This window comes from Corvus hawaiiensis, chromosome 11 (assembly GCF_020740725.1).
Source record: "Corvus hawaiiensis isolate bCorHaw1 chromosome 11, bCorHaw1.pri.cur, whole genome shotgun sequence".
NCBI classification, from domain to species: domain Eukaryota; kingdom Metazoa; phylum Chordata; class Aves; order Passeriformes; family Corvidae; genus Corvus; species Corvus hawaiiensis.
In genome coordinates this window covers 18,751,587-18,809,323 of record NC_063223.1, presented here as the reverse complement: position 1 = coordinate 18,809,323, position 57,737 = coordinate 18,751,587, and the positions used below count along the sequence as shown (strand labels likewise).

The 57,737-nt window shown below is 40.3% G+C and overlaps 1 protein-coding gene and 1 long non-coding RNA gene across 3 annotated transcripts; both read left to right on the top strand.

Annotated features, from left to right (window-relative positions):
• Window positions 1-13,885: 13,885 nt before the first annotated feature.
• On the top strand, window positions 13,886-16,972 carry LOC125331828. Its single transcript, XR_007206227.1, has 3 exons — window positions 13,886-14,063; window positions 16,059-16,231; window positions 16,916-16,972. It is a non-coding gene; the product is annotated as an uncharacterized LOC125331828 (long non-coding RNA).
• A 12,207-nt stretch (window positions 16,973-29,179) lies between these two features.
• RFT1 (RFT1 homolog) lies at window positions 29,180-52,985 on the top strand. Of its 2 annotated transcripts, XM_048315734.1 has the most exons (18): window positions 29,180-30,197; window positions 30,333-30,503; window positions 31,587-31,745; window positions 34,789-34,892; window positions 38,402-38,531; window positions 39,583-39,667; window positions 40,344-40,429; window positions 40,977-41,093; window positions 42,645-42,834; window positions 43,417-43,518; window positions 44,265-44,399; window positions 45,323-45,401; window positions 45,659-45,709; window positions 46,350-46,480; window positions 47,329-47,473; window positions 47,801-47,906; window positions 48,904-49,153; window positions 50,022-52,985. In XM_048315734.1, exons 6-18 carry the CDS (start codon window positions 39,584-39,586, stop codon window positions 50,184-50,186), a joined length of 1,641 nt encoding a protein of 546 aa, XP_048171691.1. In that variant the 5' UTR covers window positions 29,180-30,197; window positions 30,333-30,503; window positions 31,587-31,745; window positions 34,789-34,892; window positions 38,402-38,531; window position 39,583; the 3' UTR covers window positions 50,187-52,985. The 2 variants fall into 2 exon arrangements, with proteins under 2 accessions (XP_048171691.1, XP_048171692.1); XM_048315735.1 differs by lacking the exons at window positions 29,180-30,197; window positions 30,333-30,503; window positions 31,587-31,745; ... (1 more) ...; window positions 38,402-38,531; window positions 39,583-39,667 and adding an exon at window positions 40,185-40,267.
• Window positions 52,986-57,737: the final 4,752 nt, after the last annotated feature.

Below are 57,737 nucleotides of genomic sequence, written 5' to 3'. Positions count from 1 at the left end.
TGAGATAAAGTGCCATTGTCACTAACCACATTCAACAACACTATTAGCTGGAGACATGGAGGTAAAAGCAAAACCAAGGGGAAGCACTATGTCTTTTGGCCCTCAGACCACACAATTAGTGAAATGGTTAGTTTGGGCATTTTAAAGCTAGGAATTAAGAAATTATTGGAGTGTTGGTAACTTTTCATAATACCAAATTCACAGGGGTGATTTGTTGGTGAGTAAAGTGGAGTCTGTCATTTTCAGAGGTCTAGTGAGAGTGTGGGGATGAGCTGGTGCTTTTTATCCCAATTTCTGCTGAGAATATTAACTTTCACAAAATCAGACGTGATGTAGCAAGTTCTGTAGTTTCTAATCAGGTGAGGCTGTGGACTTGGGCAGCAAAGGTTGTGAGATTTATTATAAAATGAGATATATTTTGTGCTGTGCTTATACTTATCCCCTTAAATTAGATTTCTACAAATTGCAAATGATGTGCAGCCAAGATAAAAAAATCTCAGTTAGAAAGGGGTTTTACCTGTTAGAAACAGTAAAAACCCTCTTACTTTCCCTCTTTTGCATGACCTAGGACATCATACCTCCAGAATCCATTCCAGTTCCCAGTCTTCTCTATAAACTGAAAGGAAAGACTTATCCTCTCTGTTACAACAGAAGAGATGTTGAGCGAGACAGCATTTAATGTCCATCATTTTGAAAAATATTATTATCTAGTTTATGCCTTTCATGTAATAATACCAGTTTTTGCTGAGAAGAGTAATTTCATGAGCCAGTGGTTTGGTTGGCAGACCTGTCCTGACAGTTCACTTGCTTGCCCTCCCCACAGTTCAGCAGCCATTCCTGTGTCGGTGTTTGTGTAGTGCTGATCTACCCCAGATTGTTGAAACCACCACAAAAACTGTGTGCGTTTCTTTGAAAAAAAACAACCCAAACAAAACCAAAAAGCAAAACAAACACTTGGTCTTTTTACTGATCTGCTTTACAGCACAGCTGGAGTTGTTCTGGTGTTAGTTCATTGCCACACGTGGACACAACAGATGACCCAGTTCAAACTGACTTTGCTGCTAATGTGTCATGAAACTTTACAGAACATTCATGGTATTGTTTCAGTTTCCATTTTTCTCAGAAGACTCTCACTGTATTTTCATTCAGTCACCAGAAAACTATCTCCAGAGCTGCTGGAGAATCAAATTGTTGCTCCTTCATTATTGGATAAATATTTAAGGGAATTAAGTCACCCATCAGAGTGGATTCTGAGAAAAGTTCAGCTGCTTGTAATGAAATACCATTTCATTTCTTGTGTCACTGGGTATGTTGTAGCTGTATTATACTGTCAGGCAGGGACAGTTTCTCTGGTGGAAGGCGGTTCATTATGACAGAGTGAGAGCTAATTGACAGAGGCCAGATTAACCCCTGTTCTGGAGGTCCCTTTCTTAGGCCACTTCAGAAATATTAATGAAGGCTTAACTCCTTATTCTCTGCAGACTTATCTTTCCAAGATCCTTCTATAGGAAATGAAGTTGTTTTGGGATTTCAGATTAACTCAATTCTTGTATGCCACAGTTTATTTCACCATGGTATTTTTCATACACAGATATTTTCTACTGGCTGTGCCTCCCTGCTGGCCTGACAATGCAGATCCATAAAATACGAGTTATTAGCAAAGGTTCCAGTTTGAACCATGGATTGAGTTGTACTTCTCCAAAGGTGTGAACTAGGAGTACCTGGGCTGAAGCTGTTACAGTGTTGAGCCAGACACTCTGAGTGCAGAACTCAGGCTGCAGGTACTGCTTAATATCATACTTTGGTTTCCTGTTGAGCTGGAATGATGAATACTCATATCGCTGTGATCCTATTGTTATCAAGCATTTGTGTAGGCAGTCTTTGATGAAAAGCTGATAGGGAGGTAGGAATAGCAAATAGCTCTAAATGCACAAGCAAAAATACCTTTTGTTTTCAGAGTATCTAAAAACCATGTCTTGTCTTCTTTGTGACTGAATTTTCTATTTCAAGAGTGCTGTGAAGAGGCTTAATGTCTTTCTGCAAGATCTCTGTTATACAGTCATACAGTTGTTCTCTTCCTGTCTTTTCCCTTAGCATTAGAGAACAGCCTCTTGCTGTTTGTGGAGGCACTAATCAGTGGGTTATATTAGCACAGCATTTCTTTATATATAGTGGGAACATCTCATGATGTGTGTTCTGTTTCACCACAGAGAGCATCACAGAGCGAATATCTGCTTAAAATGCAATTAAAGACTACAAAGCCTGAAAGACCAACTGCCTGGGGAAACAAAGTTTACTTTGAAAAGAAGCAAAGAGAATATTGTGAGTGGTGTGTTCAAAGTGCTTCTTTGAAAAAAAGGCGACAAACTTCAGTACAGTTGAACACCTGCCTAGCAGAAGAACAGTTCTCAAACATTTGGAGCTTTTTCAGCCATGTTGGGGTATTGTCTTAGGTCTCCAGTACTTCAGGAGAGTTTAGCTTCTGATTTAAGCATATGCAAATTGATACTGATACTTTAAAAACCATGGCCTACCTTTTTAAAGGATCACTATGGACCAGAATTAACCACCCTTCATTTTGGGCTGTGTTTACATTTCCAATGGAATAAGCTTTACCGTTCTCATGCATTCTCCTTCCCTTTCCTGCCCTGAAGCAAACTGCTTGCTTGTACTTTATGGTCTGACACCCTTGTCCTTTCCATAGTTTTTTTTTTTTTTCCCCTGAACAGACTTTATGTACTTAATGATGGTAATAAGCAATAATGTAGCAAAAATACATGGCTTGTGACTCTCTGAGACTATCCGCTGTTTTTCCTGAAGGTTACGGGAATGGAAAATCCAATTCTGTTTTCTGGATTCTGCCCTGTGTTATTGCTGACAATGCCTTGATTATAACACGATAGGAAGCATGAACTTATTAGAAACCAAATACTCTCTCCTCAGCTCTGAACATTTTTTTGGTCATGTTATAGGTGTGTTTAATATGAGAGATAGCTGAGAAAATGATTGCAACTTCATTTCCTGACTAAATTCTACTTCAGTGATCTCTGCACAGACACAGAATAAAGTTTATGGAACTCTTTTCTGCCTCTTCGCAGTCTGTTTTTTTCCAGCAGACATTTTTTTAGTGCCTTTTAACTTCCTTCATAAATTGCCTTTCTGTTCAATTCATTTCCTCAGTTAGGATAGCCGTGTATTTTGTGTTATTGTATTTTCTTTGTAGAGTCATACACCTTTTTTTGCTATTTTTATTTGTTTAGAGAAGCACACAATAAAGAAAGATGAAAATACTAAAAATAAAAGAATTCTAGACAGATTTTTCCTTTGGTTTAACTGCATTAACTTGTATCTATTTGTCCCATATATTTGATGGCTTGATGTGCAATTTCCATTTAATTTCAGCTGCCAACACCTTCAACTAATTTTTCAAGGTTTGAAGAAATAGAATAGCAAAGAAAGAAGAAAATAAAAAGTTATAATCATGGATGAATAAAAGGATGTGTGATTGGAAGGTCATTAATTTATTTGAAACAGGAATCATCTCTAGGTACATTTAAATTGCTCCTCATTACTTATTTCTATTGCTTCATTACTTGTTTGCTTCATTAATTTTTTCTATTACTTTAGAAAGCATCTTGAATTAGTTATGAAACCTGTTCTTTAAGAAAAGTCTTTGTGCTTAGCTTTCAGCTCTCTGTAAGTATTTCTAGGAACTATGCTAATGCTTAGGCTGAATTAAATGCCTTAGAACCTCCCTTCCCTTAGTGCAGCTAAGGCTCTGTGACACTGAACAGTCCCTGGTGCTGTGGTGCATGGCAAGGCTGTGTTTAAATGCAGAATAACTATGGAGAAAACAACAAGCCTTTGGAGCAGAGCTGAGAGCACAGATTAATGAGCTGGCAGGTTTGGCAGGGCCGAGCTGTGCCAGCAGCCCTTCCCCTCCCCTGCACGGTGACGTTTCCATCCGCTCCGCTTTATTGGCACGCGCAGAACACCTAAACATGGCCCATCACACCCCTCCTGCTAGCCCAGGATTGTTTCTACCACAAATTACAGGGTCAGCACTGACCAAGAAGGGCAGGGCTTGGTCTCTTGTACCTTTTTATGGCATGGTAAATAGCTATGCAATCATCCTGCAGTAACAGTGCAAGAATACAAATTACAGGCCAACCCAGGCTGCTGGTGTCTCGAGGCAATGGGCTGTTTGTGTCAGCTTCACTCTCTGCTTGTCATTTCACAAAAGGCAGATGGACATAAAGGGAATGTCCAAACGCTGAAGAGGTCCTGTGTAGGTGTAAGGTGCATTTAGTAGGTACTGGTGAATTACTGGTGAAATAAACTGCCTGAGAAGAAACCATTGGTAATGCGTTGTTGTTCGGTGGTTCAAAGATTGTAGAAAGCTCCTTCTCAAATTTCAGCTGTAGATGAGTATGAGGAAGTAGGCAGTAATTAATGGAAGTGAAATTGAGTCAGAGGAGTCATCCATGTCCAGAAAATGCCAGAAAATCTGTGTCTCTGCTTTCTGATCCAGTGCAGAGGCCAGAGCATCACTTAAGTTAGGGTCTGTTAGTAGTTACTCCAGAGATGGGAGGGAGAAGATCACAGATCCATGGGGAAAAGTGTTGAGGTCTGTTTGGTAATGGTAAGACATAAAAAAAAAGTCTGGCTCAACTAGACACAATACCAACCTTAAAGGCTTTCTCAGGTGCTATTAGTTGTCATGATCTTTCAATATATGGTGTTAGGAAAAAAGTACATCTCTAGATAATCATTAACAGCACATGTTGTGTAGGAAGGACAAATTTCACTCTCTTGCCCTAAGGCTACCTGGAATGAGGAGATGTTTTTCTCTGTCACCGAAGGGGAAAAGGGAAGGCCTGACTTTAATTCAAGGCCTTGTGAAAATCAGTGTGTGTAAAGGTGAAGTAAAGCAACCAGCAACCAGTTTGCTCCACCTGTGAATGGTGGAAGGTTCCAACCCGAGGTACTGGCAGGACTGACACTCATTTCGAAGTCTGAAGCATCACAACCCAAAGAATTGCTTGAAAAGATGAAGTGTTGGTTTGGAACAACAGAAAAGTATTTCAAATGACTCTGCTTTGAATCTCCTGGTGAGTTCCATCTCCTGTCATAAGACTACAAGCTGTTACAAAATGTACTATTTATTTTTAGGATTACCACAGCGCAAAAGTTTAAAGCATTAAAACTTTCTTACATGGGCTTACGTTCTGTGGAGAAAAACAAAATCTCTCCTCCAGTTGGTGAGTAAGACTTGGATTTCAAGAACAGATGAGCAAATAGCAATATTTGGAAAGTGGGCATTGAGTGTGGGGTTACTTCTAGTTTTATTTAGCTATGTATTAGAGAGGCACATCATCTTTTCAGTTGCCTGTTTTAATCTTCCTGTACTGTAATGGATTTGAGCACACAAAACAATGGTGTTTCACCCATTTCTCATGTAAACCTTGGAAGTCAGAAAGCACAACTCTTATGCTGTGAAGTATCAGTGTGTGAAACATTATCCAAAACAATTGCAATTAGAAGTTACTAACTCAACCCTATATTTAAAATCTCTGAGAATTGGAGAGGGACAAAAAATGATAATGCAAACACAGTTGATAAAAAGCCATTTATTGCTAGCATTTTGTAAAAATACTTAAATCCTTCATCTATTTTTTCTCTTCTCAAAGGTATAAAAATAGATCTATTAACTTATAAGCTGTGCATACAGGAATGATTTAGATCAGAATCTTTCCTGAAGCTTTTGTGGTCTTTTATCTCTGTCTCCTTCTGGCAGGGGGGGGTGGGGATTGTGTGGAGAAAGCTGTTAGTGTTGTTTAGAAGCACATTTAATTCTGCTCTATGCCATTCTTTCTTGCTTGTTTATGTATCAACTTTTTAAAAACCTAATTTTAATGATGCTTTTTGTATGGAGCCAGCATCAGCCTGGGGAGACTTAAGTGGATCTGCAACCTGCTTTGAGCTTCCAGCTTGGTTACAGTCACACCTAATTCTGACATGGATTCTGCTGCAGTATTCTGTGAGTGTTACAGTTTTTGGAAATTACACAAATATATTAATTCATAATTCTGATGGCTCCAACAGTAAATATTTCATCTGGTTGATTGTGGGAGGGGGATAGGGAACCAAAATTCCCTACAGAAATGTAGCCAAGTAGAGAGAAGGTTGAGAGATGCAATGATTTGTAGTCTTACTAGAGTAAAGTTGTATGAGGCTATGTGGTCTTTAATGCTATGAGGTGTAGTGGCTTGACTGTGACATCATTATGTTTTAGGTGTATTGTCAGTAGTTCTTAGTCTCTTCTGGTTAGACTTCAGAATACTGGAACATTTTAGCAAGATTTCACTAATTGCTACCGTAGAAAATAATCTATTTTAGCCCCTAGCTAAGTTATTTCTGAGAACAATCATCCTTCCTTAAAACACCGGTTTTACATGTTGGTACTATTCTCAGATAATGGTTTTCGTAGAAATCCTTGTGGGGCCATACAAATGCTAGTTGAAACTCTCAGTAACTTCTCTATTTATTCATAACTAAAGATTTGTGGCAAGACCAGGGTTTTTTTAGGAGCAAGTGTGCATCTTTCCTTAAAATTAGGTATTTGGCTGCTGTGTGAGCATTGAGCTGGCCCAGCGTGATTTGGGTGAGGTGCGGCCACTGCACACATCCTGTGCTTGATTACTTCTTTCCAGCTTCTTTGGATGTTTATAGCTATTTAATATTTTAATATAGCTGTGTTTCTGTTGCCTGTCTCTGCCTTTATAATAGCATGTGTGTACATATGACTTTTCAGGACTGGAAAGTGATCTACTCTGACCTTAACTGCACCATAGAGAGGTGAAAATCTGAAGGAAACAGCTGATCTCACGAAGTGTCTGGTCTTCTTCTAGTACAGTTACGATCTTCCATCAGTTATTTCATTTGTTCACTTCCAACTTTGCCTTCTTGAGGGAGGCTGTCTTGTGATATGCTGAGATTCTGAAAAGTGTGGCAAAGAAAGCAAAAGACTTCTGTCTCAAAAATATTTTGATTCCAATGATTAAAAAATGTGTTTGTGTAGAGCTTACTGTGGTAAGAGCCTACAAGTGCTTCACATAAATAACTGTAAAGGAAGAAACTCAATGACTTGTTGGTGTCATTGCCTTCCATTTATCACCATATGCTAAATCACTACTATATGGCAGCTTCAGAGGCTTGAATGGTATTGATGATATGGGATAAGGGAAGAATGCCTTATTGGGCAGGGCTGTGAGCTTTTTATGAGGGACTGTAAGGCTAGAAGATACTGCCAGCTGAAAACTGAGAAGGTTCCAGTAAGTGCAGTCAAGAGCTGTGCTGAGGAACTTATTGAAACATGGCAGTGTTTATCAAGACATCTTGAACAGCTACTAAAATGGACCATTATCTTCTTGCTTCCTTTGTGTCTTCTGATTAAATTATAGCAGATGCAGTGTAATGCAGAGAGCCATCATGTGCTGCAGAGTGCTGGGGACTTTTAGGCAGTGACATTTAACAGCATTAATGAGCTGCCCTTAAAGAAATTTGCTTGATTTTTTTATTTGATTGTAGCTCAGAACCCTTTAGTGAGACAAGAACCAGTTCATTAGTGCTGAACTGCACTTTGGTGTGTACAGAGTAATGCTCCATAATGACTTCTTACCTTGATGTCCACAAATAGAGATGTCACAGTCACAGTATGGGGAAATCTCTACAGAAAGCTTATTGATGCTGTCTGAGTCCTGAAGTTGGTGCATTTTCCAATGCTGCAGGTATGTGTCAATGGTGCTGTGCTGTACCAGGGCTGCTCTGTGCATCTCTGAACCGTGGAGCAGCAGGAACCAGAATGCTTTGTCAGTGTCTGAGGAGGAGAATTTACAGTGGTGAGGTAAATGAAATTAGGAAGCTGTGTTTTCTCCTGTGTCTCTGGGATGTTCAGGTGTGCTGTTTTTCTCAATCTAAGTATTTCTTGCACTTTTTTGAAAGACCAATTTTAAATTTATTTTTAATGACTAGATTCTGCTGATAGTGAGTTTCTACTGTTTCTGTAGGATTTTTTTTTTTTAGCCAAAATATCAGTAAAATGTATCTCTACAAAGAAATGCACAAAACAGTTGAGATGATGAAGGAAACTGGTACTGTTCTTTTAATTGTGGCCACTGATCTCTGCAGTTTCAGTTCTAGCAGGAGATCCACATGTGAGACAATGTCTGCATTCCAGAGACGGTTTCTGTACGCTGACAAACTTGGGAAGTTTGGGTCCAAATGACTAAATAAGCTCAAATAAGCACTTAGATGAGTGATTGCAGTCAGAACCATGACAGTTACCAAATTAGTCCTGTTTCCTTTGAAAAAAGAGGAAGAAAAAAGATCTGATGTTACATCACATGACTGATGTTCTCAAGCCCCACAAATGGAATATGACTGTAAATGCAAATTCAGACTTTGTCAATGAGCTCAATCCCCAGGGAGAAACAGGAAGAAACAGGAAGGCTTTGTGGATCATTTATGCTTCATCCATCACTGGTGCCATTGCTGTCTCTTCTTATTTGTTTCATAAAGAAATCTGCTCAAGAGAGTAAGCTGGAAAAGGAATTTGAGGCCATGATTGGCACCATGGGGAGAAGTCTTTACAAAAGGAAGTCCACTTGTCCCTCTCTCCCTCTTCGAGTCCTTACTTCAAAACCAACAAGCTTTGTGCTACTTTTATACTACAAAATATGTAACGTAGCCTGTGCTGAGCTTGCCATGACACACAGGATGACTGCATTGCTATTCTTGCAACAGCTACGCTTCAAGAAGCTTCAGAGAGAGATGTTTTCTTATCTATCAAAAAATCCAGCAATTTAAAATAGCTATCAAAAGTCTTAATCCTTCCATGAAGCAGTTAGGCAAGAACTGTGGTCTCCATTAAGAAAAAAGAAAAGAAGGCAGTTTGCCCAAAAGTAATGGAGCAACAGTTTCAATATTAGAATACAACCACCAAGAGTGTTTTCTTTCTAGGCCACATACAGGTTTGGGTTTTTTGTTTTGCTTCAGCATCTTTTCATGTCAGTAAAATGTAAAGCAATACCAGCTTTACTTGGCATACTTGCATTTTTTATGTCAGATCTTTTTGCCTTCTTATCTTGAAGGCTACAGGATTGTTTCCAAACAGGCTGATGCTTCTAAGGGTCAGGCGCCTTGTAAAGAACAAACAAGGGACTAAATTTTGCTTTTGCTTATGCTGGGTTCATGCCAGAATAACTCAAGTGATGTTACTAGAGTTACTTACCCTTGTGCAAATCCAGAGTAAGAGAACAAACTGAGCTCTCCCTTGTCTTGCTCTGAGGAGGAAAAAAAGACAAGAAGTGTATTTCTGTGAGGTATTTCTTTTGTTAATTTAGGCAACAGTGAGCCTGCTCTTACTTGCTGGCTTTGCTCTATCTTTAGCTGTAGTTGTCCTTCTGAATTTGTGTTGGAGTGCCTTGTGAATATCAAGACCTCAGCATTTAAGGAAAGACTCTGTAAAAGGGGGTTGACATGGCTGAGATTCTTCAACATTGTGGGAAAACACCCTTAATGAACAAAATGTATAAATCCACTCAATCACATTACCTGTGGCAGTCACCTGCTCACTGTTTGCTCACAGCCATTTCTTTGACAGTCTGATCCTGAGCAGAGGAGGCTTTTTCTCAGCAAGTGTATCTTCATTCTGAAACTTGGTCTAGGAATTTAAGCAGCAATTTAAATCATGGTACAAGTACTTCCAGCTTGTGACTGGTTTGTAGGCCAACATTCCCTATTTTATGACCCCTGGAAGCAGGATCCCAGTTGACTGCCTGCTACAATTGCTATGGCACAACGCGCCACCGTGGCCTCTGCACTCACCCCATTTCTGCAAGAGAACCTGGGTGGGAACAAACCAAATTAAATTGTAGAGTCATGGAGCAAAAGAACTCCTTACTGTGGGAAAGGTGCTTTAGTCATGGAAATCCTTCCTTATCCTGCAGTTTCCAGCCATTTTCGAGTGCACTGAGAAGGGGACTAGAATAGGAATAGTTAGCTTGGTAGGGAGGGCAAGTCCAACCTCCTAGCTGAAGTAGGGCCAGCCTCAAGTATCTAGGATGTGGGGAAAAATCCATTTCCCATTCCTGAGTTTGTGTGGGAAGCATACATAAACTTGGATGTTTTGTTAGAATGATGACATCAGCTTTATCCTGTTTTCCTCCTGCTGCATTTCATCTCGTGTTTAAAATTTGTTATTTTTCTTGACAAAGAACATCAAAGGAGATTTTTAATTACAACTGTCCAGATGACATCATTTTCATTTCAGCAGTAAGAGGAACTGTTAGTGAGAGGGACTGTTGGACTGGACTTCTATGTACTTTTTTATTTACAATGTTCTCAAACTGCACTTAAGGAGGTATCAACTTTAATTATTACGTAAATAATAAAAGAAGCAGCACCAAAAAAAAGCTCACATATAATTATGTAAATAGCAGAAGTTGTAGAAAACTTTGAAAATGACACTGTGATGTCCTGTACACTTTAACAACACCTCCTGGCATTTTTCCAGTTCCAAGCTGACTATGAAATTCAGTCAACATGGTTTAGAAAATACATACTGCATATTCAATACCCATACGGAATCCAAGCTGACAATGTACATTTGCATAGGTCAATAACTCTTAAAAATAATTTTGGTACAGTGGTTCTGGAATTAATAACTTTCTAATAATTGTACCACTGCCTGTGCAACTGGAAAAATTGACTGTTATGTTTAGACTCAGTGGAATATGTCTAAGAAGGAGAGCTACAGAAACAAAATCTGTCATTGCAAGGTTTTAGTTGGATCATGAACAGATTTAGAAGTCCAGGCCTGTTTAATGTCAGAGTTACCCTAGGACAGAAACCCTCCAGCCCTCCCAAAGACATCAAACAGCATCAGTAAGAATAAGCAACCCAATAAATGTTGCTGAAAGTGCTGCATGGTCTTGGAAGAGTCACTAAAGTTTTCATGTGACAGTTCTCCTTGCAGTAATGAACTTGTCTATTACCACAGGCTGAGCTTGTTTATTTATTAAAACTGGATGTGAAAGTACATGCAAAGAGACCTCACCATCACACAAAGTTCCTTAACTCCATCCATACCCAACCTGAATAATCAAAGCAGTCATTAACCTTGCTGGCCCTTCTTCCCTAGAATGATTTCTATCTAAAGCTGAAACACATCAGTAGGCAGCAGTATCAGGGCAGGAGCAAGTTTGTGGGTGTTGAAAACAGATGCAGCCTGCAAAAATATTTTAATAATATGTTTTCAATTTTGCATGGGAGCTGGCTATGGATTTGGGCTGTATCTTGGGAGCGAGGAGGAGAGCCTCAGGCTCCCACCCACACTTGTTTATCACAAAGCCCTTTGACATTTTCCCCAGGGGAGGAAAAAAAAGAATATTTTCTGTGGGGCAGAGGCAGAAGTGTAAGCAGCATCTCAAAGCAGTGATGCAGGTGAGGGGCCTTGCAAAGCCTCAAAGAGAAGTTTTTTTTGCCGGATCTCCAGTGTGGCTGGATCTGTACTGATCATCAACAGTAATGAAGGACAGAAAGGGAAGAATGTTTTCAGAATCTCCAAGAACTCCTTCACACAGTAAATATAAGATTTCAGTGCATTTTCATGGATACCAAAACAACTCTAAAAGGAGCTGAGGAAGGCAGGCAAGGTGCTGAAGGGATTTTTTCATAGGTCAAACCCAGGTGGCAGCAGCATCTTGGGGCCAGGCAAGCAGAGATGTGGTTTTGTGTATTATTTCCTTACTTTAACAGATTGTATTGGTTTCTGGATATGTAACAGGGTTTTTAATCCTAGTGACACTGCCAAGGGTATCTAAACACCAAGGATTTTGTTTGGAGTAGATTCCAATCCATAGGTCTTGCCATCTCTTTGGCAAGAATTTTTTTGATGCTCTAATTTAATGGGTTTTATGGGATGCCATCAAATAAGGGATGTCAAAAAACCTTTAAAAATACATAGTGCTGAGGCTATTTCATAACACTCAAGAGATTTTTCTACCTTGGCCTGAATTAGAAGGTATCAATTTCAGTTATATCTCAAAACTGTCATATGTGTATCTCCTGCCTTGGATTTGTTGCTTGATGGTTTTTTATTTAAAAATCTAAACAGAAAGAAAGGCTTGTTTTCTCCCAAGAGTTGTCTTGGAAAAATTAATAACAAATGTGCTTTTAGCTGGAAGCAGAAGCTTAATGGGGCAGGGTGAGTAACTCTAGAACAGTGTGATATAATCAGCTGTGCTGATTTAGATTTCCTCTGTGTGGATCAGATGCAGCCCACTGCTATCCAGTCCAGTGGCCTGTGCACAGGCTGCCAATCAAGACTGAAAAGAATGATGATGATATTTTTAAATCACCATTGTATTTTTTGGAAAGAGATTATAGTTTTTTTCCTAAGAAGGATTAAGGTTAATCCCAGGCTTGATGGGTGTGTGTATGACACCAGGAAAACACTTTAATAGAGTGCTCTACAAAGGGTACCATTTTCTGGTACCTTGCCATTTGTGAAAAACTTCGGAGTAATGGAGCCTTCTGGATGCCTGGAGCTCATTTTTTGTATTCTGTGCTTTGATTATGAACTAAGCTCTCAGGTACCATATTGATAGTCCAAGCTGACAAGGCAAATCAGCCAACAGTGTTAGGGGCTTTTTACAACACCAGAGCTTCTGCTTAGGATTGATATTCTATACTTGGGATAAAAGAAGTCACACTCTTAACTGACTTAGAGCTGTACAGTCAATTCCATGCCCCTCAAGTGTTTGCAGTGGTTGGAACTAACATGTCAGAATATCAGTTGAAGGTAATAGAAGTTTTGGATTAAAAAGGAGCTTTATGGATCACAAGATTGGGTTGAAAGATTAAAGATGTTTAAAGGCTTCTGTCTCAGATCCCTAAATTCATGGCAAATATAACTGGAAATGTCTTCAAGACTTAATGAATTATAAATAAGAAACTTGGCTCATTTGTTCAAAGTAAGTACTCCTGGGTGCTGTACTCAAGCTAATGCTACAAAATGGATGTTACAAGTGTGCAGTAAAACTATGAATATCATTTATAAGCCACTGCTGGGGGAAAAGGTGTAGCCAAAGAAAGATGGGAAGGCTAAAATTTTATAATAGTGTGAGTTGAAAAGTTGGGAAACGGAACAAGTTAACAAAAATAAATAGCTGCTCTAGTGTGGAGCTTGGTTCTCAGAGCTGCAACTAGCGCTGTTCTGGGAGCTCAGAGACTGGCAGGGAATCAAATATTTCTTCCTTCTGCAGCCCCAGTAGTCCTAACATTGCTCTTTGGGGAAGAAGTGCCTTTTCACTTTGAACATATGGCATTATCTTGAGCTAACTGACTACTTGATGAATATTTCAAAAAAGGACAAGTCTCATATCGAAGAAGGCCAAGAATGCAACTTCATTTCCTCTTCCAACATTTAATCTAAAAAAATTATTGGCTTTTTTTTGGTACAGATTTAATTTGGAGCACATTTGTATGACATATGTAACATCATTAAATAGTTACCTGGTGCTTATCGAAGCAGCTGGAACAAAATACAGCAAACCAGCAGCTCAGTGTACACGTGGGTCAGGTACTGACTGGTATGAATTTGTATCCAGGGCTGCTTGGTTTCAGTTTTGTAAGGGTAGCATCTGTTAAGAGAAGCAGCATAGCAGCTTTAAAGTGGAGGCCTAGATTTTAAGAATATTCCTATCACTGTTGTCTATACTGTATAATATAAGCATTTGAAACCTTAAAATACAGCTGTGTGTATTTTAAATACTCTTTCAAATCAGCAGATTTTCCTGAGTCACACATCCCATTCCCAAGGAGCAGGGAGCAGTCTCTGAGTGCAAACCATGGCTGCTTTCTCATCTGTTAAGTGGTAACCCCCGAGTTCTGGTGGAGTGATCTTTGTGCTGTTGTGGGGATGCCTTGAAAATGTCACTTGCTGAAAAAACAGCAGCACCCTAAGTGGCTTGGCATTTGCATACTACAAATGACATGTGGTAAGTAGGTGGATTTGAGAGTTCAGCACTCAATGTAGAAAGTTCTGTGTAAACAGTAAGTAGTCAGCATGCTCTGTGGACTGAAGAAAGAGACAATAGGACAGCTCTGCAGGTAAGAATTCTGCCCCTAAATACCATTTTCAGGTCAGTTACTGATCTGTTTATTTCACAAAGTGCTCAGCTGTGCATATCATGTCAACTTTAAATAGCTTGGGGCTGATTTTACTTGAAAATGAGGAATAACTTTATTGATGTTTCTGGTCCTGTCATTTGGGAAGTTGATTTTTTTTTTCTTCATTTATGGTGGTTAAATGCAATTTAAGAACAACAGATTGCAAAGATTACGACACCAAGACTAAAATTAGGTTATTGTGGACCTGCTGCTCATTACCCAAGTGCTCAAGTTGGACTAAGCACTCAGAGAGAAGAGCTCTGGCAGATGGACTTGTTTAACACTGGGTAACTGAGTTCTGCTCCTCACCGTGTATTGACCAACCCATTTCAGCATTAGGTGGAAACAAACCCATTTCTGTTTGTGTACCGGGCTTTGCACAGCAGATGTGGGTCTGGGTTTGCTGCTTTCAGTGTAACCTCTGGCAAAGGGCTTGTGTGAATGACTTGGGACAGTTCTTCTTTCAATCACTTTAGGAAAATCCATGTAAGAAAGGTGATGTAGGGAACAAACTTGCTGGACTCCTCCTGTCACAGAGGATCTACTGATTTTTCCACTTAATTTTGATAGTAAGTGGCCCTGCATCCAAGATTTCTGTAAAATTAATTGTATTTACTTGGTATATTTAATTTTATTTAAAATTACATGAAGAAAATAAAAACTATTCTTTCTTTTTGCAGTACATCTTTTTAGGACCAGCCATTTTCACATTTCTTTCCAGAGTGTTCTGAGCGCTTTGTTTTATTTTTAATGTAATAATAAGTCAAAGTAAGGCTTAGGGAATCACAGGTCCAGATATCTGAAATACAATCATCCATCAAAAACCCTCAGTGGGACAATTACAGCCCCCACATCCTCCCACAGCAAACCATGACTGTAGGAGAAAAATTTTTGAGGGCTGCAGCTGAGATTAGACAATGTGAAGTACTCTTGCTTCAGCCTTCACGAAATCACCTGCTCTGAGTCTTAGTGATGAGATTATTGGAATGTGGTTTTTACATTAGTACCAGCTTTATGTGTTCTGCAATTTATTTCAGCATCTGTCTCGATGTCTGTTTAAATGAGATGAGATCTGTCTGTTAGGTAGTTTTCATGTTCTTTTCATGTTCCTTCCTTGCAGAGCAAGCACAGCTTTAAATACCCTTTCAATATAAAGTACAGTGCATATCCATTACCTTCTCTTCACCCTTGAGTGCCCTCAGCATTGTTTTTCTACCCAACTTGTCTTTTCATTCTTTCCCAGTATCCTTGCTTCCTGAAAGCCAAGAAAACCCCCACTGTCATCATTCTTTCCCAATGGTTTTCAGTGTTCCTCCTTCTTCTGTTTCAACAACTCACCCTAGAATCTGATTTTCAGGAGATACACATCTGATTGTCACTTAGATGCACGTAAAGGCTTACTTTGGCTTATCATTATATTAAAAATAAAGCAAAGCACTCGTAAAACTGTGGTAAATGAGGTCTAAGATGTTACTTTGGTTTAAACAAAGAGTATTGTGATCTGCTAATGCTCTGCACAGACTGTAGAGCCCTGAGGTGCCGGAAAAGATCCTCAGCAAGGAGTGTTCAGGTCCAGGATCTTGGTGTGCCATACACAAAGCAGTCAGACCAGTGATGCTTCTGTGAGTGTCCCTTACAGGAAATGGCTCATGGAGAGCCTGAGCTCTGAGTCAGTTTTTGTTGTTAGTTTAGAAATTCATTTGCAAAGGTTAGTAGAAGAAGGTAACAGTTATTGGTTGGGGACAATAATATTACTAATAGTTCAGGATCCAGCAGGCACTTCAGTGAGAAAATGCTTGTGTTTATTCCTTTGTGTCTTCAAGTTCATCTGGTGAAATCACATGGAAAACCATATGGCAGCATCCACGCTTGGACAGGCATTTGACTTGACTAAAGTAATTTCTCAGCAAGCTTGTCCTTGTTGACTGCAGGATTTTGGGGATTATAACAGGAATGTGGACAAGGCTGTCATGTCCTTCAGGATTTTTAGTGTGATGTAAGTATGAGCACAGGTGGGCAATGAGACATTCTGGGCTTCACTTCTCACCAGATGTCAGTCATTTCCCTCCCACGATCAGAAATAAAGATCAGTGATGGAGCACCCTCCCCTGTGGCCCATTTCTCAAATGCAGGCACAGCTACATCTGAGAATGGGGCTCTTTTTCTCTGTGTAAGGGATGCTTTGGCACTTCCTCCTAGGCCCAAGGTAAAGTGTCTAATCCTTGCCTGCTGACATGGGTTTCTCCTCAAAACTGCCCTGCTGCATTTCTGATGTGGACAGGACTTTACTTGTTGCTGCTATTGTTTTGGGGAAACTAAGGGATAGAGAACAACGTGTTGTCCTCTTGTGAAAGTGGATACCTGAATGAACAGAGAAGTCCCTGCAGAGGGTAGTGATATGAAGCAAACAATGCTAAATAATATTGTCTTTATTTTTTTGTTTGTTTTTGTTTTGTTTTTTAGGGAGAGTATGGATGCTGGTTTAGCTCATTTATTTTTTGCTATAAAGAACTGTTTGTAAGAGAATCACTCATATCCTTTGTGTTTTGAGCCCAAGTTTTCATTTATAAATCATGATTGTACAAAATAACAGAGAGAATAATTTAACCTGTGCAGCACAGATAATTTCCATGTTGTGCTATAAAAAATGAAATGATTTCCTGGTTTGCTTGTGACTCAGGTGCAAAGTCTCCAGACTGACTTTTGAGCATGCTCCAATTTGGCTGCAAGAAGATGGTTTTTTATTTTTTAATCTATCATTCTCTAACTTTCATAAAGGTATGTTGTAACGTGGTTTTGGGAATTAAGAACAAAGATATTCTCCCCTGAAAAGCTCATTCTTCAGCCTTGGTATTTCCCAATACTGCTTAGCTCTTGTCTGGCAAAGTTCAGCGGGTGGAGGAAGGGAACAGGTCTTATTTTGAGATTTTAAGAGGAGCTGAATTTTATATTAGCTTCACAGTTTATTTGTTTTTATTCCTGTCCAATAAAAAGCTACTTTTCCATGGGAGCCTGAGGAGAGCTCACTCAAGATGAAAGGAAGTGGAATGTGTCTGAGAGAGTGGCCAAATTTTGATGGGTTTTTTTGCTGATGGTATGAGCAGTTAAATCTTTTTAAAAGGCAGTGCTGCTTTCCTCTTACTGAATCAGTTGTCCAGCTCTTTCCCATCCTTTGTGAATGTACCATACCTGATCATCTGCCAAAACTTGTTTGTTTAATTAACCTCTTGTAAGACCAAGTCAGTGATATATGAAGTTTGAACAATCATGTGCAGCTTTGGGGTTCCCCTGGTACTTTCAGGTTGATTTTGGTCACCACTTCAGCACATGGGATTAGATTCCCTTTCTGTGCTGCCTAGTGACACAGAGGGGATGCAGCAGCTTTGGATTCATGCTTCGTTACATATCCAAGCATTTAACATTTGAGGATAACTTGGTGGACCCGTGGTGGTGTTTTTCCCATTAAAATCATTGCTTGGCTCCATGTGCTTGAGGCACATTATGTCCCAAATTTGTTTTAGTGCTCTAAAATAGAAAACATGGGTTACACAGTGTTTCACATTTGTGTCAGTGATCTAAAATGTGAGACATGGAGAGGACCAGGCATTAGCTCATGGTGATGGGAGCTACAAAATTGAGAATGTTGGGCTTTTGAAGTACATTTCTAATGAATGTTAGTGTGGTGTGTGATCTGCTCACATTGGTAATATTCTCACCCATGAACACCTCTTGGCCTGTGCTGAGTCTCGGACTGCTGTAGCTGACCAGCTCTGGTGCCTGACCTCAATGGCTCACATGAGAAAGCTCCTTTCAGAGAAACCCTGGAATCTCTCGGCTCTGAATCCTTCACTGGTAACTCAGGCTGTGGCAAAGGAACACACAGAAGAATGTTAACTTAAGATCATTACTCTTCAGATTACATCAGTCTGCTTCCAGCAGATAATGCCACATTATAAATGAAGCGTGTTAGTTGCCATTCCGACCTCATGAGGTGTGAACAGAATGATTATTTTAATCTTTGTAGCAATTCAGTTTGAAACACTTCTTGAGTGGAGGCTGTGGGGAAGGAGTATGCACTTTGTGTGAAGACATAATCTGTTCAGTAATTTAATCACTTGATCAATTTTTGTGTTTAAATGCACTTATCATGCCAGTATTTAAGCACAGAAATCTTACAGCAGCAGGGGGAGATATTCATACTGGTTCATAGGTTTAAATTCTTACTTGTGCATGTTTCACATAGTTGAACTTCTTTCCATGTTTAACAGTTGTCCATTGTTACTTGACTTGAATAAGAAAGCAGAGCAGTGTAGCTGCAAAGAGATGTTTATTTTTATTTATCACTGAATGGACTGATAACCAAAATCATCCACACAGTGGTTACTTTTAGGTTATCCAAGGAGCCCTTGTGGCAGGAAGCACGGATTCCTGTATCTCCTGCAGTTGTCACTGGAATGCTGCTTCATTGTGACAAGCTGTCTTGGACAGGGAGCCACTAGAGCCCACCTAAACACCTGTGCTATTGATTATGTTTATTGATTGGAGTAGCTCAGGCAATGCCCATGATCAGCTAATTGAAGCTTCTTGGACTTATGGGCAGAACCCTCCCAGAAGGATCTGCGTTCACTTGGGTCACCTCCAGCCAATTTCAATCTGCCTGCTGCCCTTCCAGCTGAAGCTGAGGAAGACTACAGGGATGTATAACCCCTGCTTTGGCTCTCAGCTGTTACCATTTGCTGTTTCATGGGAACAGACAATCTCCATTATCAGTTAAATGATGTGACAAAAATATTCTCTGCTTCACCCTGTGGATGATCAATGTCATCCATGGCACCCTGTGGCATCAGTTAGCACAGAGCTCAGAGAAGGTGGGAAAACCAACAGACAGCTCTTTTTCTACTTCTTGCCTTTCCTTCTCATAATGGTTTTAACTTTTTTTTTTTCCCCCCTCTTGTTTTGTTTCCCAGAAATGTATTTTCTTTTGCACTTTGCAGGTATCACTTCTCGGTAAGAGTTTTTCCTGCTTCAGCTCCATTGACAGGAGAGCAAAACAACTGAATGTGTCTTTTGTTAAAACTTGAAATTGTGTTTATGGAGATGGTAAGTTCTGGTAGTTAACACACAGCATTGGGTAGGAGTTTGCCTCAGTACAGTGGCCAATTATCACTTCTTTTCAGAAGCTCACTCTGTTTTGCTTTAAATCACCACCTACCATTTCAAAAACTACTTTGTGAAATCCAGTCTACAGAACATTCTTCTCAGAAGAGAAAGAGCTAAACAGTTTCAACAGTGTTGAAAAACAGGTTTGAATTTTTAAATAGAAAATGCTACATCTGCTTTAGTTTATTTCCTTTTTCTTTTCCAGCATAATAACTAAGTTTTGCCAGAAAGCTCCTTGCTGCTTATTCTTCACATTTCTAATTCATCAGATGTTGCAGACTTAAAGGACAAGACCATTCTTTCCTTCTTTTTTGTGACCATTTGTTCCAATTTTCTTTTTCAGTCACATTTCATTTTTTTCCCCCAGAAATAACTTACCATCAGAACTCTTGCTATCAGATCTATCTGCTAACATTCAGCCTGGCTAATCTGAGAACCCTAAAGCCCACTGGATGTTCAGCAGCAGCCTTTTTTATAAAGTGATCACAGTTGCCTGTCTAATGGGAAGGTGTAAAATAAATGGGAAGGTGTGAAAAAAACCTGATCTAGTTAACTGATTTTCATCCTTTTCACTTTATATCAACCAAGATACTTTCCTGTTGGAGTACTGATTTTTAGCAATGTACATAAATTCTTTCAGACTATGCTGTCACTTCATATGCTTATAACCATCATCTACTGCCCCCAAGCCTTAATTAGTCTCTTTGCTTTCCTTCCTTTTAACATTTCAAGTATGACATGACTTACTATATTTTGCTTCATATTATTTGTGAGGAATAATTTGATATCTGCTTTATATTTTAACCATTCTCCAGCTAACTTTTCACACAAATGGGTTTTAATGGTTCCCTCTGTTTCATATTATCAGCTGTAGTTGTTAATTACTTAAATGTCTATGTAAAATCTAACCCATCACATAATTGCACTTATTATCTCTCTTTGCAGTGGATGCAGGAAGTGTATGAGGTATTCAGGTTTTCATTACTTTGCTCTTATGGTAGTAACAAATTGTCTCTATCAGAAATCATCATCCTGAAGTGGTTGCAAAAGGTAAAACCAGAATGAATTCCTGTTCGCTTAATTACATGTGCAAGAGCATTCATTCACAGTTTGAAGAGTTCATATGCAGCAAGGTCTGGAACTGTTAGTAAATTTTCAGCTTCATGGTGGATTTATTTTGGTGATTTTCATCCTCTTTGCTGAAGAGAAAGTATATTTCATTTGTGCTGGGGAGAGGGTTTGCTATCTTCAGTGCTTTAACTGTCATCAGTAAAAGTTATTTAAATTCTAGATGGCAAAGGAATCTTAATTGGACCCCATGTGGTAAGGTCAAGTTGACTGTCACAGTCAACTGTGTAACTTGAGGGAATTATTCTCTCCAATACTTCAACTTGTCTTTCATTGCAGTTGTGTGATTCCAAGTGGCAAGGATGAGCAGCCATGCAGAAAATCTTTGACAGAATTCTTAGACTGCTTCTAAAGCCTTGCATGCTGAAGATCTATAAATGTTACTAAATTAATGAATAAAGGCAATTTCATGGAGGATTAATGATAGCAAAATGACATTATCATTCTTTTATGTTTTTATGGGAGGCAGTTACACAGAGTGAAGGAGAATATGTAATGGGCAGATGTAATTGATTAAAACCTCTGTGCAGTAAGTGGGAACTCCAGTTTGAGCTACATCCCATTAAATACTGAACTCTTGATTGCTGTTCAACAAAATCAATACCGAGCAGAAGTTGGTAGTGAATCTTGTGCCTGCAGCAGTAGTGCAGTTTGACAATAAAAATCAATGCCCAGTCTCAAAACTGAGCATTTAATAGTATTCGTGGTTTATGTCTTTTATAGATCCTTAGGTCCTTAAGGCCATATGTTAATTTACTGCCTGTGTCTGGAGCTGGGGAGGTCTGTGACTTAGAGAAATAGGGCTTTTTTTGCTTGTTTTGTATCATGTATTAGTTTCTGCCACTAAAACCCATAACTGTTGCATGTGGAATTTTTGCTCAAGGCATTAACCCCTACACATCTCTAGATAAAAGACCACCAGTCAGGTAGTGAATAGGCAGGAGGAATCCTTGCACAAAACCAAGCACAATTTTCAACAGTTTATTCTTTAAAAATCAGTGTCCTGACTGTGACAATGACAAGTTCAGGATTTTTTTTAAAGTCTGTAATAGATTCTTTATTAAAATACCATTTTCATGTAACTAACTTAATGTAGCCAATTTTTACATACCTTGTAGAAATAACAGGACTGGAGGTTGGTTACAAATAGATCGTATGTTATCCTAGAGTAAACTATCCAACAGCAATATATGAAATAAGCAATAATTTAACTACTTCATAGTTTAATAATCAGGCATTTTATACTTTTCCTGGAGAGAAATTACATCTATCTTGATCCATCAGAAGATTTAAGAGCTGTGTGCCCTGAGCTTTCATTTCAGTATCAATTCTTCCCTTTCCCAGTACAACTCCATGCATATTTCCAAATGTTTTATAGAATAGAAATGAAACTCAGTTCTTAGTATTTCACAATATTTCTCAGAAGTTTTTATTATTAACAAGTTTATTTTTGTGTATGTATGCTGTATGTTTTGTCCTGTACTGTATTGTCTTTGTGAAGTATTTTGTATACAACAGAAAATAAGGCACATAAAGTGTACTTGAGCGCTTCAAGTCGGGTCTCACACCCTCCTGGGAAATTGAGCCTGGTGTCTTGACTTGCAGCCCTTTGACCAGTGAATAATATTTCTGCTTGACTAGTGAAGTATCAAACCCAAACTGAAATAACTGATAACTTAAAAATCTAGAACAAAGTTCATTTTTTCAAGTTGCATCAGAAATCTTACACTCATTTGGTAAGCTGCAGAGCATGCTCCAAAAAAAAGGGGGGAGAAGTTTCTGTGTCCATACATGGTAAAGAATTTATGAGAATTGTTTTGGAATTACTGCTGAATCACTCTTAAAATACTCCATAGAGACCTCTGAAAAATGTGCAGTGGTGTGAAGCAAATTAACTTCCTGCCACCAAAAGCATGTATTTTTAAAAGACAATTAATGCATGTGATTTTCCCACTATAAATTTTGCAGAGTGGTTGTAATTTTTCTTGTGAGATGGAAGTGTAGGGTTAGAGAATTAGTCTAGACATTTACCTATGGCTTATTTAACTGCAAAAACTGCAAAAGCAGTGTCTGGCAGTGTGCTAGCAGTGTGATTGTGTGGGTCACAGAATCACCAATGAGTCAGATTGGAAGGGATCACTGGGGGTCATCTGGCCCAGCCTCCCTGCTCAAACAGGGTCGTCCGTGGCACAGGATTGCATCTGGGCAGTTCTTCCCAGTGGGGAAGACTCCAGACCCTCTCTGGGCAGTCTGTTCCAGTGCTCTGTCACCTGCACACTGCAGTTCTTCCTGTGTTGAGGTGGAAATTCCTGGGCATCTATTCCTGCCCATTGCCTCTTGTCCCATTCATTCTTGTCCCAGAGCCTGTTCCATTCTCTGACCCGTCCCTGCAGACATTGACACACGTGGATGAGGTCCCTTCTCAATCATCTCCTCTTCAGGCTGAACAGCCCCACCTCCCTCAGCCTTTCCTCATGAGAGATGCTCCAGTCTCTTAATTATGGGATCACATCCTTGGCTGCTTTTGCTTTAATGTACTCTTAAGCAATGGCAGTAGAATTATTGCTGGTAAAAATTATACACACACCCACCCCAAAGCAAACACTGCTTATTTTGTGTACTTACAGCAGGAAAAAAAATAGTTTCCTGATGATGTGGCTTGTTTGATTGTCCCCATTTTGGAAATGGGGCTTGTTTGTGTTTTTACTAGGCTAGCTTGTTTCTCTTCATTAATCTAAGAGAGAGTAATATCTCTCTCTTAAATTTCTGTCTTGCTTGTTCACATATCAACCTAAACAGCAATGGACCAGTCTTACCTGTATCATCTGTCTCTTCAGAATTTGTCTGTGTAGTCTGTTCCAGTAAAGCCTGTGACAGAAGCCTATATTGATGTAGCTATGGCAAGTGGTACTTAATTCTCTCTTTATCTCTTAATCTAATCAAGTGGTACACAGTAATTCCCAAAGCATAACTGGATTATCAGCACAGTCAAGCCTCTATCCAGTCACAGTTTAAAATGAACCATTGTACAAGGCCACAGTAAAGGCACTTGATAGAGTAGGGACACTTAAAACACCTTATTATACGGTTTTATTAATCAGGACATCTTTGAAATCACTGATGATGTTCTGATGGCTGCAGACTGAGATTTATCATGTGCAGGTATCATCTACTTCCAGCCTCAAGCTACAGCTGTTTGCTTCCTGGAAGGAGGTTTTTCTTCCTTATAGTATTTGTAAGCAACAGCTGCTTTTCACTGAGGGATGGGTATGAGTGCTTTTTCTCCCAGTGATTTTTCGGTGTGTGGGGGTGGTTTGCTTCTATTTTGTTTGGGCTTTGTGGGTTTGGTTTCTTATATTATGTGGTCATATAGAGAAAGCCTACAAAGGCAAGGTACTGCTGAATAGTCTGTAGCCTGGACAAAACTCTGAAGTTCATAGTCTCTCATGTTCCAGCAAAGTCTTTCACTTGCCTTTTATTTATTTATTTATTTATTTGATCTCTCTCAATAGTGTTGAAGGATTCTTATTGTTGCCATTGACTGGCTTCTGTTTAGAAAATAATTATGAATTTCGTGATTTTCAGCAGCTCCACAGTAGCAGCAGTATATAATAAATGCAGTTTTTGAAGAAAACAATATTTCAGTGTTAGGGCTGCACTTTCATCTGGGCTAGGAGTGAGAGGTCATTGAAGAAGAAAATGAGTTTAACTGGTACCTACTAACATTTTCAGATTGCTGATTTGACTCCCATCTAATATGTGAAGTTCAGAGAGGAGTTACCTCAGCTTTAAGCATTTGCCCCAGAACAGACCATTTATACACTGCCCTGCAGTGCCGAACTTCAGCAGAGGTCAGTGCAGCGTCCAGGCTGGTTTAGCTGCAACAGTGCAGACACTCAGTGTGCACACAGTGCACATGTTCCTGTAGAAGAAAAATATGATCTAATAACCTTGTAATAGTCAGACTCGGTCGTTCAGTTTTACAAAAAGTATTTTACAAACATTCAAAGCTTCTGCAGGTACTGAAAAATCAGCTTAGTAACTGTATAGTAGCAAAGTTATAATACCTACTGATTCAACCCTGTTAATGAAAGCTTCCTGAAGCTTTTCCAGGAATTGCATCCAAGTACTGAGTGCCTTTAGCTCTTAAGATCTGCTCTATCCATAACACTTAGCTCTTACAGAATACTGGGTATTTTTGGCTTTGTCAGTGTGTCAAAAGTGACATTAAAACAAACTTGGAGGGCTTTTGGTGAAGATTTCAAGTAGCAGTAGCCTAACTGTGCTCTCAACAAAGTCAACATAATATGTCACTAGATGAGAATCAGTTTAATGCTTTTAAAGTTGAAGTCCATAACTGTATTAGGGTGGATGTGGTTACTTGGGTGATTGGACAGAGCTGGAGACAGTATGTGGAGCTGCAGTTTTAAATTTTTAAAGAACTTTGTATCTTTGTTAATTATATAAGTCACTGGAATGTGTTTAAGTCTATTTATCCTACAGCTTTTGGGTACTTCACCTTAATAAGCCCTACAGACATGCTAATGTTCAACTCCCATTTTAGACATGTAGTTTTAATTGTAAACTGATCTCTTTGCTAAACAGAGAGTCTTCATTAACTTGGATTCACTAATTCCAGAGCCTGGGCAAGCTACAAGTGATAATGAGATGCAGATCCTGGCTGATGAAACATTTGTGGAGGGCTTGTTTTTCCAGACATGACTGAGTTTGTACCAGCAACATCACTGGTATCAATATCTGATCAGAAGCCTACACTGAATGATTTGCTCTCACAAAGGCTAAAATAACTTCTCTATTTCATCATGAGCAGTGACAGGGGCCTTTCCTGCAGCTCTTGGGGCTGAGAAAGCCTCAGGGAAGGGTCCACCTGTTCTGACAACTGAGTGTGAAAACCAAAACCTGATGAATTCCACCTCTGAAATATGTGGTGACTCATGAAAGTGCCCTGTGCACATGGAATGGATCTGAGTGTCCTGATGACTGTCTCCTCTCCTTGGCCTGCCCAGCAGGTGCAGACAGGTTTTTTTGTGCAGAACAGCCAGCTTGCCTGGTGTGCTGTAAGGAGAAACATCTGTTCCTGAGCAGCAGAGCACACCTCAGTGTGACTTGGCTTGTGGCAGTGGCTGCTGGTGCCCCATTGCTAATGAAAGCACATCACTGTTAACAGAGATGTGAGAGAAGTGCAGGAAGGAAGAGCAGAAAACTGCTGTCTGCATGCAAAAAATGCTTTTTAATTGACTGCCATCAGTGGAGGCAGAAAGACAGGCAGATAAAAATCAGCACTTCCTGGGCCCTGTTCATTCTGTTACAGTTGTTTGTCTTCACCACACATTATTATTAAGTGCTTAATCAGTATTAAATCTAATTCTGGGATGACATCTTAGAAATTGTTTTACAGCATTAGCAGCTGGAAGAATGTCCTGCCTGTTAATTACTTACATTATCTGTCTCTCAGAATACCAGCTGGCAGTCAAAATACTCTAGAATGAAACCCAGTACCCAGACAAATGTCATATTTATGCAGGTGTAGGAGCATACTGTGTAATCCCTTAAAACCAGTGCCTTCAGAAGGTGATGTAGGAACTCATTTGGGGTACCCCCTGTGCTGATATGTCTTAGGGAAATGGGAGATACTTTTTTCTGTGCACACACACATGAGATATCTAATGCTTGCAGTTTTATAATGTGCTAGGGAAAGCGCATCTAGGAAGGAGCTAAAGAGTCACCACAAGGGTAGTTAGTCTAAGAATCAGTCAGCTGTCATTTCTGAAATGTGACCATCCTAGCTGATTTTGAGGAGAATATCAAGGTATTAGTTGTGAAATCTCTGTTGGGGTTCTGATGTGTGCAGGTTTGCTCCCCATTTGTCCAGCAGTGTATGAGCCCAGATTGTATTGCTGTGCTAAGCCACAGCACCCTCATTCCAGGTAGTGGGAGTGGGACTGAGCACCAGGACTGCTTTCATTTCTGGATAAGCTGTGAATGCTGTTTTGCTGAGAAGGCAAACAAGTGAACTAAATCCATATATTTTGTCCTTTCAGTGTCCAAGCCTTTGCAATCTCATTCCCAGGGCGCCAGGTTTTGGTCTGTTCCCCCATTGATTCACTTGACTCCTTCAGTATGAATCTTCCCATGGGAGTATTGTGAGGAGTTCTGCATGTCCTCATTCTTTGTTTGAGGGTGAAGCAGTGGTGGGGCCTGTGAGGTCTTGATCCAAAATGAGTCATTTGACCCCTCTCGTATTTTGTCTTGGAGAAGGGAAGGATTGCACAGACATCCTTTTAAGGAGCCACGTGCTCCAGCGTGATGAAAAGGAAGACAGAGGACAAGCTGTGGCTCTAAATACCTCAATGCAGTTTTGGGGTCTTTTTTAAGAGAAGGGCACTTGTTCTCAGGGTCTCTGCATTATTTCAGTCTGTAAATGCAACTTTCAGGTTCACACAGCTAAATATGGTTTTTCTTCTTCCCTCCTGCCAAGTTGTAATGCTTGAACAGTGGAAATACTGGGTTTTTCCCCGAGGCAAATACAATCTTGTGAAGGACAAAGTATTTGGGAAACACTGGGATGAAAAGGAAGTTTAGGAATTGCATGGCATAGTTTACAAATAAAAATCCCAAGATGTTTTTTAATCTTACAAAGGAATGGTCTGCTCTTTCTCTCTCCCCAGTCCCATGATCCATTTACCTTTGTACTTAATTCTGTAAATATGCACTGTATTGAATCTGTTTGTTGAGAACGCACAACTCAAGTTATCTTATTCAGCCTGCAAGTACTGGGGAAAATAAGTGATAGGATAATCCATGATCTGACTGAATAGAGGGCTGTTTGTAGCATCTGGCTGTCAGATTTCTGTTTGCTTGTCTCATGTGAGCATTCTGACAATTAATCAATATTGAAGTGCTGCTCTGGATGTGCAAAGGATTGGACAGAGGAAGTGCCAACATGACCATATGCCTTTTGGCAAAACTGCTGTTTGGCTTCTTTAAGTTTTATGAATTTTCAGGGTATAATCTTTTCTCAAAAAAGAAGAAACTAATAGTGAAGTAGTTTTTTTCAGGGCTGTGAGCAAGACCATTTTTGCAATCCTTGGCATACACATTCAGAAGAAAACAATAACAATGCATGTTCAGGCCATTCATTTTTATTTATGTTGACAATATACTCACAAATTTTCTACTGTTGGCAGTAAAATTCTGGCTAATGTGTGCTGCTTATTCACTGTGAAAGTCCTCCCATGCACTTCCACGTGAAGCACTGCAATAATAAGACTGAAAATTCCTTTTTATTCACAAACCAGCCAAAAATGGGCAGTAACACCGGAAACTGTCCCAAAATTGCCCAGCTTGTTCTGGTGCTGTCAGCATCATTGCAGCCCTGCCAGTTTTTGCATATTGCCAGTCAAATTTACTTTAGCAGTAGATGTAGAGGAAAGCTGTGTGAAACTTCCCCACCCCCCCCACCAGTGTTTCGGGGTGAGTTTAAAAGGCAGCAATTCTTGGCCCCATAGTGCCTTGGCAATCCCATCCAGTTTTCCCTCTAATGTTTTCCACATATGGTTGTGAAATCCAGCGTCTGACTTCTTTTCTAAATATAGAATCATAATTATTTTTAAAATTATCGATGCAATGAGTCTTATTTTTCAATATTTTTTTCTCCTTTTGTGATATAACGAAGCATTGAGAGTTCTTGCATTGTCCATTTCCCATAGGCACTTTTGAAGACATTTTATTCTTTTTTGTTTACGTTTTACTGTTTATTGGGAAGTATCTCCTTTCTAGTTTTGAAACAGAAAGCAGAGCAGGAAAGAGCACATTCCTTTGCCAGTGGAAGAGTGGCCAGGCATGAGCAGGCTGTGCCCCACTATCAGCACAGAGTTTTTCACACAGCTGTGCCTGGTTCTTTGGTAGCAGTGGTGGAACAAAAACCAGTGGTGGTAGTAGCAAAGCACAGGCTCAGTGGTTTCTTAGCTGCATTTTGAGAGTTTGTCTCTTACACTGCACTACCCAGCTGTAACCTCCTTGTGTGCTTCTGTGTTATTGGTGTGACCAAATGGAATTAACTTCACATGAATGGATTTGAATTTGCTCTTTGATGATGCAGGATTTTGTCTTGGAGGTGAAAAGTGGCTGAATGTAAGTCTAGATTGTGAAAAAACAAGTAAAGTGAACGAGTTTTATTTCCCCACCTCCCTGCAAATATTTGTGTTGTTTATCTAAAAAGCAGGAAAGAGCCTGTGATTTTAGTAAGATGCTTAGAATAAAATCTGGGGTTTTGAACAGCTTCCCCTGCTTTGGCAGTGCTTTCCATTGTTAAATTCACAATGACTTACTACAGAACTATTCAGAAGCAATCCTGCCAGTGCAGATTTCAGTTTTAGTGGCCCATAACACCCCAAACCACTCCACTTCTCTTGGTAAAGAAAAGAATATACAGTGTTATATCAGGGGAGAAACTGGTAAATGGCATTTGAAAGCAAACATTTTTATTCATAAAGAGAAGAAATTATACCAGTGTACAAGTAGTAGTCACAACTGATGATATCTTTAACAAGCAGACAGTTCTTCTTGGGTAGTGGGGGGGAGATTAAAAAAATGAAGTTATTTTAAAATCACCTGGATTTTTAAAGTTGGACTCAACAGGTTCCATCCTGCTAATGTAAATGTTCTTAGGAATAACTGAAAGCATGTTTGAAAAAACAATATGTAAGGAAAGAGGCAGTTTTAAATTAGACTGGCGAAACATCCAGAATGGCATGAAGAGAAGCATTGTTGAATTTCTTATGGATTACCTTAAATTTTGGGCCTATATTCTTGCAAATTATGTATTCCATACCTGAATATTGGAATTAATTATAGTCATGGCAAGAAGATCTCTGGGGTTTTGTGTTGATAATCACATGCAGCCGGTGACATAAAGATCTGGAAGACTTCCAGAATTGCAGGAACAAAATAAAGCTAATATCTTACATAATTTCCTGACTAGAACTTTCCCAGACTACCGTTACCCTGCATATAGCATTTGAAAACATTACCAACAGCATTACAGAATGAAGCCCAGTACAGTTTAGTATCTGAGAGGGGATGAAGTGATTAAAGTCTAAGGATACAATGTCAGTGGAATAGTCAGAAAGGACTTGTATTCCTAAATGTTTCTATAGAAAAGTTACAGTGTTCTCTGTGTGTCTGTGACTGAAACTATTTCAAGATTTGCCACTCTTTGCCACTAACAATTTCATGCTTTTTCTGTTGGACTCTGAGCAAGAGTGATAACATAAAATAGTGAGTTTTGCATGCAGATGGAAAGGAACTGGTTTTGTAACAGATTGAGTTTTGGGAGTAGGGTGTGGGTAGAAGAAGATATGCATTGCTGGTTTAGTCTCAGACATGTGGTCAGATCCTTTTGTTTGAACCTCCCCACATTCTTCAGGATGTGAGTGGGAGTATTCTCCCATACAGAAAAACCTTAAACGACTCCTGTGACTTCTCTTGCAGTGAACCTCTGATACTGCTGGTTTCTAAGAAAAGAATTTTAAATTTATGTTGAGGTAGGACAGGCATGGAGGTCTAAAGACACATGGTGAAGTACACAGTGCTTCTGAAATCTGCTGCTGAATAAAGGGTGGTGTGAACCACAGCCTGCAAGCTGCACAATGGTGAGTAAAAGTAATAGTGACAGATTAAGGCTCCAGATTAATAGGAGTTGTATGCTGCACCTTTAGCTTTCTAACATAACGGGTATGAAGTCAGGAAGATGAAACTTCTGCCATTTGGCATTTCTCTTCTGATAGAAGTGGTGGTCATAGATGCAACAGCAGAATGCAAGAGCCAGGATGTGATTTTCCTTACCAGGCATGGCCATTGCTCTGTGTGGACACCTGTATTTGTGAGAGGAATATCCAGCTCCTTTGACTGGCTATGAGCTGTTCTGCCCACTGCTCATTCAGAGTTTCTCCCCTCTGGTAAGGACAATAAATTTTTTCAAGAATTTTCTTCTATAGACCTGGGAAGGCCTACTTTTTTTCATTCTTTCTTTTTGTTTTAGTTTGGGTTACTTTTGCTCTCTTATGGCCTATAGAGTTGGTTGTGTTTGCTTTCATCTCTCTTCCACTTGGCAAGAAGCCAAGCCATGACTCTTGGTGTAGGGATGCAGACTTTCTGGTGAAATGGAATATCTGGTAGGATATACAGCTCTTTCCACAGCATAAATTCTTAGGAGCATGGGAAGTATAGTGAATACAGACATATGAGCACCAAGGTGCCTGTGCAGCCCTCATGCAATCCTCAGGGATTGAAACAAAGCCCATGGAATGTGTCTGGAATACCTTTCTGATCATGCTAAAGTTAGACTTCCTGTATTTAAGTGTAGACTGCCTAATAATTTATGCCCAAGTGTCTTCATAGTACTACAAGGCATCTTTTCACCAGGATTTAGTTGTGGTCAGGAATACATTAATGGATGACAACATCTTCTGTTTAATAGATGAATTTTTGCTCTCTGCAACTAAACCATGAACACACAGAAGGAGAGAAGAAGCAAAAGTGCATAGCCCAGTTGAGGAAACAGTTTGCTGCTGTTATCTTTAGGAGGTTTATGCCATTTGTGAATTTAGCCTAATATACCCATTCCTTAAAAAATGCCAAACAATCACCTCCTCAACCAAATCCTAGTAGTGAGAGTGGATATATTATTTTTTTTCCCAAGCTACACATAAACCATTGACACAACATGGTTCAATTGTAATACAGTTACAACTTGGCTGAACAAAGAGAAGTATTTTTTTCGACTTGACTGCTTAGCACACAAACTCAGAGTGATTAGCAAAGCTGAAAAAAAAATGTCTTTAAGAGAAAATAAAACAGAGCAGCTTATTTAGTAGAGAAGGGAGAGGGGCGTTTTTTTATTGCAATCTCCTTAAGGGACAAAGTTGGGGAAATCCCCTAATGTTGTTAGCATGACACAAGATCTTGTGTTTGAAGACTTGCAGAAATGGATCTCATGTGATGACTAATCTCGTTTGTCTTTTCTATTCTTCTGTCACCAGAACTGTGATGTTTGAGGACAGCTGGTGTCCTCAGAGCAAAGCCATCCTGTGTTTGTTTGTTCCATATAAGTCTAGAGACTGAGCCAGCGAGGGTGGCAGTGCAGCTAAACTTGGAGTGTGGAGCCTTGTTCCTAATGCCCTGACAACAGGACTTTCAAGGTGAGTTCTCTTATGACCTTGGGCCTCCTTGAGCTTGGGAAGAATAATTTTGTCTGAAGAGAAAGACATGCAGTGAAGTCATGTTCTTGATCCAGATGGAGGCAATGAAGCTCAGGAACCTGACTCTATGGACATCTGGGTTAGAGGCAGAGATGATTTTGGTGCTCAATATTGTTCTCCTATATTGAAAGGATGTATTTAGGTAACCTCCCACTAAAAGGTGAAATAGGAGATTTCCTTTTCCTTATTTTTAATTGAGAGAGCTCTGTGGGCACTTTTAAGCTCTGCTCCCCATATTCCTAGTGAGTTTTTTTCCTAATATTTCAGGGTTTTGTATTGAAAGTGAATTTTAACTGTTGAAGGATAATGTGGGACCTTCTGAAACTGAATAGGTAAACATATGCTGGGATTGTCTTATTTAAGACATTCCTTGTTTGCCACTAAGGAATAAAAGGAATCCAAAAAATGTATTGCACTTAGCTGTAGCTGGCCTGAATGCTAGAGGAGGTCCCATAAAGGGGCTGAAGGTATTTTATTCTATCAATTTGTCAGACTAATCACTGTCTTGTGAGAGAGGTTATTTCAGTGAAGAGTGAAAGTCAGCTCTCAAGTGAGAAGGAAATGAATGATGTGAAGAGATACCTGACTCATAATTAACTCTGTTCAACAGGTGAGCGTGCAGCGTTATATAATATGGTATAAACGTAGTTTGAAGGCAGTGTACAGTGACTCAAATTCTGCATTCTCAACCGTTATAAGGCAGTGCATGCAGTGATTCTTCTCCTCCTAGATGCTGAAATACTTTGAGTAGCAAAACCACTTTTTTTGTGTCATATCCTCCTGGTTGTTAAGTACAACTCCTGCATGTCTCCATCTCCTTCAAAAGTCTCCAGGTGGCTTAAAAAAAAAAAAAGGAATGAGAAACTGGAATATTTTGCAAGAATATCTTGCATTCAGTGCATTTTCAGAATCCAAATTCCTGTCATATGTATTTCAGAAGCTCTTGCCAGTTGAGTCCTTCCACAGTGTGTATTTTACTGTGTTCATTGAGTTATTGTCACTGTTGCTTTTAAAAGTCTTAAGGTTATTTCATGGACAAACAAATCATGCTGAGGTCGAAGCAAGTTTAATAACACTTCTTGTTGAATTCGAAAATATAAGAGGATCATTCTGCTTGAATACTTGGCAGCTGTGAAGTGTTTTAATGAACAGAGCCTTATTTCTATATGACTATTAAAGCAAATAGTGTTGGTGAATATACATGTTTGTACAGCAAGCGCCAGTCTCTTGTGCAGACTTTTTGCACCTCTCTCTCTTTCAAGTACATTTTTTCTCATGGAATGATTTTGTAGTGCAAAGATGCCAAGCACTAGTTAGTAAAGAGTTTTCAAGTGCAAGTGCTCACAGCTGCAAGATGTGTTCCTGTAAATTTTCTCTGGCTGTTCTAACCAGAAACCCCTTCTGTCTGTTCTCTAGCAATGCATTGGCACCAAACCCGCAGCAGCGAGTGTTACTGTGGGGTTCATCTTACAGAATGCATAGGAAGGAGGAAAAACGTACATTTTGCCTCAGCATCTGCTCACCACCACCTTTATAATTCAGGTTTGCAGGGCAGGATTTAGGATGTCCTACCCTCCAGAAACAATTCTGATCATAGTGATAGCTGAAGTTGTGCATAACTGACACGAGCAATAAATGAAGGCAGTGAGATTTTGCAAGGTAAAAGAAACAACCCACAGGAGAACTTCTTATCTCTGATTATTGCTGACAGGATAAATGTTCCAAAAAGATCAAGAGCTGTTCCATTGTAGTTTTCTTATTTCATATATTGATAGGCTTCTAAAGCACACAGCTATTAGAAAAATTGTCTACCAGTACTCAGAGTGAGGGGCTGATACAAAGCTTCCTAAGACAGTCAGGAGACAGGCAAGACAGACTGTTAGCCAGATCCTAGCAAAAATGGCTGGAATTTCTAGCCTTGAGGCTAGACAGGCAAGACAGAAAGGCAAGACAGAAATAATCTTCAGCTGAACATATAAAAAATATATCCAAAAAATTTCTTAGTATTTAGAACACAAAGGACAGTTAAGATGGTGTAGAATTGATTATGTACATGTTTTAGAATTCATTTTGCATGAATTCTAAGCAAGGAGCTTGCCAGTTCCTGTGACAAAATATTGTAATTTATTGCTTCCCCAGATTAAATAACCAGAAGGTGGTTTTTTTGTAGATCTTTAAAATGTCTGTTGAATGTCACAGATTTCTAAATCGAAAAGGTTAAAAAAAAGCATATTGGAAGCAGACAATATTGTGCAGAACACTTGGTTTTGCTCTTCTGATCAATACATACAATTCCTTAAAATCTGCCTAATATACTGTGAAGTATCCAGGTCAATTATTTGGCACAGTTCTAAAAACATAGCACCATCCCATCCTTGATATTTTACTATGACTTGTATGTTTGCTACATTTTTTTGCCTTTCCCTTGAGTAGAACATTGGTTTGTTACATTATTTCATATATAAGAAAGTATTAGTCCTCCATAAGTAAAATATTTCAATAAATACAAGTTGAATTTACAAGTGAAACTGATAAGGCTGAAAAAACAGTTGCTCAAATTACATATAAACAGTGCATTATAAAGGCACTGTGAAAATGTGTGAGGCAAAATGAACAAACACTACAAAGTCAAAAGCTATGCTGTAAAGCTGAGACACCGTTTTTTCAAATGCTGCATATCGCAGAAAAACCCACTTTTCTGCATTCTTCAAAAAGTCCCTTTATTCTTTTATCCCAAAGAGAGGACATAAATTAAATCCTTGCTGAACTAATAATGCAGCCCGGAAAAAAAAAAAAGCAAATTTTTGTTTAACCATTTAACATGCTCATAGAGATTAACTCAGTCCACAGGACCTGGGGAACTAATCTAAAAAGCCCTCTTGGGCACACTTTGGTTGGAGGGAAGAAAAACTGGCACAGCAGTAACTCCTTTGTGTCCTTTGCTGGTGAATGGCCTGTGACTCTCGTCTTTTTCTTCCTGCAGTTCTGCACTGAATTGGAAATGTTACATCCCCAGGCCCAGATATGTCTCTGATCCAAAAAGGGTGCTCAGAGGAGAGAGCTTAATGAGATTTAGTGCCTAGTCTGGTAAGTCTCCATGTGACTCGTTGCTTTGACCCCAACCTTCTAGTTATTGCTGTAAAGGAACAAACTTTATATGATCAGGAACAATGACACTGATATCTTCTATGCTTTCTTTCTGAAAAAGAAACAAAATTAAGACCAGACAACATAATTTGGCCTCTGCTGGCACAAGACTTCTGAGCAGAATAGGAAAAACAACCTTTTGCCATCCCAGGAACAAATTATTTTGTTCTCATTAATGAAATGGCAAAATGTGGATTTGCAGCAGAGGCAGGGCAGTTGTGTTAAGGACCATTGCTCCTTAAAATGCTGGTGGGGGGATTGGGATGAGTGAGCTCTGCAGAGCAGTACCCTACAGCTCCAGTTCTGCATACTCTGCTTTCCTGGGATCCATGTCCATGGGACAGAATGGCAATGTGGGCAGAGGGACGGGAGGAGCAGTGTGTATCCATCCTTTAATGCAGGATGCTGCCCTCAGGGCCTCCCCTCCTGCCCCGGGGCACAGAGCAGGGCTGGCTGGGCTGCTCCCTGGGCTGGGAGGATCCCGGGCTCTGTGCACTTGAAGCAGCTGGACAGGGTGACATTGAGGGGGAAGGTTGCTCAGCCAGCACCAGGGGTTTTGAGTATTTGTTTTGCTCATTTCTAAAATCAGTCCTGACTCGAAAGCTTTTTCAGCAGCTGCAGAAATCTACAGTCTTTAGCTCACAGCCCAGTCTGTCATTTTGTGTTACATCATGCACTATTCCAGGAGGCAGAGCTGCCTATGATTTCATAGCGCAGTTGGTTTTCTAGCTTGATTCCTCAAGGGACCTTTAAGGGAATGGAAACCCACAAATAAAATGAAGAAATTAAAATATATTACTAACTCTAAAATGCAGCATTTATTTGGATTAAAAAAATACAAAATTGTAATGATCCTTTATACTGGATTTGATTTTGGTTCTGCAATGATTCAATAGGTTCACTAGGTTCTTGCTTCCCAGTCTCACTTTACTTTGGGAACTATTTTGTTAGAAGAGGACTTCCTCTCTGAGGGAGGTGTTACTATAAAGGGTCTCTAATTGTTTTTAACAGGTTTTACATTTTCTGGGCTATTATTGGTCTATATAAAAGTTGTGATTTGAAGTCAAAGTCCACCTTTCATCCTGAAATACCTTACTAATGGGATCATTAATTACCCCAAGTTCCCCAAGTGGAACACAAATACCAAGCTACGGAAACACAAAAATGTTTCATTTTTTAAATTCTGAAGGAACAGTCCCACTTATTCTAAGGCTTGTATATACATTGTCTGGTCTTTTTGGACTAACTAAATTTTGGTGTAAATCAAAGGGGTTCTCTCTGACATGGAGGTTTCACATACCTCTAATAAAAACAGGGGGGTTTGTGCCTAATCATGGAGCATGTGGTCTGTGCTGGAGGAAAATCCAGCCTAGTTTAGTTCCAGATGCAGCCTAACTCTGTAAAGACCTCTATAGTAGTTACTCTTTCCTCCTTTGCTGTTAAGAAAAGTGAACTATTTTAGAGTATCCCTCCCCAAACTGTTGCCTCAAGGCAGCCAAAAGTGGAATATGTTGTGCTGAGCTGATGCAGGAATGCTCTAAGTGGGAACGAGTGCTCTAAGAGTGCTCTAAGTGGCCCTGCTGTGGGAATCAGAGAGCAATTGTTTTGACAACATGTTCTCATGAAGATTTCGTGCCACTGTGTGCCAGTTCAGTAACTTGGTCCTCCTTTAACTTACTCCTATTCTCAAATTATGTTACTAAAAGCAAGCGTTTTTTGTCAACTCAGTTGTTAGGCCTGTTCAGGCATAGTTGTGAATAAAACTAAGTTAGCTGATAGGTCAGTTTGTGTTTTGAGAAGGACTCGGGGGTGCTGGTGGAGGAGATGCTGGACATGAGCCAGCAATGTGTGCTGGCAGCCCAGAAAACCAGTTGTGTCCTGGGCTTCATCCAAAGCACTGTGGGCAGCAGGGGAGGGAGGGGATTCTGTCCCTCTGTTCTGGTGAGACCCACCTGGAACATTGCCTCCAGCTCTGGGGCCACAGCATAGGATTGGAAACAGTCCAGAAGAGGCCACCAAGATGCCAAGATGATTTGAGGGATGGAGCACCTCTGCTATAAGGAAAGGCTGAGAGAATTGGGATTGTTCAGCCTGGAAAAGAGAAGGTTTTGGGGTGACCTAACTGTGACCTTCCAGTACCTGAAGGGAACTCTTAGGAAAGATGGAGAGAGACTTAAGAGTGTGGAGTCACAGGGCAAGGGGGAATGCTTCACATAAACAGTAGGTTTAGATTAGATATTAGGAAAAAGCTCTATACTGTGAGGGTGGTGAGGCACTGGCACAGGTTGCTCAGAAAAGCTGTGGCTGCCCCATCCCAGAAATGTTGAAGGCCACATCGGATGGGGCTTGGAGCAACCTGGTCTAGTGGAAGGTGTCCCTGCCTATGGCAGGGGCTTGGAACAAGATGAGCTTTAAGGTCCCTTCCAATCTAGACAGTTCTATGAAATACTGCTCCTGCTGTGAGTTGGACTCGTGCTGCGCCACAGTTCCATCACCAGCTGGGCTGTCCCGGCTGCTGTTCCGACACAACCCGCAGCAGAGTTTGGAAGGTGCCGCTGGAGCGGGACGAGCCCCGTCCCATCCCGGCCCGTGGCGGGGCCGGTGCCGCCACCGCGCGGCCGAACCGCGTCAATGCCCAGAGGCTCTACGTGCCAAAGCTGGTTCCTATAAAGACCAGTTGGGATTTACAGTTATTCCTCTTCTTTTTCCACCCCCCTCAGGATTTGCAGATGTTTCTGTTTCGGCTTTATGAGGTGACAAGCCAAACTGTCCAACAAAACATGGCTCATTGTCACTTACTGTTGCCCATGGCAGATGCCTGAAAAGGTTAGACCATTGCCTCCTGATAGCACAGTGAATTCTCATGTTTTAGTCCTTGAAGTTACCCGCTTTTGTCATGGAAATGTTTATGTGTAGAGAGAAAATAACATGAGTTCTCCTTACTGGAGTGCTGGTAGATGCCAGAGCGTGTCCAGAGAAGGGAAATTAAGATGGTTGAAGCGTCTGGAGCATCAGTCTTACAAGGAGCAGCTGTGAAGGCAGCAATAACTGATTGGAGAAGAGAAGGCTCAAGGGAGACCTTATCACTCAATTATCTGAAAGGAGGCTGTAGCCAGGTGGGTGTTGCTCTGATCCTCCCAAGTAACAAGCAATAAGATAAGAGCAAACAGCCTGCAGTTGTGCCAGGGAGGTTTAGATTGGATATTGGGAAAAATGTCTTCAACAAAACAGCACTGGAACGGGCTGCTCAGGGAAGTGGTGGAGTCACCATCCCTGGGGGGATTTCAAAAACAAGTAGGTGGTGGTGCTTAAGGGATATGGTTCAGTGGTGGACCTGGCAGTGCTAGGTTACCAGTTGGGCTCTCTGATCTCAAGGGTCCTTTCCAACCTTAACAGTTCTATGGTGCATGCTTGATGTTCCTCAACTCTGTTTTTGTTTCCCTATGTAGCTTATCTGGTAGTTTCTGATGGGTTTTAATCCTCACCCTTACTGAGATCAGTGCAAGCCATAACATACTAGAAGTCTTTTCATTTCTGTTGTCACCCTTACTGCCACAAGAGGAAACTCCAGAGTCTGAGGTAGGACAACATTTTAGTTGCTTTTTCCATCTGATAACTGGGAAACTGCTTAAAGGAGAGGGGGAATGGCAATGCTTCCTCCCTCTAGCTACAGTATTCTTCTATAACTCAAAATCTCTCTGCAATTACCCAACACAAATTAGTTTCTTCTCTCTCTCCCCATCTCCTGTCTTTACAACGGGATAATAATCCCTTTTCGGTTTCTTTTTTTCTGATGTTTTTTTCTTTGTTGGTTAGTGGTTTTTTTAATCATAGGATATATTCCTCGGTCACATACATCTACATCTATACATCACTTCCAGATTACTTAAATAATGTTATTAGAAAAAAATGACCAAATGGGGGAAAAAAGCAGCCTGGAAAACTTTACTCTGAACATGGAAGGAATAAAGTGGTGGGTGAAATGGCTCGGAGGAGGAGGTTTCCTGCAGAAGACAATTGATGGAGAGGAGGTGGCTGCTTTGCATGAGGTTGAAGAATTTTGGTTGGTTCCCCAGATTCTCTGAAGACCCTGATTTAAACTGCTGCTGTTCGCAGTCTGTCACTAAGGAACTGTAATCAAGTAGGGCTGAGATACTTCCCTCCCCCACGCTCTTTGTAGCTGCTGCTGTTAGGAAAAAATCTTAGTTCAACTCTAGCATTGCTAAGAAAAATGCGACCTCTGAGCTGGAAGCGCCGTGCTTCTGAAGGGAACGTTCTGTAACATAGAAAGATACAATCTTTTTATATACCGCTGCTTAAACAGTGATCTGACATAGTCTGGAACTGTCCTGGCTTGCACTGAGTGCAAAGTCCTGTCTGTTTGGAAGGCTTCAATGCAGTGTATTATCAAATCCAATCTGTTGCAAATAAATTTCATCTTGGTATTTTGGTGTTGGCCTTTGGGGTGGGTTTAGTGTTTGGTGGCTTTTTAAATTTTATTTTTTTGGTGGGTTTTATGTAGTGGGTTTTTTGTGTGTGTGGTTTTTTTTTTTTGGGGGGGGGGGGGGGCGGAGGGGAGTTGGTTGCTTTTGTGGTTGTGTGGGTTTGTTTGTTTGTTTTCTCTCCACAGAATGAAGTTAAGATCCTTTCCCCTTCCTGCAGCGAGCGTGTTTTCCCTCCATTTCGGTTGTTTCTCCTTAGGTCACGGAAGGCTGGTGGGTTTGCCCTCAGTTTAGAAAGGGATTGGTGGAACTCGGCAGGTTTTTCAGCAAGCTCTGGAAAACAGCGCTTGTTACCCCATTTACCACGGCATCTCCTCCCAGCCAGGCTGCAGCTTTGGGCTGGCTTCGGAGGAACCCGCGGCTGTGGCGCTGCGCCGCAGTTCTGGAGGGCTGGAGCTCCTCGGCCGTTCGCCCTTTGTCGTGGGCGCCACCGTCCCCGCCGTGACCCCTCAGCCCTCCCCGCCGTGTCCCCTCAGAGTCCCGCCCTGCCGCCCGGTGCCCCCTCAGCGCGGGGCGGTGCCGCCGTGCCCTCTCAGTGCCTGGCCGGGCGGTGCCGCCGTGCCCCCTCAGTGACGGGCCGGGCGGTGCCAGGGTGCTCCCTCAGCGAGGGGCGGTGCCGCCGTGCCCCCTCAGTGCCGGGCGGGGCGGTGCCGCGGTGCTCCCTCAGCCCCCGGGCCGGGCGGTACCGCCCCGCTGATGAGATCCGGTGCGACGGCGGCCGCGCCACTTCCTGGCGGCGGGAGCGGGGCGATGGCGGCGCAGGACGTGCTGGGCCAGACCGCCCGGCTGGCCTCGTCCAGCGCCCTGCTGCAGGTGCGGGGCCGCCCCTCCCTCCTTCCTCCTCCTCCTCCTCCTCCAGCAGGTGCTTCCCGTGCGGCTTCTTTCACAGGTGCTGTTCCGGGTGGTCACCTTCGGGCTGAACGCCTTCACCCTCCGCTATCTCTCCCGGGAGCTCATTGGCGTGGTCAATGTCAGGTGAGGGGGAGGCAGCTCGGCGGGCACTTGTGAGGCGTCCCGGGGCTGCTGGTGCTGTGGGGCAGAGCTTGTGCTCGGTGCTGGTCTCGGCTCCGCGGTCTGTGCCGTGTCACTGGCCATGCTCTGATTAGTGCTGTGGAATCTGGTTTTGGGTGTGTCACAGTGTTTGGTCATTCCGTGCCTCCTCGGCTCTGTTTTGGCCTGAAACACCGATAGCACTGGCCTGTTTTTCGTGTTTAAACCATCAGCTTGCAGAGGGAAACCTAGATACAACGTGCTTTTCCTATAGGATATGCTCTGTGTCTGCACGGTCTGTAGTGTGTATTCTTGCCATTTGAATCGTCACGCATAATTACTTTCTCTGTGTTTTTAGGAGATGGTGATAATTTTAGCTCATATCACCATGTTTGCATACCTGTAAGATTTGTCTGCCAGGCAGTCATGTGTAAAAACTGTGATGCTATTGCATGAAGGATTTACAGTTTATAGAAAATAAATAGTTTTCTCTCTCTTTTTTTTTTTTTTTTTCCTTTTTCACGCTCTTTAGGCTGACTTTGCTGTACTCAACAGTTGTCTTCCTTGCCAGGGAGGCATTTCGCAGAGCTTGTTTGAGTGGAAGTGCAAAGAGAAACTGGACGAAAACAATTAATCTATTGTGGCTGACGTAAGATACCTTTAAAAGTTTACTTTCTTAGAATTTCTAGTTCTTGTCTGGGAGCTCGCAGAATGAGAGGAAGTGTTTATTTACTGAGGTAATTACTTCAGCATTTAGAAGCCCCAGTTGTGTTTCAGGACTGATGCAGGAAGCTGGTCAAGTCTGGTGCTTTAGCATTTATGGACTTGATTTCTTGTTGGAGCACATGAGGAAGTTGATTACCAGAGGTGTCACCTGGAGCCATTTCTTCTGTTGCTTGAGTTTCATTTAAGTTGTAGCTGTTGAAGGAAAGCACAAGTACATAGTTCTTTGTTTTTTCTTCCTCTTCCTGCTCAGTTTTGTTTTTTTATTACCTCATGTGCATTTGTGAACCTGCTTTAGATATCTTTTCTTTCCCTCTCAGACTAAGCTTTTAGTCTTGATCCCTGATGTGGATTAATGCCAAGGCAACATAAATGTTTAGGTAGAAGAGATGTGAGAAGGTGAAAAAAGAGTTGGAATTAAACAACAGCTTTTTTCAGCTGTGGTGCTGTTTATAGCAGGACAGCTTGAAGTCCACAGGATGCTGCAACAAGAGAGTGCAATCACACATTGCAGTAAAGTGGATTTTATGACTTGTTTCTCCCTTCTGGTTCCTGGTTCTCTCTTCTCTCTCCCTCTGTCAGCTCTAGCTGCTGTGCAGCCCCAATTAGGTGGGTTGGGAAGTAAATTTACCTGCCTGATATGGTGGAAAACTACCCCTGCATGATAAAATAGTATTTTGCCATTGGGGCACCTGACTTTCCCTGAAACTACCCAGCTTTTAATTGGATCTGGCCCAGGAATGGGTCTTTATGTGTGGTCACCTGCATCCAGCTATGAAGCAGAGGGATTGTCCCTGTCAGGGATAGATCTAATAATAATATTTAAAATGTATTAGTTCTGTTTTCTTATCTGAATTATAGTCATCTTTCTGCTGTATGATAGCCTTTCAAGTGAGCATTAAGTTACAGAGGTAACATTGACTGTGTGCATCTTCTTTTGTTTTAAATTTTCCTTGTAGAAAAGCATAACTTAAAATGAAGGTGAACTTCGGTGAAGCGTCTGAAATACGTCTTAGGAGCTTGATGTCAAATATTTTAGGGGTCTGATAGTGTGAAGGTCAAAGAGATCTTGCTCCAATGATGTAAAACTTGATGCACTCTTCCAGAAGCTCTGTGTTCCTGAAGCAGTGTCAGCAGAAGGGAATGTGCAGGCTGATGTGGGATCAGAATTGTTTGGTCCTAAGGCACAAAAATGCGGATATTTGACCTTATGTTAGGCTCTGGAATAAAAAATGGACAACTCAGAAAAATGTTTTCTGTGTTGTGCAAAGAGTGCCTTAAGGGTGTTCATTACAAAGGAAAATATTCATTCTTGCTATAGTAAGGACAGGAATTAATTCCTCAGGGCCTTTTTTAATGTAATCATTGTGGCCATATGTGATACTGTAATCTAATTTTCTTTGTTGTTTTTTTTTTTTTTTTTCTTTTTCTGCTGAAGTAACATTTCCATTAATTAGTTTTTATGTTAACTTTTTAGAGTTCCTCTTGGTGTCTTTTGGTCTGTTATCTTGGGCTTAGTCTGGCTACACTTGCTCGAAGTACCCAACCCTTCTGCGGTTCCTCATTATCAGGCTGGTGTAGTGGCATTTGGTGTTTCTGCCATTGTTGAACTCCTGGGAGAGCCATTCTGGGTTTTAGCACAAGCTCATTTGTTTGTGAGACTTAAGGTTAGTAAAGTCCATGGGGTGTGTGCGTGTGGGGGGAATCGTCTTTTTACTGAAAAGTACAGATTACTGACTTAGATGTTTTTATATTCAAGCATGTAAAAAACCCCTGTGTGTACTCTTTAGTACTGCATGGCCTGGTTTGTAACATAACCAGGAATTTGTACCCTTTAAAGCAAGCAAGTTGGTTTATTTAGACATTATTACCTTTGAGATCATTAAATACTGAAACATAGGTTTTAATTGGAGGGAGAGGCACACTGCTTCCACAGTTCTATATAAAATTGTGAAATGTATCTATTGAGAAGATGATAGTCTCAAGCAAAATTTTCTCCCTTATGTCTCATACAAAGGACTGGGAAAATGCAGTGGAGGAATTGTGAAATGCAAGAATAGAAAACTTACAGAGAAATTACAGTCTAAGCTGGCCAGCTCAGCAGAAAGAAACTCTGTGATAAAGTCACACTGACTTTGAAAATCTTCCATCCCTGCATAAATTCTGTGCATTAAACTTAGGTATTTTAAGCTTGTGTATGTGGTTAGGTTGCCAGAAAATAACCCTTCTCTCTTTTGTGTTTCTTAAAGGTAGTTGCTGAAAGCCTTTCAGTAGTGTCAAAATGCATTTTGACGGTTACTTTAGTAATCCTTTATCCTCAGTGGGGCCTTTACATTTTTTCCTTGGCTCAGGTAAGTTTCCTTTGTTCTCTCTCAGCTGAATTTTAATTTGCCTTTGACATTTAGCCTGCTAAAGAACTTTGGGGAGCTGAGAGAAAAAGCTCCTGGGAGGTTTAAGATTTAGAATTTGTATTTAGTATTTTCCTGATACTCATTATTGACTTGGTACTTTGACATTGAGTTAAAGGGAGGTACAAGGAGACACCTTCTGTCTGTGAAGGCACATCTTGCAAATAAGGTTATGTTATTCTAATCACACAGAACTTTATCAGCCTGTACCACCAACCTGCATTACCTTATCAGAAGGTGCTAATCAAGTGCAATGAATTCAGGTTAAAACTTTTTCTTGATGACAATGGAGGGATAAGTTTTCTTCTTCAGTTTTTGCCCTGGCTTTTGTAGATCGCTTATAACTGATGGAATTTGGAAAAGTTCTATGAATTAAGAGATGTAGGCAGTAGCTACTCTGTTAGCTTGACTTTTGATTGAGTAATTGCTTTATAATTGTACCTTTAGCTTTCTAAAAATGCTAAATAAAACATGAAAATTACCAAAGGTCTATGATAATCTACAGGGTAAAAAAAGATGCAAAGATCAACAGCATTCTGAAGAGCTGTTCAAATCCTTACCTGGTTTTAATATTTGATAGGCACAAAGACTACTTACATTTTCTTCTCACTGTATTTTCAACTAGTATATAATTTTGCATTTCTGATTTAATTTTGTTTCACTGTTTTTCTTCTTCCTGATCCTTCCAGCTGTTATATGTCAGTATTCTGGTAATGTGCTATGTAATTTATTTTGTGATGTTTTTGGGATCTCCTGAAGCCACAAAGAAATCGTTTCCAATTGCTAGAGTGAAAGCTTTATTGCCTAACTTCGTGGAAGATGAGGTAAGTTGCACAATTTATTTCTTGATTTTCTTCTTAAAATCTCACGTGAGGGCACTTTGAATGTTGCTTTGAGACAGGGGAGTTAATTGAGAGGTTTTGGGGATATTTTTGCACTATAGAAGATATGATAGATTAAATAAAAAAAACCCCATAAAAATTGTGTTTGAAGTTTGTATGCGTAAAATTCTTGTCAGAAAAACAACATGAAACTTGAACTCTTTGTGGTTTTGGGTTTGTTGTTGCTGACTTGGTTTGTTCAAAATATTTAATAGACATTAACTGGAGATAGACCATCTGCACTGTGCAGGGGAATGACCAGGTAGCACTGGATGTGAGGCAGAAAAGAAACCAGAACCATGTAACAATGGATTTTGGTACTTTGACCTCTCAAAAAATAACCATGATGTTCCACAGCATTCCAGAGACACTCAAATATCTCTCAAACAAAAATGAGGCAGAGAAAGAAATGACAAGACTCATTGAGGAAGACGACATTCTGGATAAGATTTACAGATTGAAAAGATAAAGGTGGTTCTTGGTTGCAAGTCTTATATATATAAGGACAGTTTGAAGAGCAAACAATTCATATCTCCAGTGAGGGTGAAAGTTATATTGGCATGTTAAACACCATGGGTGTTTTCTTCCTAAATTTAACCTTGATTAGTATTTTCTGTAGAATGCTCCTATGGGTACTTGATCTGCAATAACAGCACTTTTCAACAAGGGAATCAGTTTCTGCCAGATCAGTGGTGTTGGTGCTTGAATTCAGCAATACTTTGCATTAGTTATTAGTAACTGTGGCATTGTGGGTCTCCTCACCACTACAGTTAGAGCTACCCTACAGAGTTGCTCTACCTTGCTCTTTTCTATTTCTACTCTGTAATTTCAATCATGTTTGTTACATTTCAGTATTTTTTTTGCAGACCTTTGTTAACTGGAAGGAAGCACGCTTGACTTGGAGTTTCTTCAAACAATCCTTCTTAAAACAGATTTTGACAGAGGGTGAGGCTTGACATAGAAGTGTGAGGGAAGAGGGCTCATGAAAACTATTTACAAAATTGGCTTAAAGCTTCAGAGAGCTTGGGTGGGGGAAGATGAGGCACATGATTGCCAACCTGAATGGAGTTTTTGAGGGTTTTCAGAACTAGGTGCTGTCCCATTTGACTTTGTCTCTTGAGCACTTAGTATTGGAAGTGCCTGAACGAGTATTGGAAAAGACTTAGGGACTTGTTCTGAAGTTCTTTATTTTGAACTTACAGGTGAACGATATGTGATGACCTTTTTGAATGTGTTAAATTTTGGAGATCAGGGTAAGTGTGATGGTACTGTGGAATGGTGACGGAGTTTTCTTAGTCACTGCTCTTCACATGCTTCTGAAAATGGCTTAAAGTGTTTGAAAATAGCTTGAAAATCTGAGAATATTTCAAAGCCTTTGTGACATTTCAGGTGCATTTCAGAGAATGATTGATATAGATAATAATAATCAATTTAAGACAATAGAATTATAGAATAGCCTGGGTTGGAAATGACCTTCAAGATTATCTAGTTCTCACCCCACTGCCATGGGCAGGAACGTCTTTCACTAGATGTGTATCTTTCTCTTTTCCTGTATCAGTAGATCCTTACATTCCTCTTTTCATTCAGTGAACTTTATCAGGATCCTTCAAATTCCTCTACAGCAAGAATTTTAAATATGGTTTGGTGCTGTTCTAGATTCAATTCTGTGTAGTTGGTGCTTTTGTCTTACTTTTGGCATGAGCAAACTTTGCAATTTTAAGCTGTAGTTGCTGTGATTGTCAGAATTTTTAGAGAACACTGCTTCAGTGTTGCACCAGATCCCACTTACTTTCTCTTTTTGGAGGAGGAGATGTTAAATTAGAACTCATGTTGTTATTAAAGAGTTGGAATTAAAATGTGTCTAAAATTCACAGATGGCTTTATTTTTTTAAGGTGTATATGATATTGTGAATAACCTTGGTTCACTGGTGGCCAGGTTTATCTTTTTGCCTATCGAGGAGAGCTTTTATGTATTTTTTGCTAAAGTGTTGGAAAGAGGGAAGACTGTAAAGGATCAGAAGCAGGTATGTTTATTTTGGATTAATTACATGTCAGATGCTCAATTTTTGTTACAGATAAGTTACATCGCAGAAGTGTGATGGACAGAAGTGGGTGTTTAAATTTGAATATTGAGGCTGTTAAAATTAAGAAGTGGAGAACAAAAATGCCAAGTGGGGCTGGACCAAAAAGAAAAGAGAATAGGTAAAATGCTAATGAAATAGAAATTAAAATATGCAGTGGCATAGTGCTGCTTTGCATCAATGAAGTTAACATCAGCTGCTCCAAACAGTGTGATGTAAAGCCTCCTCTACTGTGTATTTCCAGATATAGAAAGCCATTAGTTAAGTCATGAGATCTATTAAATAAATGCTATCTGGAAGTACTTTATTTACTTAAATATATCAATAGGTGTTAAATTATGTTTCTGAGGAGTGCAGCTTTGGGAAGAAAAGAATGGTATTTCTCTTTTGTGTTTGAGTTGTATGAGGAGGATTAATCAATAAGAGCTTTGTTCCACGGAGTAATATTCTTGATCGCTCATGAAGGTCAGCCTGTAGCAATCCTGCTAATTGCACGTCAGTACACAATTAAATTCTCTGCTTCAGATCCTTGGTGGACTAAGGGAGGTGTCTGTCTGTGTATATTTTATGTAAAATCTACCTGGTGTGTAGAACTGGTAAAATGGTGGAATAATAAATATATAAAAGATGGTAAGAGCACGTGTATGGATAATTGAAAAACAAGGATAAGTTTCACACCTTTTTACACTATGCAAACTGATTTATTTGTTCCTGTGAAGTAGCATTTCTGCATGAGGGTGACTGTTGTTACATTGATTCTGGTTCATGTAATTTACTACATTTTATTTCAGGATGATGTTGCTATGGCTGCAAATGTATTGGAATTGCTGCTGAAACTTGTGCTCCTGATAGGTCTCACCATCACCGTTTTTGGCTATGCCTATTCTCAGCTGGCTCTGGATATTTATGGAGGCTCAATGCTCAGTTCTGGAACAGGTAAAGATTTACAGACCTGGCAGAAAACCACCACTCTTTAAAAAAAAACCCCTACAGCTATTATGAATTTTTTGTAAGTCATCAGTTTGGGTTTTTTTTCCTGCAAAACTGCTATTGAAATCTGTGACTTAGCTCATCAAAATCCTTCGCCTTGTTTATTTGTGTTCTTGTCAAGATATCTAGACAGGAAACTCATTCAAATGAACTTAGGTTTCCATTATTAGTATTAACACTACAACAACTATCTCTCAGTATCAGTGACTGTAAAAACAATGTGGTTTGATAAAAGAAATCATTATCTATTTGTCTTTCTAATGTGGTTTTTAGGTCCAGATCTCCTCCGGTGTTACTCGTTATATGTCCTGTTTCTTGCTGTCAATGGAGTAACAGAATGTTTCACATTTGCCTTAATGTGCAAAGAAGAAGTGGACAGGTAGGAAACAGTGGCTCCTGTAAATGTATTTGTGCTGACCTTATAAAGGGATTGGTGCTTTTGAAATTGGCATAATAATATCCTGCCCCACTGAAAAGCAGCTCCTTGTTAGGCTGTGTCTGCATTTAGATTTAGATGTAGAAGCTTTAGCAAAAGTTGAAAAGTCTGGGTAAAAAGGTCAGAAATGAAGAAATAATTGTTAATTTAGCTTTTGGTCCATTACTAACTAGGAAAGTAACTTAAATGTGTGTTTTCTGCACAGATGAGCTTGAAGTTATACTTTTAAAGACAATTACTTGACTTTATAGTTCTGACAAACTTTAAAAGTTTGCAGCTATTAACATTTTTCATGTACAGTTACTGTACATACACTTAGGAATGATCTAAACTGTGTGGGTGAATCCAGGGGTTCACTACTGTGTAGGAAGTTGGACTAGGTGACCTCCTGAGACCCCTTCTAGCCTGGGTTATTTCCTGATTCTGTGTTTAGGCTGTTCCTCATGTGGCCCTTTCAAATTAATTTCAGTGAGGTCTGTTTTCCACAATTGAAGTGGGATCTTTTTTGACTTAACAAGGGCTGCTTTCACAACCCCTTTAAAATGTGAGCTAGTTTTCCAAGTCACTGTTTATGGCAGAAACTAAATAAAGTGCTGATTTGTTCTTGAACATTCATTTTCTTTAATATATTCCTAACATAGCAAAAAATGCACAAGTTTTTGCATAACTAATAATTGTTATTAAGTTTGATTTTCTGCACTGAGTGCACAACTGATTACTGTAATACAATTTCATTCACATAATGTAGTTCTTGGTTTAATTTGGTTGATGTATTTTCTATTCTTTCAAATTTTTTTTATCGTTTCATTTCTCAAACTAATTTTCACTAGAAGATGGTAAGAGAAATTCTTTTACTCATGTTAGAAAATAAAAAATCATTAGTAAATGAATGCTGTAACTGCATGCATTGTTAAATTATTTCTTCTTTTTTTTTCCCTAGGTACAATTTTGTTATGCTGGCCTTGTCTTTCGTATTTCTGTGCATCTCTTATTTCCTGACCCACTGGTATGGCAGTGTGGGCTTTATCCTTGCCAACTGCTTCAACATGGGCATCAGAATAGCTCACAGCACCCACTACATCTATGACTACTTCAAAGAAAGCGCCCACAGACCCCTCACAGGCCTGCTCCCCTCACCAGCTCTGCTGCTGGTTTACATCATCAGTGCAGTGATCACTGCTTTCTCAGAGGTGAGCTGCTTCCTCTCTGCTCTCACTGTGAATGCTGCTGTCAGGTGACTTTTCTGTCCACAAAAAGAGGAATGCCATTAGGAAAAAGGCTTTCGAGGGTAGGCTGGGACTTTCCATTACAGAAAGGCAGGATATATTGTTAAGAGATTCTTTGTATCAAAGTTCTCTGCCACCTATACAAGGTGGTGGATCTGACTAGTTAAATAAAACTTAACACATTTCTGTGTGTAGACAATCCATGTGCTTAGTTGTTAATAACTGAAATTTTAGCAGTTTCTTGGTGCCATTGCATTAAAAATTCTGTAATAAAAAGAAGTAATAACCAAAACTAGAAGAGAAACAAAAATTGCTAAGAGCACATTTAACACATACATTCAGTACAAGATGGTAATTGTGCAGGCTCATTATTAAGGAGATGGTAGCTTTTCTATGTACAGAATTTTGACAGCTTGAAAATCCATTATGCCTGAGAAGGGAGAGTTTTATATTTTAGAATGGGAGATTTCCAGTTTTGATAGAAAATAGCTTGAGATGTTGCTGTACAGTAGCAGACGTGCATAATAGCATCAGCGAAGTTTTGTGTCATCTCAGTTAATGTATTTCTGCATGCCAGATAACAGCAGCTTCCTCACTTACCAGATATCTACTGACTGGTTATTTTTTGCTGACAGAATTTTCTTTAAAAAGCAAATATTGTAACTCCTCAAGATGATTTATTGTAGGGTCAGTGCATGTGGCAAAACCGCGCTTGGTTTGATGTTGATGTTGGCGTGTTGGACAGATGTGCTGGACCTTATTTCTTGTTGAAACAGTAAATGCACTTTTTGATGACTGGTTTTCCTGTAATCCCTTGTTTTCTTTGTTGTAGGTGTTGTTCTGCTGTGACAAGGGCTGGATGGCCAGGCTGATCCACATCAGCACGGGTGCCCTGTGCTTCGTAGCAACCCTCGTTACAATGTTCTGCACAGAGACCAAACTCATCCACTTTGTTAGGAACCAGTTCCTCTCCCGCTATTTGAAGAAAGGAACATGACCTGCTTTTGTGCAGAGCAGTTCTTGTACGTGCTTGCAGTAAAGGGCTGTGTTTTTTCCATAAGATCTGTATGGAAAGAAGGTTTCCATGTGTGTTTGGAAGCGTTGATAATGGAGTGGCAATGTAGACAATTGCCAGGTGAATATTATTTTGTCTTCTGAACTGGTCAGCACAGCAAACGAGAGATGAATAATTTTCTCTTTATGCCCCATTCTTTTCTAAGCTTTTTTTCAAACAGCCTCTTAAGTAATGAATGAAGATCTAAGCTACACCCTCTGACACAACCTGGTTGACAGACTGCATGTAGAGAGCTCCCCTCCTGCCGCTGGGCGGTGTGGGGAAGGCCTGACGTGGTTTAGAAGGCCTTTATTTGGCATGGGTGCTGCTTAACTGGGGAGAAAATGGTCAGGAAAAAAGCCCCCAATACCAACCACAATAAATGCCATAGAAATACCCCAAAGCTGAGGAGAACTCTAGAGCAAGGACCAGCACCAGTGTGAGTGTTGTGGAGCAGAACAGTGTGGTGCAGAGGGATTGAGCTGTCACTGTTTGACGTGCAAAGCAGGGAACAGAAAATCCTGACGTTTACAAGTAAATTAATGGAATACACAGCGTGTGTCCCTGCTGGCTCTGTGAGATTATTTCATTCAGCAGATCTTTCGAGTCTGAGGGCATTGATTAACTTGTCAGAAATACTCTGAAGCCTTAGCTGGAAGAGGTTTTTAGCATTGTCTGCAGCAGGTGTTGAGTACAATCACTGATGGTGCAGTTCATAAGGTTACTCGTAAAACTTCTTACTTTCATTCCATTGTTTTTTGGGTTTGTATGAGATTTTAAATGCCAGCATGAGCAAACTTGTCTCAATAAAAATTATTTTGTCTGTGCAATTGAATGTTAAATATATTTAATAAGATTTTTTACAAGGATTTATGCATATTGAAGATTTCTTTATTGGATAGTAAATACTTCCTTTTGTTCCAATGTTTTCTTCACATCTTGTTTTTTTACTTGTTCAGTTTTAACCTCTGGATTCATATTATTTTTGAATTGTTGAAAATTTGGACACTCAGAAGTTCTAAAATTCCATGTTAGGCTGCTGGTTTGGGTGTACTGATGGTGTATTGCTGGTCTAAGATCTGAACTGGGCAGTTTCAGAGTGTACAAATGGCAGGTTTATAATGATCAGCATTCCCTTTGCAATGTTTGGATGGACCAAAAATGTCAAGGGATGAAAAATGCGTGCTCAGATGTGTGCAGCTGAAAGCTTTTAGTTTAATTATGTAGCAACTCTGCAGATCCTCAGACTGCTTAAAAAAAATCACTGCAATGGCATTGTGGGGTTCATTCTGGTGACCACAGTGCCCAGGCTGAAATGCTTTCTAGTGTCAGGGCCTTCAGCTTGTAGTCAGAAATATTTTCTAAACTCTGGTAATTCCCACTTGGAAAACATTACCGAAGATACTTTATATGTGAATTTGGTGATTGATCATAGAGAAGCCAGAATGTGACAGTGAAGGGAAAGGAGTGGCCTTGCTCAGCCAAGGGCAGTTGTCTCCATTCCCTGGCTGGAAGGAGTAGATACAGACTTGCTGATTCTCCTTATGCTCTCTTGAAATCTGTCAAAACAAAACAAACTCTACATTATTCTGTCCTCTTAATTGAATTCTGTAGTTCTTTGCCTTTTGAATTTTTCTCTTCAGAGTGGTCCTACAGCTTTTTTTCTCTTTTCTGTCAGGTGTGGAGTTTGTTAGGAGTACAGCTTCAAATATTGCAGAAACTTTATTACAAATCGTCAATGCCTACAACAGTTGCTTTTGCTTTACTTGCTTGTAGTACAAAAAAATCAAGACAATTGAACCTGTGGACTGTGTTTTAGGGTTTGTCTTTTTCTGTGTGTGTCTTTGGGATCCTACTGTGGCAATATCTCAATCAGTGAATTTTTATAACTCCTTGGAATGAGAAATTTTGTACAGCCCTGCATCTAAAGTGCTTTGGAGATGGAAGAACTTCTCATACCAAATGAGCTTGAAGTCATTCTGCCTTGTCTGCTCTTACAGCCCCAGCTGTACTGATATTACTTCTGCTACTTGTAATGTTGTAAGTGGGGTGATGTGAGATCTCCCTCTTGAAACAGTGATCTGTGTAGTCTTGTAAATATTTTTTAACATAAATGCAGTGAATGCATTTAAAGACAAGTTACATTTTTACACTAATTTGTGTTATTTCATATTGGAAAGGCTGACAAATCTCTCTTGCATCTCAGATGCAATTTTATATGAATCAGGAAGACATTTAAGGTGACAATGATTGCTCATTAGCAAATTAGGGACACATTCCCCACTTAAACATCATCTGCTCAGTAATGGCTGGCTGGTTTTTGTGATGTGGGATGTTTGATTTTTAATGTGTTTTATGTGGCAGGAAGCTGCAAGGAGGCACAAAAGTAGAGACCTGTGAAACTGTCTGCTGCTTTCTTATTTATCAGTGGGATCCTTAATGTCAGAGCTGTTAATTGCTTTATTGCTAAAGCAGCAAACTCTCAAACTCAGGGACAAAGTTGAGATTGAATTTGACCATATTTCCCTTTCATTTTAGCCCTGTTAATCTGTCAAAGGCACAACTGTCTAAAATTCCATGAAGCTGTTTTGCAGTGTTCTGAAATCTTTTAGTTTAAGCCAAAGGTGAATGAAACATTTTCTTTGGTGGAAAAGGTTATGATTTCATGCTTTGTGGTGTGTTTTTCTTATTTGTTGGATGAATGACTTTCAAGGTAACACTAAATAAAGTTTATTTCCTTTACATTTTGTTTTTATCTTCCAGTTGATGATTATTGGAGTTCTGTTTATATCATTGGTACAGCTGATGCTTAAACTTGTTTGGATTTTGTAGGATATTTTATGTATAAATTCAATTATCAACCTAAACATACACACCATCCCCTAACACACATACAGATAAAATTTGCTGTAGTAGTTTTGTGACAAATGGCACCATTATAGTCAGTTTTTTCCTCTTTGTTTCTGTCAAATTGTTTGTATGGATTGGAATGGCCAAATTCCTTTGCTTTTACATTACATTGTTGTGATGAAAACCAATCCAGTGGCCAGGAATAAATCTGATATTTAATGAAATTTCCTAGCTGAATTAGGTTGTGACTGGCAATACTGCTGTTGGGAACTAACCAATTAACCAATTGTTCAACTGTTTGGTTTTTCCCTAATATTGTAAATATTTTATTTGTAAAGAAGTAGAGCAGGGGGAGCCCCTTTTTAGGCAAAGAAATTAAATTAAAGAATTAAGGCTTTGCCTAAATGGTTAATCTGCTTTAGCAGGCACAAAAGGTAATATATACAAGCCTGAATGTTGACCACAACTGAGCACCCATAAGGACGTATTGACTTCTTAGTTCATGTGAAGGATTGTTGTGAGTGCCTTGAGGTCAGTCCTAATTCCCTGGTTCCTGGATAGTCCTTCTATCTCAACTTTGAAATTCTTTTTGTGGAGTTCATATTTCTTGCTGTCTGAACAGCGTACTTTTTTTTTTGTGGTTTAATTACATGATTTTAAAGATAATGCCAAAGAGAGAGGATCTGAGGCTTTTTGAGCCGTATCCGTGCTTCAATAGATCTGCTGAGCTGTAATGGTTTTGTTCAGCACAAAATGTGTAACTCATCTGCATTCTGAGAGTGCGAGGAAATGGAGCTTGTTTTCAATATGAGCTGCAAATGAAGTTTGAAGCTGTGCACATGTGATGTACAGCTGGGCCCTGGAAACTGAGCAGGGCCTGCTCAAAAGCTTGAGCAGCTGGGGATCTAAAGAAAACTGATAGGAAGTGCTTATTCTCTGTTTCACTTTGGATTGCTTCCATGGAAAGATGTGTGTTCTCTCTAGTTTCTGGGTCTGAGCTGTGCTTCATGCACCACCTTGCTGGGATCTGGAAGGAGGAGTGAACCCGTTTCAGTGGATGTCACTGCACGTTCCTGTAGTGAGCTCTGTTCATGGAATGTGATGAGTATGCGCCCCCTGTGCAGCTAAGGCAGGATTTTCTGGTTATTGTGGGGAAAGGTAAAATATCTCTGGGTTTTCCTTTGACAGACTTCCTGGTTAGATGTGGTTAGTGAGCCTCTGACAGAGCTCTGTGTGTTGGTTTACTGGCAAGGTTTTGTGATTCATGGCTAATGTGTTCAGCATAACTGATTTCCAAAGTTCTGTGCCATCCCACTGAACTGAGAAAGTGGCAAGGAACACAACCAAGAGGGCAGATGTTTTATATCCATGGCCCATTTAATAAGACTGAAATAATTAAAGCTGTGTCAAGAAGAAAAAAACCAGTCCCTAAACACATATTGGGTATATGAGTAGTTCTGATCCAGTAGTAAACAAGAATCATGTTTTGTTCTTCGTTACACACTTTTGCTCCAAAAAGGGAAGAACGTAACAGAGCTTGGAAGACGACTGCAAGGTTTAGCTCTTAACATTCTCAAATGCAAGAGTATTCCAGACTTACATCTTTGTGGCCCCGCTTGGGAGAGAGGAGTATGAAAGAGGGCACTGATGCAGTTCTGAAGGGATGTGCTTGTGTCTCTGGGAACAACTGAGGCACAGTCATGCACTGTGAGAAAGTGCCTTGTATTCACTTGGGAATATCTTCAACTCCTGCATTTTTGTTTGTTTTGATTCCTGTTTCATTCATATGTTGTTAAGCCATTCATAACCAAACCCTGTATGTACGCGTGTCCCTTCTTGGCTGCAAAAAGTCAGGCTAGCCAGTCTCATTGCAAAAATCCCAAGAGCCCTGCCCTGGGCTGGGTTGAGGAAGACGTTGGTCAGCTTGCTGAAGGTTGTTTTGTGGCCTGTTTGCCAGCCCTGACAGCAAGGAGTGAGGAAGAGAGCAAATTAAGGCTGCACTGAAGAATCTAATTGTAGCTTCTTTTCGGTTCTGGATGCTTGACTTGGCAGTGCTGTTTTCCTAATGGAAGGGGTTTTTGGGAGTAATTTTATAAAACAAGTACCATGAAGTGCACCCACATGCCTTCTTTTATTTGTGTAATGATTTTTAGCAGTTTCTCAGCGTGGGTGAGGAGATGTTATGGGATGAGGACAGGGAAACGTGGCGGAGTACGGTACACGTGCAAGGAACAGAGTGTCTGTCTGAGGAGAGTCCTTTAGTCTGGGAGTTACTTCCATCTCTGAATGCATTTCTGTCACTGCAGATAAAACTTCTAAGTATGTCTCTGCTCAAGTGCTTCTCTAGGCAAGTAGGAGAACCTGTTTGGAAGAAGCAGAGTATGCCCATGAAGTACACTTTGCCATGGGCTGCTTGGCATTCTGCTTTGCTGGTCAAGTCAGGTTTATTGAAAATACAGGCAATAGTGTGTGACAATCCTCTATTTAACTCTCACTATTAGTCCTCCCATTTGAGGTTGATAGTATTTTGACCTGCAGAAAAGGTGGGGTTTTTTCTGTGGTTCCTTCAGAATTGTGCTGATCAGTTTTAGTTTTTTCTTTCTCCTTCAGATGACTTTGTTACCCAGTAGCTTTACACATGTTCATCTGGGAGCTCTGCAGAAGCACAGGACAAGGATTAGGGAAGTGCTGGGGCATCATTCAAGTCCTGCTCAGCACAGCCTGGTTGGAGGAGGGCTGTGGAGAACCTCCCCTGCTCAACAGGGATAAGTGTCAGGACTCATGGCCTGAGTTTTGGCTGCACAGCTGTGAGCACCTTGCCTCAGATTCCTAAGGAAAAGTTGTGAGAGCTGTGGAAAATGTCTGTAATATAGCCAGGCAGGATAAAAAACCTAGGATTGTTTTCTTGAGCCAGCAGTGCCAGGATTCAGGAGGAAAACCACCTCCAAGTAGGCATTCCTGACTATAAATACAGAGTTGGAAGGTGGCAGCTTGTGAGTCTTGAAGGTCCATTTCAGGGAGCTGCAGAGATTCCCTGTCAAATCATCTGCTGGTGGAGATGCTCTGAGTGTTGTATGTGTGCAATGCTTCATAGCTCTCTAGGTTTCACTGGTTTTGTGCATCTAAACCAATACATGAATTATCTTTTTGGAGTTGAATATATCACAGAATCATAAATGGTTTGGGTTGGGAGGGACATTTAAAGACCATCTAGTCCAGCCCCTTGCTATGAGCAGGGACATCATATCCTGCTTGTGGAGTCTATTTGCAGTTGGCCAAAGTGGCCTGAATGAAACAGCTCACAGGAAGAATTACAAAATTGTGGTGTGCAGGTGAATCAGGTCTTTTGGGGTGAAAACCACAACTGAAGCAGAAAAGCAGAATAAAATCAGAAACTGAAAACAAAACACATAACGTTCAGGTTTGGTAACAGGGCATTCAAGGTGCTCAGTATTCCACTGGGGCTGATTGCTCACCAGGTGAGGAGAACAGGGAAGGATTTCTCACCATCCAGTGGAAAATATAATGATGTAGGTCATCTGAAAGATATTCTGGTGTGGGAGCAGGAAGCTTTCATGGCTGAAGATGCATTGAGGAACGCTGAAAAGGCATTTGCAATCTGTCAGGGGAGCAGTACATCTAAGGCAAAGTTAAGGTTGCTGCAGTATGGGCCTTGAGGTGAGCTGCAACCAATTTGACTTAATCTATTACAGTTAGGAAAAGGAAAATTAGTCTCTGTAGGGTAAGAAAAGGTGGACTTGAAAGGGGAAGTTGAATTATTAAAGGAACAGGAACAGAATCGAAGTGGAAGAACAGAAGAGAAGTAGTGTGGAGTGGTGTGTGCTGCAAAAAGCCTGTGTTCAGCATCTGTGATGAAGTGCATGTGATGAAGGACATACAAAAGGCTAGACAATAAAACCTCCAGCTGTGCAGTTACTTGGAAAAAAGCTTAAGCAGCTTCAGGGCTGTAGTTAGAGGCAGAATTGTGGATTGGATCATTCAGCTTCCTCCAGGTCTTTGTAAAGAGCATTGCAGGAAGAGCATGGTGTGGTTGGATTTGTTGGTGCAGAATTTAGCCCAGAGACCGCAGCCCATGGGACTGAAGGGGAGGTTGTTGGTACAATCCAGATCACTTTGGTGTGGATATACCAAAAGATATGGTAGAGACATTTCCTATTTCTCCCCAGCTTTCTTTGTACCAAGACTTAGACCAGTTCTCTTCTGCCAATCCCATGTGGGCAAACTGGGAGAAATTGCAGGTGGATGCAGGCAGATGAAAAACTGACACTGCCAGAAGCAGCTGTCACACCTGTGAGTGGGAACACTGATCTCTGGTGGGGATCATGGGACACAGGGAGTAGAGGGCAGTGAAGCTGTGGTGCAGACTCTGCTTTACCTGACACCACACGTGCTACCTGGAGGAACTCATAGTGGATATACAGGAGCTCCACAGGGAGAACAGTGGATTTTAAGTTTAAAGAATTAGGGAACAGAAATGGAAAACTAGAAGAGTTTTGCACTGATAATGTTTGAATTGCAACTAGATGTGCATGAGTTAATATTCACTATTGAAATAGTAGAAAATTTAATGTATTAAGTATGGACTCAATCTTGAATGAGCAAAGAAAGGTAAATGGTAAATAT

Coding starts and splice junctions, on each gene's coding strand:
- RFT1 (XM_048315734.1), top strand. CDS start 39,584: ATGAAGTTAAGATCCTTTCCCCTTCCTGCAGCGAGCGTGTTTTCCCTC. Junction 44,400..45,322: donor CTAACTTCGTGGAAGATGAG/GTAAGTTGCACA, acceptor TTTTTTTTGCAG/ACCTTTGTTAACTGGAAGGA. Junction 47,474..47,800: donor AATGCTCAGTTCTGGAACAG/GTAAAGATTTAC, acceptor TGTGGTTTTTAG/GTCCAGATCTCCTCCGGTGT.